The following is a 56,101-nucleotide window of genomic DNA, read 5'->3' on the forward strand; positions in this document are numbered from 1 at the left end:
GGGGGGGGGGGAGAGAGAGAGAGAGAGAGAGAGAGAGAGAGAGAGAGAGAGAGAGAGAGAGAAAGTAGAAGTGGGCTGGGGCTGTAAACTCTCAAAGTCCATCCCCAGTGACATATTTCCTCTAGCAAGATTCCACTTTCTAAAGATTTCATAACCTCCTCAAACAGCCAGCAACTGACAAGTATTCAAATGTCTGAGCCTGTGGGGGACATTTCTCATTCAAACCACCACAGCAACTTAGTATCTCATGAACAAACATTACGTCTTTTCTGAGGCCCAGTGGCAAATCCAAGGCTGTTCCCCAAAATTAGTGTCGAGCTTACAATGTAGCTTAGCTTACAGAATGGTTGCCTAATAAACACAAGGCTCTGGGTTAAACCCCTAACATCCCATAAACTGAGTGTGGTGGCACACTAATCCTTGCACTTTGAAAGTTCAAGACCATCCTCTCTTACATAGGGAGTTCGAGGTTCAAGGTCATCTTTAGTTAGATAAGAAATTAGAGGCCATCCGGGGCTAGAAATCCTGTCTCAAATCAAACAAAAATGAGTATAATTATCTTCAAGGACTAAATAACTTTGCCACATTATCCTAAGGGTCTTCCCTTAAGTTCATCTATACAGGTCTGCCAAAGGCTGTATAAAGCATCCTTGGCTGCCATTACTACTTTAAACACACTCAGATCTGCAGGGTTATAAAGTCCAAGTAGTATAGCACCTTTTCTAGCAGCATGGACCTGTTGTAGAGTCTTTTCTTGTGGTTATTTAAAATACTTACTTTAAAAAATTTTATTATTTTTTTATTTTATGTGTATCAGTGCATTGTCTGCATGCGTGTAAGTGCGTCCATGTCTTACAGTGCCCATAGAGGACAGAAGAAGCCATTGGATACCCAGGAATTGGAATTATAGACGGTTGTTAGCTGTCATGTGGATGTTAGGATGCTAGGGTTCCTCTACAAGAGTAGTCAGTGCTTTTAACTGCTAAGCCATCTCTGCAGTTCCTAAAATACTTATTTTTATGCCGTGCTGGAGATTGAACCCAAGGTCTTGTGTGTGATGGTCAAGCACTCTACCACTGAGCTAGCTATACTTCAGTCTAGGAATCTTCTCCTTCTGAGTACTACCCAAATTGACAGTTTTCATGAACTACCAGTAAGTAGGCTGATATACATATAACCTCCAAATCCAAACAAGAACACTAGCTATTGTCTCTCTTCCTTATTGTCAGTGGAGGACCAGGAGTGGCAGTTGTCTTTATCCTGGGCAGATGTATCTCAGCATTGCCAAGAAAGCTGGATATATGGACTTCAAGAGAATTTGTGTGGGGTTTATTTTTACATTTTTGCATATTAATATCTTACCAATATGTGCAGAGTAGCTATCCCCTACTCATCAGAATTGATCAATATCACATCATCATCAATTTATTAGTATCTGGTAGAAGAGCAAGGCAAGTATGGTCTCTGTGAACTGTGCTATGACATGGAACTGGGGACTTCATAGACTTATGAAGTGAGACTGAAGATACATTGCTGGCCTTGCTGAAAGCAAACTGCTTCTAGGGTCTTTGCAAATGGATCTAGAGAAAAGAAAATAACTTTCCAGATCAACACCTGCATACCAAGTACCGGGGAAATGTGTGGGCTTGTTATAGGAATAAAAACACATTTAGAAGAACAACTACAGTGAGAATTACTAGCTGAGTAGATTTATGATAATCAACTGTCGTTCTCCAAAATCTGCCTCTCTCAGAGGCCAAACAGGTAAAATGAATAGGAATCCTTAAGGAGTTGGGAATCAATACCTTGCTTCTGTCAAGTCCTTGATCATGGCTCTAACCTTTGTCTTTTCTACAGGAATGTGGTATTCTTCTGGTTTACTGACTTGCCAGGGAGAGTTAATTCTAGTGACTATATTTTTACTTTCTTATAGTAATAAACCACGCTCTCTGCATCAGGAAACCAATGGTGATGTGAGCACATCTGTTCCTATAATAAACTCTTGAAATGGTGAAATAATCATAGATTATGTCAGAGTCTCTGGACCCACTGTAACAGACCTGGGGAAAATTCCACTGATTGCTTGACCCCTGCACTTTGCTGGATGGAAATCGATGATACTTTCATCTCCAGGAGTTCGTGCAAGCTCAGAGTCCATGGCCGGTAAACCACCCAGGCTGATTATTCTTCGTGTACAATGTCTCTAGTAAATGACTTTAGGCACATTTTTGGAAAGACTGAAAATATTGACAGTATACTTCGGGGGGAAGCAGCACAGGGTCTCTTCTCCAAGGACCTGCCTTGCATTTACCCCAGGAGATCTGGGCCTGTGAACTGGCTCAGGCCTAGGACTGAGTGAGGGGCTATGTGTCTCTGTTTTGCTTATTAAAGTTCAGACTGTACACTGTCTATGATGCTTTTGCTCTTATGCAGATCAAGTAGGATTCTCATACACTGCTCTTCCATTCTAGTTCTAGGGATACTATGCTACACCAGCCAGTGCTAAAGCTCTCTGATGATGTATTTACTGCTTTATTTTTGCATTATGACAACCATATACACCTTGTCTTTGATGTATACAATCAGCTCCTGCCTGACACTTTACAACTTACCCTTCTTTATGGTTTGCCTTACAGACATAATATGTGCGTAGCCAGCCCCTCGCAGGCTCTAAGCTAATTCTCTACATTAAGTCTCTTCATATGTATCTCTTGTTGGTTGTGCTTCTCTGTTGGAATCCTGACTGATACAGAATCCATGCTTTCCCTCACTTCTTTAGAGCAATTATTCTCACCCAGTCCTTCATATTTCATTATTTGTCTCATCACATGGAAGTTTTACACTATTAAGTAACAACCATGGTCTATTAGATAAGATGATCTTCGGATTCAGTGAACAATTGAATATCGTTGCCAAAGAGATCTTTATTGTTCTCATGTAATAATCATTCTAAAGGTATTGGGCTAGGCTGGGTCCCAAAGGGAAACTTCAGGCTCAGGAATCCTTCTAGCCCCTACCTCTAGTGCATCGTCTCCTAGTCTTTAATGTAAGAAGATAGCAAAGTTCTACGGATCTTTGCCTATAGGTAGCTGTGTGCCTTTCCCCTAAAGAAAGAGGAGGCAAGGGCCAGAATAGAAGGTTTTGTTCTAGCCAATTCTTAACACCCCCCTTTTTAAATGAAAAAGAACGAGCATCCTCATTTGACTCATTTAAACTGATACCATATCTCACTCAATTCTGACCACCACAGCCTGTGATAGATGATAAGGAGGTGCTGACTGTGAACTAGGCACATTATTTCTACCAACAAAACTAGGGTTCTCTGTGGAAGGAAAGAATAGTGAAAACTGGAAACTTCTACTTGTGCTTTTCTTTCTAGAGTAAGTGTGTCTTGACATTGTTGGATAGGAGTGGGAAGGAGGTTGAGAATATGAGGCAAGAGAGAGCAAGAGGGCATGGGGCAGTTATGCTGCAGAAATGTCTTCCCTTGTGTTTAGTGATTTCCAGTGTCAGTGTGTGTGTGCCCTGTGCCTCTCTCTCTCTCTCTCTCTCTCTCTCTCTCTCTCTCTCTCTCCTTTATTTGGTCTTTTTTGAGGCAGAGTCTCCCTGTATCATCAGTTGGCCTGGAATTCACTATGAAGACCAGGCTGGCCACGATCTCACAGACATCCACCTTCGTCTGCCTCCAGGGTGCTGGGGGTAAAAGTTTGTGTCATCATGCCTGGCTCATTTCCTTTCTGGGAGGAGTATTGGTGATGATGACTCTTCATGTCCATGCTACTCCCTGTCTTTCCTCCCTGTCAGGTGATCATCTTGTTTCCCATATTGGCTTGCTGAGTCTTATGAGGCTCTATTATCTACTTTTGTCATAGCCATAACAAAATACCTCATAGAAACAATGTTTTGGCCCACAGTTTCTAAAGTTTTATTCTGCAATGGCAGGCAGGGCATAGCAGAACAGCTCTATAGCAGCGGGAACCTGTGTTAGTCACCTAACATTATAGCCTAACCAGGAAGAAGAGGTTAGACTTGAATCATGACCGGGTTATAACCTTCAAAGGCCTACTTTTGCCAGCATCCTAAAGGTTTCATAACATTCTAAAATTGTACCACAAGCTGGGGACCAGGTGTTAGACATAGGAACCTATGGGGGGCATTTCACACTCCAACCATAACAGCATTTACTTTGGCCCATGATACCAGATCCTTTATTTTCTCTGTCAACAACCACAGAAGTATCTTTGGGTTTGGGCTTTCATTTCCACATTCTTCAGGTGACATTGGCTCTCATGGTTCATGTCTACAGAAGAATGAGTCCATACTTGTAGATTGGTTAGACTTGGATGCATGTTATGTCATATCTTGTAGAAAACTTCCTATGCTGATGAAACAAAGAGGGTTTTTTTTTTTGTTTTGTTTTGTTTTTTTTTTGCTTTTGGTTTTGTGTTTTTGCTGTGGAACTTCCCCATAAACTCATTCTGGTGGCAGTGACACACAGGAACCATGCAGATGGCCGACCTTGCAAAAGCCTTCTGTTCTGCAATCTTGACCATGTATAATTAACAAGACACCAGCTATAATTAATATTGGTTAATTGGTAAAATTTCCTGCCAAATTATTCTTATTCCATCTTCTGACATTTTACCAAAATAAGACACAGATTGCTTGAAGGGGTAGTTAACATTTTATGTATCATATATCAGCAAACTGACAGGCTGAAGCTATAAAATCTATAATACAATGGAAAGTTTTGGTTCTAGACTAATAACTGAAATAGTAGGATAAACCTATTGTCATAGCTCATAGACTATGAAAGAAAATATGTTAATTCCTTTTGCCCAAAGATAAGTATCCTACCCCAAGATGAGCATCACCAGTCTCGGTGGAGAAGCACTCAAATGATCAGTGTTTCTGCTTCTTTAATTAGTAAGTTTTAATCATTTAATTTATGCCTTTGATCTGTAGGCTGTTTCCATGGGAACTAGTTGGAAGTCTTTGTAGCAACTGAATGAGAACATGTATCATCACCACCTTGACTTATGGAAAACTGCCATTTGTTTGTTTTTCATGCTTAAAAGTCACAGAGCATCTCTTTAGAGCTGTATCCCATGCCAACTCTGCCCTGAGGAAGGTTTAGCCCCTTATAGCCCAAGGTTAGCTTCTTTTTTTGCTTTCTACTTGACATGGTGCCACTACCTCCTCCAGTCCATGTTCTCTAGTCTGGTATAGTAGTAATTTTTTTGACTTTGTTGAAAAGTTAAATTTCTATGAGGCTGAAGGGCTAGGGCTGCCAATATGTTTGTGATCCTTATGGGCCCTCTATGATCCATAGTTTTAAAAATCAACTTTGTGATTTTTCTGCCTCCTCCAAGCCAGGTGTACGCTTTATCTGATGATCTGATATTACACTTGAACTGAATAAAGTTCTCTTCATGTTCATAACCCACTTCTGCATAATAGGAGCATGAAAGAAAAGCGGGAGGGAGGTTTGGATCACTCTGGCAACTCATTATACAAAGCTGTCAAATCCTAAGGTGAGATGTCAGAGTACCTTGAAAACTACACTTACTAAAATGCTCATTTGTAATAGACACCCAAGGGAACTTAAGAGTGTGGCAGGGAGCAATTAGCCAATGATATCTTTCTCTGGGTCCACTTCATTATTTATCTTTTTCTTACCTGTCAGAATGTATTTGTGTGCACATTCATTTCAAAACGGGTGGGAGAAACTGTTTTTTAATTTATCTTCCTTGGTGATCTCATGAGGTATGGTCTTTTTTTCCTTGAGAGCTATAGCCATAGGAGTCCAAATTCAGGGAGACTGAGCAGTGAAGCCTTGAGATAAGACATCATCTCCTACGTGTATTGCAGTACAGCAATGCCTTGTTTATCCATTGTCATCTGTCCCTCTCATTTTTTTCTTTCCATGAAAAGGTCTTTAAAAATTTGTACTTTTCAGACTTGGGAACTTGCTCATATGAACTTGCAACAATGACAGCATGCCCAAGACCCATGCCAACTAAATCAGACAACAATCCAGCATAGAATGGGGGAAATGGGCAGCAGGCCCCAACCCTAGCTGAGGAACTATTGGCAACTGATTACTGTGCGGTGAGGGAGAGCAGATTTTCTTTAAGCGAGTGACTCTAGATAGGATGACTAGACTCCAGTGGATGAACTTGTACCAAGGGACATCTGGGTACAAAGGCTTGGCTGGATAGGACAACATATATGACAGAATGCATGAAACCTGGTCTGTGGGGGGGGTAGGGATGGGGTAGGGGTCCCAAATTTGATTAAGATCTATTATATGAAATGCATAAAAACTCAATAAAATTAAAAATAGATTTGCAATTTCTTCAGCAGGACTTTGAGCGAGCACATTTCTCTATGGTTTTTCATACCACCTAAACATTATTAATCTCTCCTCTCACCCCCCTTGTATAACCCTCCATATTCCCTCCCCAGTTAAAGTATCCCCACCTTGTCTCAATTTTCTCCTTAATGTATGAGTGCTTGTGTATATCTGAAGACTTTATAAAAAAAGCATGGTGCCAGGTAGGAGAAAGCTCTCTTTGAGTTGTTGTTTAGGGTAGTCCAAGAAACTCTTAAAATAACACAGGCTATTGGTACAACCCTTTATTACCTCCAGAACTGGAAGGTAAGACCTATTGCTGAACACAGGCCACACTTAAGACACAAGACTTGAAGCAGTCCAGCTGGAACTGACTTGGAAGCCTCCTCCCTGGACTAGCTCCTATGGTATGAGAAGATACTCTACAAGCTGCCAAGGGAAAAAACCCAATCAATGGTCCTACCCAGTTGTAAAGCCCAATAAACATCACTATTGGTGCAGTACTACATTTTTATCTTGGGGGTAATCAACAGCTAATTGGACTGAAAGCCCTCTCAATGGTAGTGAACTCATGGGTGATATTGTAAACAGCCAAATATACATGGCTGGAGACATCATAGATCCTAGTGAAAAACCTACTTTAGCCACATACCTAGACCAATGATGTAACTTCTTACTTTATTCTAAATATGTATCCTCATATTTATAGGCAAAGAAGATTCATCAAAGAAACTGTTTTTTATAACAGATGGAGACCACTACAGAGTTCCAGAACTGGTCAAATGCAGAAAATAAGTGCACTTCAATGCAATCTCTACACATAGGATGAATGCATCTCTCAACTCTTATCAGAGTTTTCTTGTGCAGCAGATGGTGATTAACACAGAAACCCACAACTGGCCAATGTGCCACCTGAATAGGTCACCTGTCTCAAACCTCTCCGTCCCAAGGTTCAGGAATCATTGCAGAAAATGAGGCAGAAAAATTGTAAGAGCCAGAGGGGGTAAATGACCAAAAGGGAACAGAGTCTTCAGAAAACTGGTCAGTTACTCATATGAACTCACAGCAGTGGTGACAGCATGCACAAGTCCTGTGCAAGCTCAAATCAGACAAAATCTCAGCATAGATATGGGGAAGTTGGTAAGAAATCACATAGACCTACACTAAAGAACATTTGGGGACACAAACCAGACTCTGCAGGATATCTATCTATCTATGTATCTATGTATCTATCTATCTATCTATCTATCTATCTATCTATCTATCTATGTATCATCTATCTATCAATCATCTGTCTATCATCTACCTTTCAATCTATCATATATCTATCATCTATCTACCTATCTATCCATCCATCCATATCTGTATATATGAGAGTACATTAAATTGGGTGGGGGCAGTGCAGATAGGGGAGAGGACCTAAATACCATCAAACTATATTGTATGAAAATCTTAAAAATTCAATGAAAACATTTGTAATTTCTCCTCAGATCTTTATTTCTCCTCAGATCAACTATAATCTTGAGCTCCTTGTTTTAGCTAGTAGTCCAGTGGGCAACTGTTGAGCCAGAGACAACATACAGTTCCTGGATCAAGGAGTTGCATCCTGTCTAGCCAGGAAGCAGGGTCATATGACTGATTTCACCAGCAGAACTGAGTGGAAGTGGCATCTTCACTTCAGGGCAGAGGTTGCCATGGTTTTCTGCTCACAGCACTCCATATTGCTGACTGGATTCAAGGCCTGCTGAAGTATAATGCAACAGAGAGCCTTGAGAAGAAGGATGCTCAAGTCCTGAATCACTGTGGGATGGCAGTGGACAAGCTCCACTGTATATTTAGACAGAGCCTTCAGCATAAAACAAACTCCCCCTGCCTTCCTTTGTCCCTCCTCGTCCTCCTGTGATTTTCCAGGGTCAGTGGCTAATTAGATGGATAAGAATGCAGATGGAGAGAAGGATGAAAGAGAGGATGGAAATATTAATCTGAGTTTTCTGTGAGATATCTAAGCAAAAATGTCAGGTGAGAAATTAGACACTTTCCCATATATTTTAGAGGAGAAACTTTAGAGCTAAGAGCATTTGACTCTAAAAGAAATTTTGATATTGTCTATGTAAAGATGGTAGAGAATTGGGGCTGGAGAGATGGCTCAGTGGTTAAAAGCACTGACTGCTCTTGCAGAGGACCTGGGTTCGATTCCCAGCACCCACATAGTGGCTATGAACCATCCCTAACTCCAGTTCCAGGGGAATTTGAAGCCCTCATCTGACCTCCATGGCATTGCACAACACGGGTGCACTCACATACATGCAGGCAATATGCTCATATACATAAAATAAAAATAATAAATAAAATATTCTAAAAAAAGATGGTAGAGAATGGGGTGTATGCCCGAGAATGAGCCTTTGGGTTCCTCAATACTTAGAGGATGAGTGGAAAGGGAGTTTGAGTAAGAATAGAAAGAGAAGTAAGTAGAAGGGAACTCAGGAAAGCATAGGTTCAAATCAAGAGAGGCTGGAGAGGTGGCTCAGCAGTTAAGAGCACTGGCTGCTTGTCCAGAGCACCTGGGTTCAATTCCCAGCACCCACATGGCAGCTGCCAACTGTCCATGATTCCCGTTCCAGGTGCTCTAACACCTTCTGTCCTCCATGGGCTTGCAAACACATGATACACTTATGTATATGCAGGCAAAAACTTCATAGACATAAACTAAAAATAAGCTAAAAATTTTAAATCATCGAGAGAGGAGTAGCTCAAGAAGGGAGTGGTCACCATTTTGAATGCTACTGATTGGCACAGTGAGTTTGAAAAGTGCCTTTGACAAAAGACTTATCAGAAGGATGGGGGGAGTGGGCTGAGGAGAGAACCAGGGGCAAAGAAGTGCAGATTATTTTGTCTAAATGTTTTTTTTGAAAGTTTTCACAAGAAGAGAAATAGAGAAATAATTTGGAGTAGGATAGAGTTTGGGGGTATGTCATCAGAGATGGTTTTCTGATTCTCTTTCAGTGCTAGGGATCAAACCCAGGGCCTGGAATATCCTTGTCATAGGAGGGAGACTTTATAAAGATGAAAGGTACTTGAGTCTTTTATATATTATTGAAAACAATTAAGTGGGAAGGGGAAGAGGAAGGAATCAGGAGAGGGAGAGGATGAGGGAGAGACAGAGACAGAGAAATTAAACAAAACTCCATGAGTAACAGAGGAGGGGTGAAGTGAGGAATCCCAGGGGACGACTGGTCTGTGAGGAGTAAGGGCCATGCCCTTTGTTACAATGGAAACTGAGGGTCAAGGAGTGAATTCTTCCCTTGAGCACCTAGGAAGAGCATGACCCTGCAGACACCTTCATTTCGGCCCATTGATACTGCTTATTGCTTTTAGATGTCTGACTCTAGAACCCTGAGATTCTATATTTCTATTGTTTTTAAGCTACTAAGCCTGGGGCAATTTGATACAGAAGCCACAGGAAGCCAATATAAAGGTATCCTTGCATTTAATTCAATAGTTATTGGTAGAACACTGTGGGGATGAATTGATCTCCCATAGGATAACCAGTCACTTAGCACTTACTAGTACTTTGATCAGTATCAGTGCTAACAATCTTACCCATTTTCTATACTGTTGATACTTTCCTACTTTTATATACTCACATACATATATTCTCCTGAGAGAAATTTTAAGACAGGTACCTGATCTGTGAGTTAAGAAACCTCCATTGTGATTACAAGCACTCAAAAATTCATAAAAGATTTTTAAATCAAGTAATGCTTTAAATATGCATTCAATTTTGTGTTCATTCATATAGAAATCTATGGCAGACTAACCTGTCTGTGGATCTGGCACAGAGTGATGTTTCTTTCCCCATTGTGTTGACAGATGAAGTGCATGCATGAGCTGTTTTTAGCATGACGTTGCCTCTGTCCATGACTTCAGACTCTACTTCTAGCTCAGTGCCCAAGGTCAAAACTGTGCTTCGTGAAGATTTATGAAGATTTATGAAACACTTGACAGTCTTGAACATTTTGCTTTCTGAGTCAGAATTTCTTTCAATTTATTTTATGTTGACTTTTCTTTATAATGGTCTCTGCAAAATATTCTATTTTCTTAATCAATGCTTTGAAAAATTCACCCCTTTCTTAATCTAAGCCTTATTATCTTCTAGCCTGGTTTATTCTGTAAATTAGAAAACAAGCTGGTCCTGGTAGTGCAGGCCTCTAATCTCAGCTACTCAGGTAGGCTGGGACAGGAGGATCACAAGTTCATGGACTACCAGGGCTACAAAGTAAGTTTAAGGCCAGCCTGGGTAGCACAGTGAAAGCCTATTTCAAAATAAAAAGCATTTAAAAGGGGTGGGGGTGGGGAATAGCCAAGTGTTTGCCTAGTAATCAGCAGTACATAACAACAACAACAACAAAATTCCCAAAGCTTTCTATCGAGTAAACTCTTGACCATGTGGGTGTATTGGGGACAAGGGTTTGTTGAGATATACGCAGCTATGGCTGTGTGCTGAGAGCACCTGCTTCAGAACATGGGGGAACATCTACTCAGTAGGGATATGACAGTGAAGACATCATAGAGGATTCTTCTCAGAGCATGTGGCTTTCTATTGTGAAGAACCATTATTAGCCAAGTAATGGTTATTCTATGTAGGAAATGCCACGATGCTATCTAACCAGAATCATTCTTCCAGACAGATTTTAGCTTCTTCAAGCTCCAGGGACCATGATGTCCTGCGCTACTTTAAACTGGACTTAGATATTTCAGTCCAGAATCCACAATGTACAATAAACAGGGCTTTCTGTATACCTGCCCTGCATAGGTTTGGGCTGGTAAGGAAACAGTATTTAGAGTTGGAAACACCATGATGGAGGCTTCTTCTATTTTCTAGTACCCTTTAGGCATGCTTCCTTTTTTTTAAAAAAAATTATTTATTATTTTTATTTTATGTGTATGAGTGTATTGCCTGCATGTATGTGAGTGCACTTGTGTCGTGCAATGCTGAGGTGGTCAGAAGAGGGCTTCGGATTTCCCTGGAACTGGAGTTAAGGACGGTCTGTAGCTGCCATATGGGTGCTGGGAATTGAACCCATGTCCTCTGCAAGAGCAGTCAGTGCTCTTAACCGCTGAGCCATCTCTCCAGCCCCAGCATGCTTCCTTTTCGTTTTTGCCTTTCTTCCTTCTTTTCTCCCCACAGCCCATTCTTTCTTGTTTCTTTTTCTCTTTGAGACATGGTCTCACTATATAATCCTGGCTGGCTGGAAGTTGTTATGAAGACCAGGCTGAACTCAAACATGGAGATTCACCTGTCTCTGCTTCCCAAGTGTTGGGATTAAAGCTGTGTGCCATCACACCTGGCTCTCATTTCTGCCTTTCTATTTCCAGCTATTCTTACCTACTGGATTGTTCCTGTGCATCTGCCTTGTAAATTCCCAGTCTTTGTTGGGACCGTGTCCTCTGCTTCTGTATAGGCAGATTCCAAGAGGTATGGCTGGCTCCTGGGCGCTGAGCTTATATCTCTTCTGTGTAATACTTCCTCAACTTCTCTAGATGTCAATGTTCCTCCTCCATGCTCCCGTAGAACTATGAGCATCCCACTACAGTGCCCTTATCACACTAAGGACAATTATCCTTACTAATTTTACTCTTACAGTGTCAGCACCTTGACAGTGGAGACTATGCCCCATTAATCTTTGAATCCAAAATGATTTGTGTAGTGTCAATCACATGATAGGCATTAAAAACATTTAATAAATGAACAACTTAAACATCATCAAACTGACTGTTGTTTCACGGAGTTGGCTATACTCAATTTTTTTTTTTTGGTCTTTTTGAGACAGGGTTTCCCTGCAGCTCTAGCTGTCCTGGACCAGGCTGGCCTTGAACTCACAGAGATCTGCCCGCCTCTCAATGACTATACTGAGCTTATGTAGGATCAGATATTCCAAATTCAATCATACATTGTGTCACTATATTGAAGAATAAATATCCATTCCATTACCTAAATATGTTCCAGGAATGGGTGATAAGAACTTAAGAAACTTTATGAAATGGGGTTGAAATTGGGTAGAACAAATACAATCTACTGATTAAATTGCTTGGAAAGGAGCTTTAGAGTCTGAAGAAATTGAGGGGCATTATACAGTGTGTTTCTGCTGATGAGAAAGTTAATTCTTGTTGGGTAACAAAGATTAATGTGTGATGTAGTGTCAGAAATAATTATCTGAAATTGGGGATGACAAATGACCTTCCTGGTGCTGCTTTTATTGAAATGAAGCTGCCGTTTTAATCCCCTCTTAAAATGGAATGGGAGTGGGGTAAATTTTAGGGTAATTTACCTTAACAGATATGCCATTTTTACTGTGGTTGTTTGTGAATCACCTTTAGGAAATTTGAAAAGCCAGATTTGTCAAAGGAGTGCATTTGTTTTATGACTAAGTTCCCCTGCAGGCTCTGATTAGTTCCTCCCAGAGAGGGGTTGGTACCTGCCTCATGATGAAAGTGAAAAATGCCTTTTCATTTTAGGAGATGAAAGGACAGCAACAGATCGCATGGAAGATACAGACCTTATGTGCGTGAGCTGTATGGTGCACTAAAGGAAATAAGCGACTCATGACAAATTGCTAGTGTGACTAAACATGCCTTAAAAACTGAAAGCTGCAATTATGAATATTAATTCTAGAGAATATTTTATGTCTTGGCTTTTCTTTCCCTTTTGCATTAAAAACAAAAACTTTGTTGACATTTACATTTTCCTAAGGAAAACAATGTCATAAAAACTAACTTTGATCTTACCTTCAAGTTCTGGGAGGCAATACAGGATTGTGGCAATAGCCTGTGTAATTTTGGACTACCCTGGCCAACAACTCAAAGGAAGGTTTCTTCTGTTTGGTATGGTTTCTCATATGTAGCCTTCAGTCATGGACTTATGTAGAAATACTGCAGGTGTAATTTGTCAGTAGGTTTTCAGACTAATATGGTAAGACCTTATTGCTGAAGACAGGATGTACTTCGGACACAGGATTTGGAGTAATGGAGCTGGAACCGACTTAAAAGCCACCTCCCTTGAAGTAGTTTTGGAGAGCACTTCATAAGCTGCTAAGGGAGAACATCAGTCAGTGGTCCAAGCCCATCTTCAAGGCTTAAAAGCCACATCAGTGACTAGCACAGCAAACGATATTGGTGTAGTAGTGGCACTTTTATCTTGGGGGCAATCAATAGCTACCTAATTGGACTTAAAGCCTACTCAATGGGTGGACACTTATGTGTGGTACTGTAAACCTAGCCAAATACACATGGCTAGAGAGTCTTAGATTTTAGAGAAAACCCCAAGGTTGTCACATCCCTAGACAAATGTAACTTCTTACTGTGTGCAAAATATGGATCCTTATGTTTACAGACAAGTATCCCAGTCACCACTCATCAAAGAAGCTTCTTTTTCAACAGATGGAGACTCTTAGAAAGTTCCACAACTGGTCACACAAGGATATTATCTATGAATTTCCCAAGCCCAAGTAGCACATCTACAATGGAACCTCTACAACTAAGGCTCATGGAACCTAGAACAAAGAGAACACTAATGCATCTCTCACTTCTCATCAATGAAGCTTCCTCATGCAACAGAGGACCATGAACACAAAAGGTCACAAATGACCAAAGTGTGGAGAGTAAGTGTCTGCAGTGTGTTGGTCCTTGGACATGACTCTTACATTAAAGTCTACCCACCCAGGGCTCAGAGATCATTACAGAAGAGGAAGATTTAAGAGGCAAGGAGGAGGTGCATGACCTTATGTTAATAGAGTCCTTCAAGCTCTTGGGACCTTGCTCATATGAACCTACAGCAATGGTGTTAGCATGCACAAGACCTATGAAAACTCAAGCAGTCAAAATTCCAGCACAGACCTGTGAAAATGGGCAACAAGCTCCAATCTTAGTCAAAGAATTATTGGTAGCTGATTAGTGCTGGGTGAGGAAGAGCTGATCTTAAAGGGAAGGATTCTAGATAGGTTGCCTAGATCCCAGTGGGTGAACTTGCACTGAGGGATGACTGAGGACACTAACTTGACACAATAGGCCTTAACACAAATGACAGAATGTATGAATTCCAGTGGTGGGGTTATGGGAGGGTGCCAGTGGGGAAGGGGTATAAAGATTATTAAAACTGGTTATGATGCTCTGTATGAAATACACAAAAATTCAATAAAAAGTATTAAAAACCTAACTTTGTGTATTAAGCTATATATAAGGGCTGGAAAGGAACATATTTATAACTCAAATACTGAAGAAAACAGAAGTGGACAGAAAACACTGAATCTTTAAAACATTCTACTTTTATTTGGAGTAACACATGTTCATTGCATGTGTTAACAGGATCATGGTGGTATTTCCACATATACAGACAATATGCTCAATAAATCTTAATATCGTATTTAGACTTCCTCCCATATCTGCACCCTCCACATAGCCCTCCCACAGGATTTCATTAATCCCATCATATATCTTTTTTTTAATTGAATTATTTGTGTATTTCATATAGAACAGCTCAAACAATCTTAATCATCTTTATATCACCATCCCCACTAGCACCCTCCCATAGCCCTGCCCCCCCCCCACTGGAGCCCGTGTACTCTGTCATCCCTGTTAAGGCCCACTGGGTTGTCAGTGTTTCCACCTGTTCCCCAGTGCAAGTCTGACCACTGATAGACAGCCTATCTAGAGTTCCTTATTTTAGGAAGATCAGCTCTTCTTCATCTAGCAGCAATCAGTTGCCAACATTCCTTCAGATAAGATTGAGGTCTGCTGTCTATGCTGGGTTATTGTCTGCCTGAGTTTGCATGGGACTTGCATATACTGACACATTGCCATAGAATCATATGAGCAGGTTACCAGGAGCTTGTAGAACTCTGTTTCCGTATAGTCATGCACCTCCCTGGCTCTTACAATTTTTCTGCTCCCTCTTCCCAATAGTCCCTGAGCCTTGGTTGGGTGAATTTTAATATAGGGATCCTGTACAAGGACCATCATTCAGCAGACCTTTGATCACTACACTTTGGATATTTGTGACCTTTTGTGTTCCTGGCCCTCCGCTGCATGAGGGAGCTTCATTACTAAGAACTGGGAGATTCATTAGTGTCCTCTTCATTATCCCTGTTCTATGTTCCATGAGCCTTAGGTATAGAGGTTACATTGTAGATGTATCACTTAGGCCTGGGAAATTCATAGACAATGTCCCTGTGTGACCAGTTGTGGTACTTGGTAATAGTCTCTGACTGGTGCAAAATCAGCTTTGTTGATGAGTTGTGACTGGGATATTTGTCTTTAAATATAAGGATACATATTTTGCACACAGTAAGAAATCACAGTCTAGTGATGTGACAGTCTTGGGGTTTTCCCTAAGATCTATGGCCACTCCAGCTATGTGTATTTAGTTGTGTTTACAGTACCACACTTGAGTTTCCTCCCTTTGAGTGGGCTTTTAGTCAAATTAGGTAGCTGTTGATTGCCCCCAAGATAAAAGTGCTACCACTGTACCAATGACATGCTGTGCTGGCCATTGATGTGGTTATTTGGTCTTGAAGCTGGTGTTGGATCATCCATTGATGTTTTCCCTTGGCTCCTTCATAGCACCCTCCAAAGCTATGAAAGCTTACCTTCAGGGGAAGTGGTTGCAGGTCAGTTGAAATTCTATTGCTCCAAATCCTGTGTCCAAAGTATGTTCTGCCTTTGGCAATAGGGTCTTACCTTCAAGTTCTGGGAGGCCATCAAAGGTCGTGGCAATAGCTTGAGTAATTTTGGGATTCTCTTGGACCACCCTGGCCAACAACTCAAAGGAAGGTATCGCCTATCTGGCACTGTTTATATATATATATGTATACACATGGACTCATGTAGAGATGTTTGTATAATTTGTCAGTAGGTTGTTGGGCTAATATGGTTCCCTCAGGTTTTTCTAAACTAGCTAGGAGTTATTTATCTCTCCTCTCTCTCACTCTCACTGTCTAACCTGCCATGTTTTCCCCATTTAAAGGCCCCCATTTCCCCTATTTCTCCCTTGATAGTACCCATCACCTATGGTCCCTCCTCTCTTGAGCTCTTTCTTTCCCTTTATCCACAAGTTTCCTTGTATAATCCTCCCTCCCCCTCCCATTTAAATAACCCCATTTTTATCCATTTCTCCCTTAATAACACCTGTTTCATACTGTTCTTCTCTCTCAGGTTCTGTCTTTTCCTTTACCTCCCTGGTTCCTTTTCATTATCCTGGTTCCTATAGTTATGTCTGAATACATATTCACATATAAGGATTTGGTGCTAAGAGGAAAGACAGCATCTTCAGCAAATGGTGCTGGCAAAACTGGATCTCCACCTGTAGAAGAATGAAACTAGACCCCTACCTTTCACCTTGTACAAAAGTCAACTCCAAATGGATCAAAGACCTCTATATGAAGCCTGAAACTCTGAAACTCTTAGAAAACATTGGCAATAGTCTACAAGATATAGGTATAGGAAAGGACTTTCTAAACCGCACAACAATTGCTCAGGAAATAAGGTCAAGAATCAACAAATGGGACCTCATTAAACTAAAACGATTCTGTCCATCAAAAGAAGCAACAGAAGTAAAGAGAAAACCCACAGCGTGGGAAAAAATCTTCACCAGTGATACATCTGACAGAGGTTTAACATCCAGAATATATGAAGAACTCAAAACACCAAGAATCAAGAAAGGAAGTAACCCAATTAAAAGATGGGCTAAGGATCTGAACAGCGAGTTTTCCAAAGAAGAAATAAAGATGGCTAAGAAGCATCTTAAAAGGTGTTCATTAGTAATTAGGGAAATGCAAATTAAAACCACTTTAAGATTTCATCTTACCACAGTCCGACGGGCTAAGATCAAGAGAACAGATGATACCAAATGTTGGAGAGGATGTGGGGAAAGGGGAACGCTCATCCACCGCTGGTGGGATTGCAAACTTATGCAACCCCTGTGGAAATCAGTGTGGAGAACACTTACAAGACTAAAAATGAACCTACCATTTGACCCAGTTATACCACTCCTTGGCATAAACCAAAAGGACTCATCCTATTGCAGAGACACTTGTACATCCATGTTTGTTGTGGCTGTTCTCACAATAGCTAAGAGAACAAAGCAACCTAAGTGTTCCTCAATTGAAGAGTGGATAATGAAAATGTGGTACATTTATACAATGGAGTTCTACTCAGTGGTAAATAAAGATTAAATCATGAAATTTTCAGGTAACTGGATGGAACTAGAAACTGTTGTACTAAGTGAAGTAACACAGACTCAGAAAAACAAATGGCATATGTTCTCCCTCATATGTGGATCCCAACATAAAGCACATTTTATTATAGAATTGAAATACACAGTTTCATGAAACCATTCAACAGACTAAGAAGCAGGTATAAATATGGGTGAAAATGGGCTTGTTGAGTTGTAAGGACTGAGGTAGCATCCCTTATGAGCTTGTTAGAAACACAGACTTGAAATCCCAGATAGTTTACATACACAGGAGAGTTTGAGAAGTGCCATTCCAGGCTACTCACTGCAAGAGTTTAGCTTAGACATTCTGCCACTCTGCACCTCAGTTTCCCCACCTGTAGATTATACAGAGTAGTTCCAGTCATCAATCTCTTACTCCTGACCTTGGGAACACCCTGGAAGGAGAAGGCTGTCTGTGCTGTAATAAATGCCACCAAATCTGTATCACAGAAAACTCAATATACATGCAAAGTGCCTCTGTTCTGTGATGGAATACTATGTCTTGAAAGGTGACATTTCTCCTGTGAAGAGCCATGCTGTGATAATTGGGTGGATCATTTGCCATCAGTTCTGGACACCAGGGAGCTGACATCAATAGAAAGAGATGAAAAGCATGTGATCTCAGCAGAGTAGCTGTAGTGATCTGGGAGGGGTGAACCCAGTAGAGGCAAAGTTGGAGAAATCAGAGCCCTGGGGTTCAGCTAAGCAGTGATTTAATAGAAGGAAGAATTACTTGGCAGCTGGGAGGTGTGGCATAAAACTCCACAAGGGAGCTAGTGCACTTGATGTGATTCAAAGGAGATTTAAACATGAGTTGAAGACAAACTTCAATGCAGGGTTTTCCATAAGAGCTGGAGAAGGATGTTGATCGCTTTAATCATGAGTTGGAAAAAAACCATGAGAGCTACATTAAGTCATTTGCCTCTGCTCCATGTGGAACTGGTGTGGGATAGAAAGGAGTCATATTTTTGCCCCCTTTTTGGACCATATTAGTGATGGAGCATCATCTTGCCTTTTCCTCCTCGGAGTCCTTGTTGGAGTCAGTTCAGTTACTTATACTTAGTCTGCCATGGTCTCTACTCATTAACTCTCCTCAAATGTTTTCTCAATCTTGGTATGCCTCAAAAGAACCTTTTCTCATTGATTGCTAGCCTGTGGCCTCCAGAGTTTTATCTACCGGACTTCTCTCTCCTTAGCTACTTCTTCAAAAATGCCAGAGCACAAATCACAGGTGCTGCTTGGAGCTAACAGCTGTTCCATGAAGCTGTTCCTTTTCAGTATCATGTCCTGCTAGTTTTTTTTTTTTTTTTTTTTTTAAACAAGCACTACAGACGTGCAGAGAACCCAAAAGCTAGCACTCCAAGTGGTACAAAAAAGAATGGATTGGGGTAAGTCAATAACAGTGTAATGAACTCTTGCATAATTCAGAGGAGTTTATGTCGCTGTCACCTCTGTTGAGACATTTGAAGGAAATGAGTTCACAGGGTTCTTGCCCCTTTAGAATGACATTTCCCATGCTGCTCCTTCTTTCATCAATCTAGGAAGAATGGACTTTAGTCTTTTTAGACTCAGTGGTTGAATGGCTATTCTAATAGGCTTGCTTTTTGTTACTGAGATTGACACCATGACCCAAAGCAGGGAGGAATGAGCTTATTTGGTTTATACTCCAGATCATAGTCCATCACAGAGTGAAATCAGGGCAGGAACTGAAGCAGAAAGCATGGAGGAACACTGCTTACTGGCTTGCTCTCTGTCTTATTCTCAGATACCTCTCTTATACATCCCAGATCCCCCTACCTAGGGACAGTGCTGCCCACAGTGGGCAGGACCCTCCCACATCAATCATCAGTTGAGACAATCTCTCACAGACATAGCTACAGGCCCATCTGATCAAGGAAATTCTTCAGCTGAGGTTCCCTCTTCCCAGTGACTCTAGGTTGTATCAAGTTGCAATAAAAACTAACCAGCACAGTTGTTTTGCAGAAGTGCTATTAAAGAGTTCTCTGATATCTTCATTATGGAGATACTCTGCTGTAGAAAATTAAACCCTTGGACTGGAGTTGGAAGACGTGAGTTCTGACTCATTAGCTAAGGAAAGTCACTTATCCTTTCTGAGTATCTGTTAACTTCCAAAATATGTTCCTCCTCTGTGAAATCCAGTTGCCTAGCTAGAGAGAGACTAACATCTCAGCATTCTTCAGAGTGCCTGTACTTTCATGACTGTTTTAACCAATGGAAGGTAAGAGGAGAAGGTGTGTGAGGAAGGTGGCTACCCTGAACTCTCTCTTAGGCATGATCCAGGATCCAGAGTGACAAGGTAAGACAATTTCTTGCTAACTTTGGGGAAATTTTTAATAATTTTGAGCAATATGTAATTTGATTAATAGAAAACATATGAATTAAATCAAGTGGGAAATGTTGGCAAACTTCAGTAGTTTCTGGCATGCTTAGAAGTTTATAGAAATGACATAGAGTTAAGTTGATCATGGAATGGGTAAACATTATATCAACTCATTATGTACATGACTGTACTGGCCAAAAGTTATCAGGATCTCTAATTTAGTCCATAGAAAGATTACAAGAATGAGATGTTCCTCAAAGATGAACAAATGATTGATGGTGATGACTGAATTGACTAAGTAGTGGCTGAAAGATATCTGAAGTAAACATGATTCCTTAAAGACAGTTTGAAGAAGACTTTGAAACCTGACTGTTGTCTGGAAATTTTCTGGTAAGAGCAAGAAAGGGCTAGTATCAAAATTGGCAGAGTGGGTGGTAAGAGGCTAGGTGGAAGAAAGATCTAAGCTAAAAAAGGGAATTTCAAAATGAAAAGGAGGTGAAAGTTGTTAGTAATGGGAATACATTGTACTGGACTTTAGTTATTTACTGTACATAGTCCAATTAAGATTGTCCTATATTCAAACTTCTGGTCCTGAAAAATAGGTAACACTGGAACTGTCTACTATTGTACATCTGCAGTGTGAATATTCATGCTTTAAATATGTTTAAGGTACTTTATTGTCAGGAGGATAGAAGAATAAATTCAAATAAATGAGGAAAATATATAAAGAGGAAAAAAAAGACATAGGTTCGTAATGCTCAGTTAATGTGTGAGGATATCCAATCTGTCAGTCACCAAGGAGATGACTCATAGCTACTCTGGGGCACAAAGCAGAGGAACAAACCAGAAAAGGCCTCATAGTGCCATGTGTGAGAGGGGTAGGTTGAGTCCTCTAGAAAGTAGGGCAGCATCTGCTAAAGGATGAGCAGTAACTCCACTCCTAGTCTAGAAATCCACAGAAACCCTCCAGTATGACATGAGGATGTGGGGACATTTACAGTTTTGGCACAGTGAAAATAGCAATTGTCACATTTCGAAGGCAAAATGTACCCAGCATGAGGCCCCAACAGGATCTGGCCCTGCAAAGTCTATGTGATGCTCACTAATTCAGAAACATCCTTGGCCTACATTGTCCTGTATTTGTGCCTTTGTAGCTTTACCCTAGCCATGTATCGGTTTCCTAAATTAAAGGATTATACCTCACTTTCCTTCTCTTTTCCTAAATGCCAAGTGCAGTGTTTTGACGTGGATGGTGTTTGATTGCTATCTGTGGGAATGAATCAGCCTTAGTTGAACTACAGGACCTGGGAGTTTTTCAAGACCATAAAGGAGTCATGGATTTCTAAACTGGCAAGAGCTGTTTTGTGGATGGAACACATGGTAAGTGTTTCTCCCTATCAAACAAGCAGGCTATTGTAGAAGCTAGAATGGAATACTTCCTGGTGGTGGGGTACTTCCTGGTGGTGGTAGTGGGGTAATAATGAGTGCAAGAGCAAGTGTGAGCTAAACTAAGCCCTTAGTTCAGAGAAACCACACAGGGTGCCTGGTGTATCCCAAACACTCCGAGCCTGGCATGGGAGGGAAAGCAGCCTTGTTACTTTGCTTATGTGAACTTTTGATTTGACTTTTGGACCAAGTGCTGTGAAGCTTCTGGAAAACTGTTTTTAGATGTCAAAGGAGAGAATTCTATTGAATCTTCCCAGCCTTGGGAGATTGGGAGGAAATGTATTCCCTCTACTTTGATCTCTTTAGCTGGAATGTCATGGTGGAGAACTCTCTGGTTCCCAGAGGCCTTAGCATTAGAATCTTTGATTAAATTAAGCATCACTACAAAAGAAAAAGAGCCTGATTTGTTAAGAACAACAAAATTAAAGGGAGCTTGCAGAGCCCTGTGGCAAATGCCCCAGCCATTCCATCAGCTCAGGCCTCATCTTCATTCTCAGCCACCTCGGGCTGAAAGAAGAAGGGGCCTATTATGCATCAAAAATGCCAAGGATCAATAATTCTTTTGAGTTGTTTATGCATCAGAGATTTCAACATGCCATGTTTTCATCATGTACTGTTTCAGGCCTTGAAGGAAGGCCTTCAGTCCCCAGCTCCTTTCTTCACTGTTCAAGGAAGCAAGGTTGTTCCTTGCTAATCTTGAAGTTCCAATGACACCAGGAGAGATGGCAAAGGTGGAGTTCCTGAAAGATCCTTTGACAATAGGACAAAAGACCCAGATCAGTGACTTTGAGCTTCTAGGATTGAAAAATGCCTATCATAGAGCAATGTAGTCTGAGCACATGGTCAATCCAGAACCCAGAAAGGGTCAGATCTAATTTAAAGAAATCCCTCAGTATACGGAACCCCAATAAATCACAAATGATTTTCCTCTAAAGGCTTGAGTAAAGCAGCCTTTCAGTGGCTTCATTTTTTCCCTTCTTTTCATAATAGCAACAAAAGGGACAATTAAAGATGGGGTGAAGAAACCCTTTTCTTCTGTGGTCAACAAACAATTTGGGCCAGTGTGACTGCTCAATGGCTAAAGGTGCTTGCAAACAAGCCTGTTGGCTTGAGGAATAGCCTGGGACCCATGTGATGGAAAAGTAATACTGACTTCCCCAAGTTATCCTCTGACCTACATACACATGTGCATGCTTATGTGTGTCCTCCTGTACACACACACACACACACACACACACACACACACACACACACACACACAAATAAATCTTTGCTGGTATAAATGTAGAAAATACTTAAGGCTCCAGCATCAAAGCAAAGAGCCATGGGTTTTTCTTTCATGGCAGGCAGAGGTTAGCTAGAAGCATTATTCTGCGCCCGGGCAACAGCTGGAACTGTGTTCAAAATTTTCCGCTTGCCTTTCTATTTTTATGTGGTCACTTTCTCATCCTGACCTGAGCCCTAGGAGGTTAGCCATTATAGGCTACATCACAGGGCTCTCTCATTTTTTGACACAAAAACCCCTCCACTAACAAGAGATCAAAGGGAGGGAAGAAAGGACATGGGCTGGGGAGCTTAGTCCTTGGCTCTTCCCTGTTGGCTACTACAGGTTGCTTGACTTCTATCCTAGGATCCTCCCTATAGTGTCACAGACTTTCTGGAGTATTCTGTAGGGTCCTTATCTCTTGGATTCAGTTAAGCCAAGCTAAATGCCTGAGACAGAGACGGAGAGACACATTTAAAAATAGAAGAGGACTGGGGAGGCAGCCTTGCAAGCACAAGGAGAGTTCAGTCTTCAGAACCCACAAAGAAATGTCAGGCTTGTCCCAGTGCTGAGGAGGCAGAGACAGGAAGATCCTTAGTGCCTGCTGGCTGGCCAGCCAGGCTAGACTATTTGATGAATTCCACGTCAGTGGGAAACCATGTTTTAACAAAAAGGTCTATAATACCTGAAGGATGACACCTGAGGTTGTCCTGTGGCTTCCACACACATGCTCACAAACAAACACATACAAATATATAGAAGAAAAAGTTTAAACCATGTGAATGATGGGATGGGTATAATAAAAGAAGATTCAAGGATGATAATAGGGTAACATAAGAAGAAACTTGTTGAAAACCTCTCTGAAATAAAAATAATTGATTTGGGTATAGAGGAGCATGGTATTTGGAGTTATGTGAGCTATGCGGGACAGCACATGGGGGTAAGATTGGGAACCATTTAGAGATGAAGTTCACAGACATTGTTTCAAAATCAAAGATGATGACAGCCAAAGGTTACAAGGTTTTGCTGTAGGATTTGCTATGAGCTCATGGACAGAGACAGCCCCTGCACTGTATCCTGTGTGAACAGTTTATTTGGAATACTGCAGTACTAAGGAAAATGTTGAGATAGCTCCTTTTCCAGTCTGTGTGTATGGACTCTGAATAAGTTCTGTGAGAGGCTTTTGTGGATGGAGGCTTTTTTTCTATCACCACCTGACTCCATTTTGTTAGAACAAACTTTTTGGTAACAGCAACTTTCACACAAGAGAAGGGGAGAGATATAGACAATGAGAGCTTTTGCATAAGATCTCTGCCAAGTAGAGGTGCTGGGCATGAAGGCATAACCAGAAAAGAGTGGGATAAGGGAGTTTCCCAGAATATGCAGGACAAGGGTCCTGTTGTTTTGGGGTTATGGGGCTTCCCATCAACCCCACCACAGAGATCTATGAGGGGAAAACTCTACTGGAGTAGGAGGGGAGAACAGACCACATCATGTCCAAACCAAAATTAGTAGTCTTACCCGCCACCATAGCTGTTACCCTAGGGTCCTCCATGGTGATGGTCATTGAGAAGGTGGGGGCTGAGGAGCCAGGGCTCCATCTGTCTTCAGCTGCCAGGCCCAGGATGTTGTTTACTGAACCCTGTAAAGCAGGCCAGGTTTGGGAGGTGAGTAGCCTACCTTGGCTCTGCAAAGAAGGGCAATCAGCCCTCCACTTACCTTGTTGCCTGCATTGAGGGCAGGGTCCAGGAGGCGGCCGCAGTTTTGGGCATTGCCTTGCCCAGTGTCTGGTGAGTCCATATTTGAAGCAGGGTCCTGGCAGTAGCCATTGAGCTCCACTGGTGTCTGTAGTCTTCTTTGGAGGAGCCCTTAAGACACCAGCCATCAGTTAGTACTTTTGTTTGGATAGGGTGAGTTTGTCTGCCTTCTCTTCCTCCCAGTTATTGAAGAATATGCCAGGTTTAACATGTCTCCCATGGGGGTTTCAGGACCTTTGTCTAGGTGTTTAAGTTTCTTTCTAATGTCTTGGGCTGATTGTAAGATAAAATGGTGGTTGAGCATAAGCCATCCCTCTCTGGACTCTGGTTCATACTTGGTATACTGAACTAGGGTGTCAGTCTCTCCATAAACTGAGCTGGGGTTTCAGTAGGACCCTGGGCAATCAATATAAGCTTTTCAAAGTTAACCATCTTAGGGGGCGAAGCTCTCTGAAGATCTGTTAGGAGGTAAGTGATCATGTGGTCCCTGGCTGCTCTACCTGGGGAAGGGCCTGCTTGGTCCTCCAGTGGGAGTTGGTAATTCCACCCAGGGTCTTGGAGGGGAACTGCCTCATCTCCAATAGGGTGAGTCTGGTTAGTAGAATCAAGCTCATTAGCATACTTCTGTGATGCTGTCCAGACCCTATGTCTCTCATCAGGTGTGAGGGTAGACTGGAGAATCACAAAGAGATCATGCCAGATTAGATCGTAGCTACTAGTGATATATTTGAATTTCTGTATGAAGTGTGTGGGATCAGTGGAGAAAGAGCTTATTCCATGCTTGAGATGAGACAGATGTCCAAGGGAGAAAGGGACATGGACGTTGATCACTCCTTCCACACCTGCCACCTCCCAGAGGGGAAAGACACCATAGGTAGGGGGCTGAGACTGGGTGTGGGAGCGAGTATGACTTGACACAGGAGATGGGTTGGGAGCAGGTAGACTTTGACCATGCCCTCCACTCTGGCCATCTCCCGAAGGGGGAAGATGGTGCGAGAGGCAGAGGGCTGAGCCTGGGCACAGGAGCAAGTATGGCAAGACATGGGGGATGGAGGGGGAAGGAAAGGGGAGGTCAGGGAAGCTTGGGGAGTCGGAGAATTAGGAGGGGTGTCCTGTTCGCAAGTGAGCATGGGAAGGCAGGAGGCATTCCCTGAGGTTGAGGTAGCAGTAGGAGTGGACATAGGAGAGATCAGTGGATTCTTGGTAGTAGAGGGTGAAATGAGGGAGAGTAGAGGCTGTTTGTTGAGAAGTTGCTTGAGATTGAGAAGCTGTTTGAGGCCTGGACTGTGTTCAAGTAGGGTAGAGCTGCCAGCAAGGGAAGGAGTGTGTGGCTTGGGGCAGTGGGGTGGAGGAGAAAGGGAAGACTGGCAGGTGGGGGTCTGAGACGGAGAAGGGAGGTGAGCTGGGTTGGATTCAGGGAGTGGAGGCAAAGGGGGATATGGTGAAGGTTGAGCAGGAGGAGGAGATAGCTGTGCCTTGGTTTGAAGGGAAGGAGGAGGTTGAGATTGAGTCCTATTTGGGAGATGCCCATCTGCTATATTGGGACCAAGGGCTGAGGTAGAGGAGTGTGGAGGGGGATCAGAGGGCTCCTGGGGAGTAGGGGTAGACAGGTGGAGATCATGTGGAATAGTTTTTGTGAGGAAGACTTGATGCGTGGAACAAGAAGTACAGAGGGAGGGTTAGGTCAAAGGTCAAAGAAGGCTTGGACATAGGAGAGCTCAGCCCTTTTGCCACTGCGCTGGCAGAAATTATCCAAATCTCTTAAAATGTTGAAGTCTAGGGCTCCTGCATCCAGCCAAACAGAGTCATTGTCTAGCCTGTATTGTGGCCAGGCAGTGGTGCACAGAAACTCTAAGCATTTTGGCTTGATTGTGTCAGAAAGTCCTAATTGCTTTAGAGACCCAAGAAGGCAAGCAAGATGTGTGAGACCTTCAGGTTTAGACTAAGAGGTTCCCTAATAGTGGCAGATCAGGTAGACAGCTATGAGAAAATACAGGAGGAACTGAGCAAGCAGGTAGAAAGAGGCAATGAGGATCCTCTCACTGCGAGGAATGGAGTCTGAGATGGTGGCCAGAAAGATGAAGGATGCAAGGAAGAGAAAAGCGGGAGGGAGGAGGAGGGAAGAGACATAGGCCATAGGTTGTTCCAAGCAAGAGTGTGTGGGACCAATCGTCAAGCAAAGCATCCCTTACTGATGAAGTCCTGAAACATGTTCCCTGTCCCTGGAGGCAGCACCCTGCAATCACCAGAGAGGGGAAAGAGTTCCTATCCCAGACAGGAAGGTAGGCATGTTCCTGTCTTGGGAAATGGCATCCCATAACCAGAAAAGGAAGGAGCTTTCTGAAACACTGGTGTGATTTTATGACTCAAGCAGAAAGCCCACGAGTGAGAGTGTGGCTTGGCCAGGCCGCAGAGTAGGAAATCGAATGTGGGGTGGACGGGGGTTAGGGAAGAGGGAGAGAGTCTGAGACCCAGTGGAAGCTGAGGGAACAGGAGCCTGAGGAGGGTGGGAGTGAGAGAGAAGAGCTCCGAATTGCAGAGTGCAAGAAAGCAAAAGTGAAAGTGTGGGGAGCGAGGAAACAGAGGGAGAGCGAGAGAGTCTGAGGCTTAGTGCAAGCTGTGCAAGGAAAAGGAGGAGCATGGAAACTTCCAGAGCCTGCCTTCCCCATTTTACCTTGTCTTAGGATCAGCCTTTGGACATGTCTCAGGTCAAGCCTGTGCCTTCATGGGATTGGCCTCCTCTTGGAGTTCTAGAGATTATAAGTAGAATGAGGAAAAGGGAGACTGATCTGTGGAGACAAATTTGAAAAGGTTTACATAGAACACTAATAAGACCTCAAGACAAGAGGCCTGAACTCCCTGCATAGGTAGGCTGCTAAGGACTCTGGGATTCGCCCCGCCCCCCAGCTGGAAAACCTTTTAGCAAGCTGGAAGAGGTCTGTGCTCCTTTAGAACTAGTCACTAGGACTGGGAGACTCTAAGAGAAAGGGTTTGAGAGAGACAGAGGGGCAATTCTACCCCTCAGGTATGCTTAGGCAGACACAGTAACTGTGCTGGACACTCTGGTTGAGGAGACCAGTGCTGCCCAGTGGCCTTGACTTTTGGTCCAGGAGTGACCTCCAAGTCAAAAGGAAGAAAACAGAGAAGTTGAGAAGGGGGGGGAGAGAGAGAGAGAGAGAGAGAGAGGAAGAGGAAAGGGTTTGAGAATGATGGAGGGGCACTCAGGTGGGCTTAGGCAGACATAGTAACCGTGCTGGACATTCAGCAGTTGCAGAGACCAGTGCTGCCCAGTGTCTTTGAGTTTTGGTCCGGGAGTGACCTCTGAGTCAAATCGAATAGAGAAGTTGAGAACAGAGGGAGGGAGGGAGAGAGAGAGAGAGAATAGAGAGGAGAAAAAGAATCAGGGTGTACCTCAAAGCCAAATCAGTGGTGCGCACAGGGGGCTGGTAGTGGAGGCCAGCCCAGTTGTTTATATGTGCGGCTCCAATGTCAGCATCCCGGGTTTCGGCACTATATGATAGCTAAACTGAGACACAGACAAGAACTCTGGTAGGGCATGATTTACTTGGAAGATCACATGGGATGGTTCTCAGCTCAAGAGTGAGGAAGCCACCATCTTGCAAGCTGCTAGCTGGGGTCTTTTATAGAGGCAGGAAAATAAAAATAGCTTCGGGGGAGGCTAAAAATAGAAACAGACTATGCTGACTCTGGGGGAAACAGACTATGCTGACTCATTCTGACTCAACTCTTGTTTATGAGAGGCCCCTGGGGCCTGTCTTGTGGGGCCTTTACTGCACTGGGAGAGGGTTGCTGCTGACCTGGACCCTAACAATTCCTTTGTATCTAAGATGGTCCTCATTTTCTAATTAATGTATGGTGTTCTAGTTGCTGGGATAAAATATTTGGATTAAAAGCAACTTGGAGGAGGAATTCTTTTATTTGACTTACACTTCCAAGTCACAGTTCATCACTGGGGGAAGTTAGGGCAGGAACTTGAAGCAGAAACCATGGAGAAATGCTACTTCCTGACTGGCTCACCATCAGGCTCATGCTTAGCTAGCATTCTTATACAGGCCAGGACCACGGTCTAGGGATGGTGCTACCCACAGTGGACTGGGTCCTCCTATATCAATTGACAGTCAAGACAATCCCCTATAGACATGGCCTTAGGCCAACCTGATCTAGGAAATTTCTCAGTTAAATTTTTTTTTCTCAGATGACTCTAGGCCCTGTCAATTGACAATTAAAAGTAATTGGGGCATATGGCATTTCACACTATGAGTTATCATAGCATATAAACCAAACAAAGGAAGAGCATTAGTATATTTTCCTGCTGTACATCAATATTGTGATATTACCATTCATGCTTAGACCAACCTTTTCATATCTCTGTGCAAATGCGTATATGTGTCTGACATAAATTATCCAAGGTAGGTTCAAAAGTATGAGTGCTTTTATTTGTATGTTTACTGCCATGTTATCCTCCAAGAAACAGACCATTTTATGTACACACCAATAAGTGTATGAGTGCTGGTGGTGAGGTTTTACTAACTTGAGACACCTAGGCATTACTATACGTAACATCTTACAAGACTGGGTATCATGAGACATAATATTTGTCTGTCCATAGGTGACTCTCACTTGATTCCTTCTCAATCAAAAATTTATTTTGGGATCAGTAGCTCCCACTTCTTACATGGATATTGAAAGGCCAAGTTAGGATGAAAAGAAAGAAAATATTACATGTAATAATCTTATTTTCTCTCTATACGTCTCCCAGGTTATCATACACCTCTGAAAGGTTTTGTTTTCTTTCCTTAAATGTGTAATTATATTAAGTTAATTTACATATTATTTTTTCTTTTTTAATTTGTTTCATTCTTTGACAAGTTCATATATGTTTATAATACATTCTAGTCTTTTTCAGCTTCTACTGCCTGCTCTCAACCCCCCACCCAAACCTTTTATTCTTTCCTGTATAAGTCCTCCTCCTACTCTCCCGTCTCTGGTTTTGTTTGTGATCCACTGAATTTAATTCGTGTAGCTTGCATGAACATGGGTAGGGGGTTTGTCAGTGGCTCTATCACTTAAGAAAATAACTCCCCCTCTCCCAGCAGCCATTCACTAGCCCCACGGGGAGTAGGGTCCCATGAATCCCTCTCATATCTATAATGGAATGTTGATAGGCCCCATCTTGTAGAGGTAACCACAGCCATTCTCTGTTCATGAGTGCAGTGGTGTTTTAGAGTTCTTTGGAGAAACAGAACCAGAAGTGTACATTAAAAGGGGATTTATTAGATTGGCTTACACAATATGGCCTGGGTAGTCGACCACTGACTGTCTTCACAAGGTGAGGCTGAGAATCAGGGCTCAGTCCATAAGATTGGGTGCCTCAGTACCACAATCTGGAGTTAATGGCCTGGAGGATTCCTGGAGACTATTGGTCTTCAGTCCATGTTAGAAGTCCAAAGTAGTTGGTATCAGCGAAGGAGTGTGACATCAGCAGCAATGGCAGCAATAGGGTAGATGAATTCTCCAGTGAGACGTGACATCAAGCTTATGAGAAGCAAAAACATTTTCTCTTTTAACCTCCTTATATCTATCTTGTTATCTGAGAGTGCTGCCTACATTTAGGTTATGTCTTTCCACTGTAATTAATGTGATCAAGAAAACCACTCACAAACCTTCTCAGAGGTTAAACTTAATCCAAACAATTCCTCTTAGGTATGCTTAAGAAGCTTATCTCTTTATCAATTTTAGATCCAGGCAAGTTGACAACCAAGATTCATCATTACAAATGACCATGTTACTTCCAGAGGACAGCATCTCACATAACTTCTCATCCTGTGGCTCATATATTACTCCTTTCTTCTCTGATGTTCCCTGAACCTTGGGGAGGGGGGTGATATAGATGCCATGTTTAGAGACCAGTTAGGAGTCTGCGCATTTAACCATTGCCGACTGTACACAGGAACTTCTTTCACCAAGGCTGAGGTCAACACTAATCTATATGTAAACATGAATATTTGGAAGGCAGTTTGACACCATGTCAGTTTAGCAAAACAACAGTAGTACATTCTTCCCCAGGGCCTATGACCTTCCTAGCTATGGGTTTTTGACCATCTTTAAGGTACCAAGCATGGATTCCCTCCTGTGGATTAGGCCTCCAATACAATTAGGAAGAAGTTGGCTATCCCTATAACACTCCTGCCATTATAGCATCAGTTGGCACATTGTGCCTGGAAAGTTGGTATCATAGCCTACAGGGTTCACAGCTGGTATGATAATTGAAGACGTCTCTCCCCTAGCAGCTTGAAGGATGCCTTCTGGCACTATCAAAGCTAGTCAGCAGGGAAGAAGTTTCCAGTTCAGTCCCTACTTGATTTCTGTATGTCCTTCAACCAAAGGATTGACACAGAATTTTATCTTTAGCTCATTCTAGCTTGTGTTCTTTTGCTATCTTTGCCCTTCATTGTTTCCTAGGTTTTCAAGACTAATCTGGCACTTTTATTTCAGTTTGTTGTAGTTAGGAAGGCAGAAAATGAACAAGTATAAAAGAAACCAATATAATTTCATAGCAAGAAGTGCTAAAAATAAAATGAGAAAATGATTAGAAGCATGTGTATTAGAGGTTGGGGACACACAAGGAGGGAGGGGCGGAGGAGCCAAACAAAGAGAGTGTGCAAAGAGCCTGCATGGGAAGGAGCGTCATACTTTTGAGATCAACAAGAAGCCAGCCAGACAAGGACCTAGCGAGCAAGGGAGCAGAAGGCAAGGGCCTCCTAGACCACTGCAGACAATCTGGATTCGATCGCACTAAATGAAGGGAGGCTGTTTGGAGGCACTAAATTGGAGAGTGATGTGCACTGGCTTATACTTTTAAAAGGTCATTCAGGGGACATGTGCTACTATGGGTGCTTCCCTCTCTCTCTGGCCCATTCTGTTAGAGGAATCTTTGCCCTGGGTCACAAGTGTTCTGTTTTACTACTTGGCATTGTGAAGCTACAAGCAAGTTGGTATAAAACTGTATGGTCTGTAGTCTTTTTATGTCTCCTTAGAGTCCTTCAATTCATTTCATGAAGATAGTTTAATTATATCAAGACATCGAGTACTAAAGTATTTTGAGTGTTAAAGGATTAGATGTCATTTGAAAACACTCATTGTTTTAGATGATGTTCGGGTATAGACCTACATTGCTGAACAGTTAGTCACTTCTCAGAGATTCCTGAAATGTTGCCATTCTATGAAAACTTAAGACATTTCAATGAAATCCTCTTCTTTCCCTTCTCTTTCAAATTTTTACTATATTTCTCATTGTTTAAAAGACATTGCAATAAAATCCACTTGATGGTGAATTATAATTAGAGACACAGTCTCTGAGGTTGCCAGATTCTGTTCTCTGCAAATCCATGAACGTTTCCCCAGTTCTCTGTTGGTGAATGTGGGTTCAGTTCGGGGAGGATTTCTGGCTGTTTCCCATTTATTCTCTGCACATTGACTGATGTGTATCAAGTTAATTGGTGGCTAATTCTATAATAGATGCATCCCAGGTGTTTAGCTTCACACTGTTTTCTGTACTTGGAGCTCTCCTCCCATCGTTAGTGATCTGCATACTGCATAAATGCCTAATCTCTTAGAAAGCACTGCCTTTCTCTCTGCTGGATACTCTGGATTAAAAACAAAGTTCTTCCTGACTACATTGTGTTATGTGTTAGAAATTTTGATTGTGCAAAATCCAAGTGTAAAGACTTGATTATTTTGTACTCAGATCTGAGAATATACGACTAAAGATATCAATCACATAATGCAAACACAGAAAGACTTTGGGAATTGCTAGAGAAAGAAAGGGAGGTGGCAAAGGAAATACAAACATAGTGAGGGCTGTAGTTCTGCTATTGTCTGCTGTGATTCTTAGACTACGCCCAATGCAATAGCCCAATGCAATCCTTATATGATGTCAGCCTCGCCTTTCATGTTTTACTTTATCTAGAGGTTTGGATTCCATTTCCTCAAGTTGAGATGCCAAACTCATTGATGCGTGGGTGGATGTGGGGTTTTCTGTTTGTTCATTTGTTGTCATATCTCAAGGCTTCAGCATTTCCTAATGATCTGTTATGACATCTTTTTAAATATTGCCTTGGGAAGCACACCCACCCTGAACCATCATATTTTAAACTACAGCAGACTGGGGCGTCAGCCTCCCTTCTTTCACTTTTCTTATCATTTGTTATGCTTTTGGATACTCTGTTTTTCTCACTATCTTTATTTTCTTTCCCTTTTAGAATGTGAACCACAAAAGTAGGGGTTTTGGTTACTCACATGTCCTGTGAACTCACTTAGAATAGTGCCTGGGACATAGCAGATCCTTCACAAATAACTGTTGAATATATGAATTAATGAATGCTATTTCATAATAAGAACCATAATGATTAGATGTCAAGATTCTTTATTATTTTGAGCATCTAATTAATTCTTCAGCACTTAATACTATGAACATTTTAGGATGTAATATACAATATATTTCCTTCTATCCTAAGTTTCAATACGGTGGTTTCTTTATCAACCACATACATTTTAGTCCTATTTTCTGTCTACCAAAGTCACAACACTAGCTTTTGTCTGGCTAATAGATGACTTGATCTAATTATGTGATGTCTTGATACCTTTTGTTGTGTGACACCTTCTGCTTTATTTTCATATTTATTTCATAGTACTAGCAGACGGCAATTAGGTACTTGATAATGAACTGTAAAATGCCATATGAATTTCCAACTTGTTTTAACAGTGTAAGCTGTTGGCTCTATTAGAGATGGCTATAACTCCTAAAGACTTATTTTCATGAGATATAAACCACTTGCCTGTTTAAATGTTGCCCTTTGTTTTCCCTGCCCCTAGTTTCTTCCTCTACCCCATTATCCACAACTTCACCAGTTTTCCTTCCTAAAGCTCGGTTCTGAGCACTTCATGATTATCTCAAAAGCTTTCACTTGTCCCCAGTGTCTACATAAACCAAGCATCAATTCTGAAGTCTCTTATTTAAAGCATTTTGATCATCACATGTTATCTCCATAGCCTTGTATCACATGCTTTTTCATATTCCTGGAAAGCCAGAAGGATCATTGCTTTCCTTCCTGAACTCTGAGCTTCTCTGATTCTGTAATCTGGCTCATGCTGATTCTTCTGACAAGGAATGCCCTGTGGCCTATCTGTCAAATACTTTTCATCTTTCAGAAGGCCACTATTCAAATGAAACTTCTTCTAATTAGATGTGGTTTTCTATGACTTTATACCTCTAACACATACCTGGTTTCTTTTAAATGCATGTTTTTGTGTGAATATGTGAAGTTTCCTTGCTCTACTGGATGCCCTTGTGGACAAGGATTAAAGAGAGGAGCTTTATGCATGATGCTGGTATGTGTATTCTATTGTTACACTGAATTGTGTGAATGGCTATACAAAGTAACTGAATCTTTTCCATCCTTTTATTTAGCTTTATCTCAAGAACATTTAATGCTCATCATAGGCTTGGAGGAATTACCTCATGAACTTGTCTTATAAATATGTAGTTTTCATTTACCATGAAAATGAAGTAAAAATAAAAATAATTGAAAGTATATGTAAGTACTTTTAAGATCTAAAAAGTAAAACAAATGTATACTATTTTTATTTTATAGCTTTATCACAGTGCCAGAAATATAATTGGCACTCCATAAATTTTTGCTGGATTAGATGAAACAGAAAATTAGCTGGATGTTTGAGTTGTAATGTAAGGCTTTTGCAGCTATTAGGCATTTCCTCTATGCCAGACACTTAAGCACATTTCTGAGCATATAAGAAGTAGGACTTTTTTTTTTTTTAACTTAAGAACCCTAATGTCTAGAGGGGAAGGAAACCATGTAAGTGATATTTTATTCTGCCACTATTGGCAGTATGCAGAAGTGTGGAATGTAAAAGAAAGGCAATTAACCTGTTTAAATGTTCAAGGAAGGCTTTCGGGAGACAATTTTAAGCTAAATCGTGAAGGATGCCTAAGAACTTAATGGAATATAAAAGATGGACAGTTGGGACTGGAGAGATGGCTCGGCAGTTAACAACACTGGCTGCTCTTGGAGAGGACCCAGGTTGAATTCCCAGCTTTTAGATGGTAGCTAACAACCATTCATAACCTCAGTTCTAGGTGATCTGATCCCCTCTGCTGGCCTCTGCAGGCATTGCATGCATGTGGTTTACTTACATACAAGCAGGCAAAACAAATAATAAATAAAAATTTAAAAAAATGGACAGGTGGGTGCATTTTGGTTAATGTACCAAGAAAATGGAATAACTTCAAAGACATAGTGATTGCAACTGCGTGATGTGTGTACAGAGTCACAAAGTCTTTGTTTTTATTGGAATGTATCATTGGAAGACAGAAATAGTGAAAATGGACTCTCTAAAGGGCAGGTTCAAGAAAAGTGAAGAACTTGGATTTCATCCTGTAGGCAAAGGAGAGGAGCATGTTATGGCTCAGATTTTCCTTCTGTGGCAGCAGTGAGGGGAGATTTGAGTGGGTTGTATTGAGGGCAGAGGGACTGATGAGTAGGTGAGGTTAACTGCCAAGACTAGGGAAATAGTCTGAGAGATGAGGGAGATTTTTAAAACTTTCTGATTTTCTATTTTTATTTTATGTGCATGAGTGTTTTACCTGCATGAAAAGTGTACCCCTGTGTGCAGTGCCTTTGGAGACCTGAAGAGGGTATCAGATCTCTTGGAACTGGAGTTACAGATGGTTGTTAGCCATCATATGGGTGCTGGAAATGAAATCCAGGTCCTCTACAAGAGCAACCAGTGCTCTTAAGTGCTTAGCTGTCTCTCTAGCTCTGGGAATTTTTGTTTTTTGAGAAACAATTAGAATGTAAGCTTGGTAGGATCCTGCTGATGGGTGAATATGTAGGGAGTGAGTATAAGGAGAAAGTCATCATGAGGGAGTGAGTGTAAGAGAGAAAGAAAGTCATCATGAGGCCTAGCTTTGTGTGCTGAGGGGCTAGATCAGGGTATCATCATTGATGGTCTTGGATATCTCATAAGGAAAATAGGTTTGGGGGAGAAATTGTAGGAGACATGAGTTCAGTGGTGTGTGCACTGAGATTAAGGAAACTCTGAGCTGAGTGGAAGCTGAGGATTAGAGATTGTGGAGTTCAGTGAGTGGTTAGCTAGATAATGCTATTCCTTGATAGTTAATGTAGTCATTAAAATTCTGAGAGTGGATGAGGTAGCACAGACAGATTCACATGTAGAGAGAGAAACTCAAAGGCCAAAGACAGAGAACCCAATGTAAATGGTGTGGCAAGAGATAAAAGATCACGTAAGAAGGCAGAGCCAAGAAGGTCTGGAACAAGTCAGGGAAACCAAAGTGATTAACAGAGTCAAAGAAGAAGGTAGGATCTAGTGCCTGACAAACCATCAAGTATAACAAAACAGGAACTTAAACATGCCTATTGGATTTGATTCTGTGGTGTTTCTGGGGACCTGTGTCAGAGGCATTTCAGAGAAGTGGCTGGGAACACACCAAATCGTCAGTGCCTGGGATGTGAATGGAAGGGGAAGGAGGCAGAAACAGTGAGTAGCTGGCCTGTGTAGGAAGGTCATTAACTAGAACCAAAGGAGAACTGAAGATGGAAGAGAGGAGGCTACACTAATGGAGAGGAATGGCAGAGAACATATTTGGAATATAAAGGTAGATTTTTATGTTATAGATGGATCATATCTAACTCCACAACTTCAGGTGTACAAACATACAAAGAAATTTTTTCTGTAGGGGAATGAATTTCTATATCAAACCTTCATATTTCCAGTAGAGAATAGTTTACGTTGCCTCCTTCAGGGTTTCCTTAAACAGTTCAGTTTTGTAGTGATTTTGACTTTCCCTCTTTAGTACTGATTGTAAATTCCAAGGAATGGGTTAGAAGAGTCTCTACTTATTACTCAGCTGCCCATACTGTGACTGCTGAAATGGTTGCATTTCTCTGTGATTCCTGTCTATCTCTTGTAATATCTAGCTTTCACACAGCATAAAAATCATATCAGGTTGTGCATTTTCGATGTGACTCTCAGCATTCTCCATGTCAATTAACACAATGCAACCTCTGCATGGGGTGCTGGAGTTTGAACCTGAAGTGGCTTCCAAAGACTCACATGAAAGCTTGGTCTCCAGCTTGTGGCTTTATTGGGAGATGATGGAAGCATTAGGAGATAGGGCCTACCGGGAGAAATGAGGTAATTTGATTTGTATCCTTACAAGTGATATATAAAAGTCAGTCCCCTTCCTCTGTATTTTTCTTTGTTTCCTGGATACTAAGAGGTAAACAGGCTTCCTTTGCCTTGTGCTTCTGCCCCGATGAACTAACTGACTGCAGGCTCAAAAGCGATTGGATCAAGTGATCAAGTGACCGTAGACTAAATTCTCTGAGCTATGAACCAAAATAAATTTTTCCTTCTCTTAAATTGTCTCCAGGATTTGTCAGAGCTGTGGAAAGATGGTATAGGCAGGATGTTTGGATGTTTCCTGCGCTACTCTGCAGCTGTGTCAGGGGAAACCTGTGGCTGGACACCCTCCACCCCAAGTTTCCTCCATTGCTCTACTGCTGTATTGACTGTGCTCAGTTATGTCATGGAATATGTATTCCACTATTCATTTATCTTGAAATAATTTATTTTATCATTTAACATATGTGAATTTCCTAATAGATGCTGTAATAAAATATGAAAAGGGATAATTCCACTAGTGTATTGCTCAGTTCTCACCAATGAAGCTTTCTTATACAACAGAGTGTTTGTGTCCCACAGTATGACTCCTGTATTAAACTTCACCCACCCATGGCTCAGAGACCATTGAGGAAGAGGAGGTGGAAAGACTGTAAGAGCCAGGGTTTGTTCATAGATATAGGGAAACAAAGGCTTTCAGGCCACTGGAAGCTTGCTCATGTGAACTTACGACAGTGGTAGCATCATGCACAAGACCTATGCTGACTCAATCAGACAAGAGCCCAACAAGGAACGAGGGAAATAGGTGGCAGGAACTGTTGACAGTTGATTGCTGCTGGGTAAGGGAGAGTAGATTTTCTTTAAAGTCTTTAGATAGGCTGACTAGACTCAAGTGGATGAACTTGCACTGAAGGACGTCTGTATACGAATACTTGAACAACTAGGACTTAACATATATGACAGAATTAATGAGGTCCAGGGTTGGGGGGCATAGATGGGGGAAGGAATCTAAATTTGATTAAGAACTATTGTATGAAATGCACAAAAACTCAATTAAAATATTAAAGACAAAAAGAGAAAGGGGATAATTCCTACCATGAAGGGCTGCCAATAGCTGAATGTGGTTTAGTACTGTGCTTCCATGTAAGAGCTCTGAAAGGCATGAGCAAAGTGCTATGTTATGTTCTGCTAGGGGCTCTCTGGGATAACTCACAGGGAGGTGACAACTGAGATGGCCCCTGAAGGTGATACTAGGATGAGAAGGAGGGGAGTGATAGTTCAGGTAATGATTCTTGCTTATATAGCATCAAGACTTGTGACAGTGCCATGTGCTTAGGAATGGTGAAGTATTGAGCATGGCTAGTCAATGGTTTGGGGGAAGAAGGGGAACCACAGAGATAGGTGGGGCTGGATTCTGAAAAGGTAACTATGCCAGTTTATACAAGGTAGAGTTTATGTGATAATCCAGGAGACAAAGACTCATATTCCTATTGCCTTCCTGTGCTGGTTAGTAGATAGGGGTTGAACTGAGGCTGAGGTGGAGACAGGAGGGCCAGTGAGGACCATGCTGGAGACCATGTGTAATAGCCTAGCTCTGAAATAACGAGATGCTTAATAAAGCAATGGCTGTGAGAATAGAGAAGAGGATCTGGAGAGGAAGGAAGAGGAGTCTGCAGTGTATTCATTTCCATCTGAAATAGGAGAGGCCCTTTAAAGGATAGGGAAGTGGGGAGCTCTTGGGCCAATGGCTGGATACACTCCATTACTAGACTTGTAGGGATGAGAGTGGAAATGTGTTTTTATGCATGTTTTATGTCTGAGGTGCTTTAGAGACACTAGATAGAACTGGAATGCAGGTAAGAAGTAGTGGAGAGTGATGAATGGGAGGTAAATAGAACTGGGAAAAATAAAATCAGGTTATAAAAGGACAGGATAATGAGAGATGGAGCTCTGTGTTTAACCAGCACTGACGGAGTTACTAAACAGAATTGGCAACCACAAGGATGTCTCTGAAAAGTAAGTGGAGTATGCGTGCACGAGAGAGAGAGAGAGAGAGAGAGAGAGAGAGAGAGAGAGAGAGAGAAAAGATGAGATGTTAGGGGAAAGCAAAAGATGGCAGGAGCGAGGAAGGGAAGGGAGCTGAGGTAGGGAAAAGGATTTGAGTGCGACAGGGAGGCAGGTCTGACTCCCAGGTGGGCGTAAAAAAAAATAGAGTGCGTGCGTGAGAGAGAGAGAGAGAGAGAGAGAGAGAGAGAGAGAGAGAGAGAGAGAGACAGAAAGAGAGACAGAGAGAGAGATGAAAGAAGGTTCTCAGGAGAACAGAATTTATTGCTGTCATGAGGCCCCAGGAAGAAAGGGTCAAGGCTTTGGGTCAGGCAATTAGGAGGCACCAAGTGCCCCAGGTAGAACCTCCACCTTCACAGTGGTGGAAAGAAGATGATAAGAGTTGAAGATGGGAGCCATGCATCTTGTCCTTAGAAGATAGTTGACAGGAACAGAAAATTAACCAACCAAACAAAATCAAGCCAAAATAAGGGGAAGAGGTTCATTTTCCTGTGAACTGAGGGCCTGTAATTACTGTATCTTTTCTTAGCATGGAGGAGGTTTTGAAGGAAAAGGAAGGATAAACAGAGAAGAGAGGGTATGAGATGCTGAGGACAGAAGAGAGGGCTGAAAATGGAGTAAGGTTCTAAACAGGATGGAAAAGGATAGACAAGCTCATTTGGCTACAGGGAAAGATATTAGATTAGGTATATTTAGACGAGTAAATAAAAGGAACTCCAAAAGACGAGTTAAGAGGATGTGTGTTGGTAACTTCTTTTCTAGGTAGGAAAAATGAGGGTGAACCAAGTAGAAAGAACACAGGTATTCATACGATGAGGGTTAGGGGTCACAGTCTCCATGTGGAGTGAGAAAGCATTTTAACTGACCCTCTAGGGACAAAATGAGGCTGTGACCCCTAACCAGGGGATCTACCAGAACCAGGAGGTGGGTCAGCCTACATTTATGCTGCTAAAAGACAAAGAATAACAACAGTAATAGTAGTAATTTACTATGTGCTAAGTTATGTAATATTTCACAGTAGTAATTTCAGAATAACATTTTACTGAATTCAGCTATGAGGTACATATTGTTTCCATTCCACACATGAGGAACTGGTTAGTACAAAATGGTCTATTCAAGTTTTCATAGGTAATGAATGTCAGTGTCAAAATACCAGCCTGTTCTTTCTGGGTCTCCATGTGGGGTGCTCAGTACCCACACTAGCCTGTCTCTAGTGGAGCTGAGCTTGCAGGAATGCTGCATCTTTTAGCTCAAATGCAAACCTATTCAGCTAGAAGACAGTTCTCATGTCTCTTTGGACTTCAGGAAACTTGTTTATGAAGTGTGAATGGCAGGTTGGGGTGTGTCATTAGGAGGTGACCTAAGTGATTTCAACATCTTCCCTGGCTCTGACGTGATTCTAACACACAGCATATATGCACAAAGAACTCATGACTCAGAGTCATGAAATAAAATGCAGCAATAGCCTGTGCCTCTGATGCTGGGAACTTGTGGATGATCATCTTATTTGCTATTGTTTTCAATACAATCTGAGATTCTAGGCCAGACAGCTAATATTTTATTCTTGACCACATTTAACTTTTACCACACTTGGTAGGAAATGGGATGATTAGAATTTCTTATTTTCTATAAAGTCCGTGTTCCTTTGTCCCTGATTTTGGCACTTTTGAGATCATGAGAGCTAGAAGGTACACTTTCTTGACCTTTTGCAGACTGCAATTTCTTTCAATCAGTGCATCAAGTGGACTGATGAAAGCTTCTATTTAGCCTGATTGGGGAACAGGTCATACTTGTCTGCAGATCGTCCTTGCTGGATACCTTATGATTATAGTACATTTCCTCCTTGGGCACATGTTTTGCATCACTGACTCTGAGCTCAATACCTCTCACTTTTATGAATCTGGAAATGATTCTTAGAAAGAAACATTCTCCGATCAGCTTAGGAATTTTCAGTTACTGTGCTTTGGAACAGAAATGAACTTTTTATTGGGAAGAAATGCAGGACTTTTCATCTCTGCGTGGATGGATGGTGATTTTGTTGTGAGTTTGCTCCTTAGAAAGTAGTCTCGTGCTAATTTTTATATATAAGTGACACACAGTGGGTCAGAAAATCTGGTAGGAAATTTAGGAATGTATTTCTGAGTATGTTATAGTCAAGTAACACACTCAAATCACCTGTGGAGATTTATGCATATTTTATTAAGCCAGATAGACAGACTACTTTTATGTTTGACATATTAACTATGATTTTATCAGCAATGCTTGTAATTGCATGGAGCTAACACAGCAAAGGGAAGTCCTCACAGGTATTTCCAGAAGTTAGAGTTTGCCCAGGCACCAATTCAAGAGACTGGTACTAAAGTGTCAGAGTTCTAGGCAATGGGTGTTCCTTCTTTAATCATCAGGAGGACCCGTGACTTCCTAGGTGTTGCTTCAAGTGCAACTCTACTTCTTTGTCCTCCATTTACCTTGTAACTTTCCTACCTTTAATTATTTCTCATGGATTGATTGGCAAAGAAGTCATGTTAGGAAAGAGCATAAGCATCCAATTTATACTTTCCTCCATATCTATCTCCTATGTGAACTGTATACCATAGGAATTTTGACCTGTGGTCTCTTCTCTTCACAGAGCCACAGTTTAGTGTCAGGGGCAGGTAAAGACATAAGCGCCTTTGTGATGTTCCCCATAGGCTCATGTATTTAAACAATGGTGGTGTTACTTGTGGGGCTTCAAGAGGTGTGGCCTTGCTGGAGGAAGTATGTCACTGGGGCTGGGCTCTGAGAGTTCATAGCCTCATCCCACTTCTGGTTCACTCTCTCTGCTGTTTTTGCTGTTGAAGATGTGAACTCTCAGCACCATGCTCCAGCTAACATGCTTGCATTCTGTCTTGGCTTCCCATCATGATGGACTCTTATCCTTCTGGAACTGTAAGCTTAAATAATTTTTTTTTCTTCTATAAGCTACCTTGGTCATGGTGCTTTATCACAGCAACAAAAAAGTAACTAATACAAGTTTGACTACCAAGTAACTCTAATGTATAACTAGGATATTGTGAAAATACTGAAACATGAGAGATCAGTGTTTCTGCAATAACAAATAATTTCCACTTCTGTTTCCTTTCAGAAACATCCTTAGGCTAGTAGCTTTGGTCTGTCTCCCCACCATGTGAGGAGGTGAAGACTGGTGGATTTGGGAGAAGGGGCTCAGCCCAGTGTGTCTCTGCAGTGTGTTGAGGTCTGGTGAGGAGATCCTTGTCTTTGTGAGTAGCTGTTTTAATTCTTTCTCTCTGCTTGGACTTGAGTGTGAAGCTTAACTCAGGGCTTCATATTGGCCAAACCCTTTGAGTCTCACACTGAGGCATTTCTCATCAATAATGATGATAAATCAATGATAATAAAGGCAATATGTGGGCTTCTATCTACCTGGCTTGTCTGACGTTTACCATATCCTAAACTCAGATGGGGTAGCAATGGAGTGGAGGTCATTCCAGGAAAAAAAGGTCATGGTTTTAGAGATCGGAAAGGAGAATATAAGAATAAATAGAAACATTTGTATCCTGAAGTAGACATTTTAATGCTATACTAGGCTGTTACTTCTTGTATCCATTAGTTACTGTGAAGATTCTATAATTTTCACCAAGGTTTTTTTTTCTGATACAACATTGCTTAATGAAAAACTCAGTGGCTTATGACAATAAATTTCTGTTTATTATTTATAGGTCCCAGGGTTGACTATAGCCCTGCTGAGCTTTGCTGGGCTGGCATGCCTTCTTGCTCTGTGATGAGTTATTCTTGTGGTGGGTAGCAGAGGGGAAAAGTGGCAAACTAAAACCCTTGCTATTCTTACAGCCTCTTCAGAACCATGGACTTTCATCTCTGTGCACATATGCTTGATTATGACAACACAACTGAGCTCAAAGTGAGGGTCAAGGGCATATATTCTACCCACAGTTAATCATATTCAGAAGGTGACAGAAGGAGAGATTGTGACAGCCTCCTGCACACAACTTTGGCTTTCATTTGGTGTCTTTTACATAGAATCCTTTAGATGCTTTTTACACCATCTGCAGAATCTAGCTTATTTATTCCATGTGCCTTTGAGAAAATGCTGAAGACAAGCACAGTTCTTTGATTTGCTGTCTTGTCATAAGGCACCATCAAAACCCCTGCCACAGCCCTGGTTGGTTGAGCACACTCCAGTGGATAGCCCCATATCCATGAGATATATGGGCAGCCCATATTGGACTCAATGGATTATTTTTTTATAAAGGACCTGAGGTTGGGAGAGGGGAGGGAGATGAGGGTGGACCTAGGAGGAGTTAGAGGTAAGAAGTGGAGGTCGAATATGATCAAACTATATTCTATGAAATCCTCCAAGAATTAATAAAAATATTCTATTAAAAATTTTCAACCCCTGCTGCTGAGGCTGGTGACATAATCAGTGATGGAGTACCTGCTATAATGCATGAGTCTCTAGGTTCAATCCCCAGTATTGAAGAAAATAGCCCTGCCACCTAAACTACTCATACAAGTAATTTTACTGCCTTATTCATAGAATACTAGAGAAACTGGTGAGGTTGCAAATACTCTTGACCATCAGGAATATTTTATTTATTAACATGACAAAAACCAAGCTCTGAAGGACTACTCTGTTTGGGATGGATAGATTATGCAGTACCTTCTTGATGTCTGCCTTCTGGAAAACCTACTCTTGGGTATTAGCTAGCTTTCCCATCACTCTGACAAATTACCCGAACTTATAAAATCAGTTTATAAAGGGGGAAAGGTTTATTTTGGCTTATAGTTTAGGAGGTTCATTAGTTAATTGGCTATGTTGCTTTGGGGCTTGTGAAGATATAACCTATCATTGAAGGAGAGTGTGAAAGAGGAAACTATTCATTTAAGGCAAGAAAAGAGACAAGAGACAGATAATGTTTCAGTATTCCTTCAATGGCATGTCCCCCCAATAGGCCTCATCTCTTAAAGTTCCATCACCTCCCAATAGGCTGGCAACTAGGCCTTCAACACATGTGCCTTTGGGGGTACTTTTCTAAACCATACTACTTGTGATGCCCTCACTTTGAGTATCAAAATGCCTGTGGCTTTCTTCTACCCAACAGATTGTGACAAGGGTAATGTGATGTAAAGCTAGAAAAGACTACAAATCTGATCTTGCAACAAGACTGTCTTCTGTTGATTTTGAGGAAAGAAGCAGGTATATTGGAGAAAGCCTTCATAGAAAGGCACCAAGAGTAGCTTCTGCACAAAACCAGAAAGTTATTGAGGTCCTCAGTGTAACATCTGACAGAAGATTGAGTTACTAGCCACCATGCAGGCTGGGAAATAGGTTCTTCCCCACTCAATCCTCAGCTGAGACTACAGTCCTGACAGAAGTTTCCGATGCACTCATATGGTATTGCGGATGAGAGGACCCAGGTAAGTCTTTCCCATACCCATGACTGAAATGAATAGGCACTGCTCCCAGCCGCTAAGTTTATGGTAATACCACACAGCAATAGAGGACTTTCCAACCTGTGGTCCCATTTCAAAATATCATGGAGAAAGTGTTTCCGTTAATTTCTGTTACCTGAGATTTCCATTTCCTTATTTAATGTCTATTCTGTTAATGTTGGCTTAGTTCATGTGTTCATATAAGGGAATTGGGGTAGCAAGCTGATTTTTTTTAAATTCCTTTTTGTCATATATACTTATATACTTACAGAGAACTAAAAACCTTTGCTTATTTATTGATTAAATAATCACAAACCTCTAGAGACCTGGGTTTTGTCTTCATGAAGGTTATATTATTACAAGAGCCAGTGAACAATTAGTTTTCAAACTATTAGTAACTTCATGGAGAAAATAAACAGGCCACTAGGATCTAGAATAACTACAGGATCTTTCCCAAGAAAGACTTTTGCAGAGTTAGCATTTAAGCTGAGATTTAACAGATGAGAAATGGTGACTATATTGTTTAATTCCCTCTAGTTTAGAACTGGACGAGTTCTTTTGGTGTGAAATTACATTTTCTCATGTGCACATCTGCGTGTGTAGGTAGAGATAGCACAGACGAGAATTGTAATAGGAATTGGGTTAAAAAATGAATTCAAAGAAAAAAACTTTGGAGTTCAGGATATTGAAAGAACACATAACGAATACAGAAAGGTTATATGTGAAATATCTTGTAGCAAAATGAGTATGAATGGAATGGTGAAATTCCATGTTAACAGTTTTAGGATAAGAAAGCAATTTTTAGTTATAAAGTTAAGATATTGAATTTTATATAGAAAATACTAGCCAAGTGCATATTGAGTCTGGTATTTAAAAGAGCAGAGTCAAGCAGTTTCTGACACACTTTTATATCCATCTCCCTCTGACATCTCTGTATTATTTCTCTGAGTTGCTCTGCTAGCTTTTATTAGGCTGTGGATATCTCATAACACTGTGGACCTAAATCTTTTGCATCTGTCACTTTTGTAACACATTGTGTTTAGAAGAGGTCAGAATGCCTTCTGAGTCTGCCAAGGGCATAAAGAGTTTTCTCTTATTTTGGCTTGAGCGCTTCTCTTTCCAACTAGTTTCTTAAATGTTTGCCTCTTAGGCATCTCTCTTGATGGCAATAATCTTTCTCTCCAAAGTGTGTTTGGATATGAAAGTGCATTTGTCTTGAGAGTCTGGCGCCATATTAAATGTAAACATGTGCTTTGTGAGAATTAATTACTGCAAAAATCACAGAGATTTGTACAGATGAAGAGGGTGTGGAAGGAAAGGAGGGCAGGAGGATAGGAGAGAGGGAGGGAGGGAAAGAAAGGGAAGGGAGAAGAGCAGAAAGAGGAGAGAGAGATGCAGTAGAAGAAACAAAAAGAGAGAAAGAGCATATAAATAGAAGAACTACAAGTCAGGAGAAGGAGGAGTCAGAAGAGAAGAAAAATATTTGAAGAGAAAATTCTTTGAGATAGTTGATAAAGTGATAAATTAAAATCAGTGAGACTCGAAGCAGGTGCCAGCTTGTGAGACAGTTATTTCAGGATGATGTTTACTGGCAAGACTGCAGGAAATGATACACAAAGGGGAACAAACACTCAAGGAAAGCCTTTTGGACAGATAGGAAGGTCCTAGAGAAGAAAAACAGAAATGGTTGGAGAATCCAGTCAGGTTTTTTTGAGGCTTTTGGTTCTAGGAAAAGAAGTCAATTCCAGGCTCAAGTGACAGGGCCATAACCATTCAGGGGCAGAACTGTGCAAGACTAGGCTCTACCTAGAGTATAGTTTCAAAGTGTGGTGGAAAGGAAGGATTACTTGGTTATTTTTCCTCCAGGAAGATTCATTCCCCTATCATCAGAGAAGCTGAGCACTGGGGTTGAACTTACAATCAGGTAGTGACGAGGGTGGCATTGGAGAAAGGTAGAGTACAAGCCTGGTTATACGTTAAAGATGCTAATGTAGCCTAGAGGTGATTTAGCATCTATAAACTCCTAATGACCTCAGAGGAAATAAAATATAAGTCAGTCATCCTGGTGTATTATTTGGGTTTTGACAAAAGTGGCACACATTTCTAGAATCCCTGGCATCTTTTAGTCTTGCTATTCTTCCCTTCTTTCCTACTTCTTACTTCAGACATATCACTTTTAGCCCTATTACTTCTTTAAAATATTTATTATTATTATTATTGCTATTATTATTAATTATTTTGAGATGCCCAACCTGTAGTCTTTGGAATTTTTCTCTTTAACTCACTATGATATAAGAACTTTTAAAATGAACATACTATCATTTAACCTAATGTAATCCAACCAGTTTATTAATGGTGCATGGACCACCTTGCTGGATGTGGCTGAGGGATCAGAAAGTGGGGCTTGGTTCTTCAGACACTTTCATGGCAGCAGCTTGATGGAGACTGGCTTGTGTCACACAAGCGGATGTTGTGTCACCATTACTATCCCCTTAAAATGGGAGAAGTGAAGTGGGTCTGGATTGCGTAGAGATGCTGAAGATGGTGACAATGGTCAGAGGCATTTAAGAGTTAGGAGCAGGGGCTGGAGAGATGGCTCAGTGTTTAAGAGCACTGACTACTTTTGCAGAGGACCTGGGTTTGATTCCCAGCACCCACGTGGCAGCTAACAGCCATCTTTAACTCCAGTTCCAGGAGAATTCAATGCTCTCTTCGAACCTCTGTGGGCATTGCACAACACTTGTGTATTTACACATATGCAGACAATATGCTCAAACACATAAAATAAAAAAATAAAATATTTAGGGCTGGGCATCTCTCAGACATATATTCTCTGTATGTGACCAGTTGTGGAACTCTGTAGTAGCTTCCATCTGTTGAAAAAAGAAGCTTCTTTGATGAGTGGTGTACTGTATACTTGTCTGTAAATATAGAATTCATATTTAGCATTTGGTAAGAAATTTCATTTGTCTAGAGATATGGCAGAGATAAAATTTTCTCTAGGATCTATGACCTCTCCAGCCATGTATATTTGACTATAATTACAGTGCCGCCAATGAGTTTACTTCCATTGAGAGGATTTTAAGTCCAATTAGAGAGCTGTTGATTACCCTCCAGATAACAGTGCCACTACTGCACCAATAGAGGTAGTTTGCTGTGCCAGTTATTATGCTTATTTGGCTTTAGGACTGGGTTGGACCCTTGACTGATTTTCTCCCTCAGCAGTTTGCCTAGCATCCTCTAGGGATATGAGAGCTAGTTTTCCAGGACAAGGCTTGCAGATCAGTTCCTTCTCCATTGCTCAAAGTCCTGTGTTCGAAATATGACCTGTTTTCAGCAATATCTACAGTGAAACCTCTACGCCTAAAACTCAAGGAACATAGTGAAATGGGGTGGAGAGAATTCTGGTACATTCCTCAACTCTCACCAGTGAAGGTTCCTTATACAACAGAGTTTTATGCACAGAGAAGGCCACAACTGGCTAGGTTTTAGAGAATAAGTGACTGCAGAGTGTGTGTCTTGGACAGGACTCCTATATTAAACCTCACTCACCCATGGCTCAGGGTCCATTGCAGAAGAGGGCGTGGAAAGACTGTAAGAGCCAGGGCTGGCTCATAAACATAGGAAAACAGAGGCTTTCAGGACACTGGAAGCTTGTACATGTGAACTTGTGGCAATAGTGGCGTCGAGCACAGGACCCATTGTCAACTCAATCAGACAAGGGCCCTGAGTGGAATAAGGAGAATGGATGGTGGGCCAGCCCTGGTCTGGGAACTGTTGGATATTGATTACTACTGGGTGAAGGAAAGAAAGCCTTACAATCTCTGGATAGACTGACTAGACTCCAGTGGATGGATTTGTACCAAAGGACACCTGGGTACAAGTGTTTGACTGGATAGGACTTAACATGGTGGAATACATAAGGTCTGGTGGGGTGTTGGGGGGCATGGATAGGGAAGGAGCTTTAAATTTGATTGGATAGGGATAGGGAAGGAGCTTTAAATTTGATTAAGAACTGTGGTATGAAATGTACAAAAGCTCAATAAAATTTTTTAAAAAATTAAAATAACTAAAAATGTTTAAGATAAAATACTTACAAAAGAGAAGCAACAGGATTTAGTAAGTAGATGGATACTAGAGATGAGCATGGAAGGAAACTCTCTGGTAAAGAAGGAAGAAAAGATATTGAGGAAAGATGAAGAGTTCAGCTTTGGACTTATGCTTGAAGGTCCCAGAGATAAAAGTAACCCCAGCACCCACATGGCAGCTAACAACTGTCTGTAACTCCAGTCCCAGGGGATCCAACAGCCTCTTCTGACCTCCGTGGGTATTGCATGACGTGGGTGCACTTACCTACATGCAGGCAATAGACGCATACACATAAAATAAAAATGATAAATAAACTTTAAAAAAATGGAATGTGCACTTCCTTATTTTAAAAAAAGTTAATCAAAGTAAATGAGATCAATCATAGCATTATAAAGAGCAAGAGGTATTCTTGGGAACACTAATATCTGGGAAAACTGGTCAAAAAGATAAGTCAGGAGGGGAGAGAGAGAGAGAGAGAGGGAGAGAGAGAGAGAGAGAGAGAGAGAGAGAGATTGATTTTCCAGAAAGGTGGGGGTATCTCTTTTAAATGGACAGAGGTGTATATTTGGATGAATTAATAGAATCATTGCTCAAAAGGGGGAATGCGCAAATCCAGGGCTTCTTGCTGTTGTTGGTGCTCGAAATAGTTACTGAATGAACATTTATCCTGAATACAAGTGTGAGAAGATTCTTCATCTGATCTGGAGAACAAATGGAAACTCGAATGTAGGAAACCAATTTGATCCAAAATGTAGAGGAGCAAATAGTGCTTTCTATGAGTGGACTTTCTGGAGTATTCTCTTTGTAAAATACACTATATCTCTCATTTTATTACATATTGCCATAATTTTCTTTTCCTTAAAAGGAAATAATGTTCTCAGAAAACACTGATAATTTGAGTCCTTTAATGGGAGCGACAGTTTAGAAAATAGTATCTGAAACACTAAAAATGTAGATATACTCATGTCTTTTTTTTTCTTTTTACCTAAAACTATCTCTTAGCCATCTTTATAAATTAGTAACAACTAACTTCCATATTATTTATAAAACAGCTGTCCAGTACTCCATTAAATAGATGTCTGATAGTAGATAACCAAGCACATATTGATGAAAATCTAGATAATTTCGAATCCTTACCACTGCAGTGAATGACCATGTGACTACTTCTTTGATACTCTGTTTGTGCCGTATTTGTAGAATGATTCCCCAAAGCAGAAATTCATGAAATGATAGATGCACTTAAGATTTTAATAGCTATTGCCAAAATGCTACATACAGGTTGCTTCAGTGTGCATTCTTACCAGCAACACATGAATTGATATTTTCTCTACTGTTTACTAAGCTTATCTCTGATTGTTCAAAACCCTGAGAATCTGATAATTGAAAAAAGGAATAGTTTTAATGTTTTTCATATTATGAGTGTTATTAAAGAATTTTCTACATTTCAACCCCTTCTAAAGCAAGCATTTTTGTAATTTATTTATGCTTTCGAATTTTCTATCAATTTTTTTTCTATATTTCCTCCAAATTTTTGTCTTGATTTTGTTTATTATTATTTGTGCTTTGAAGAAAGTTGTTTTTTGTTTTTGTTTTTGGTTTTTTTTTTTTTTACTTTTCTGTGGTCAAAGTTATCAACAATCTTAAAATTATTTCTAAGTTTCATAACTCACATTGTAAAGATAAAGTAGAAAGAAAAATCTCTTATTCAAGCCCCTGTTTATGGTTTTGTTTGCTTTATGTTTTGTTTTCCTACTTAAAATTTTAAGCTATTTGGAATTTGTTATACTATAAAACTTAGAGTCCTTGAATATAGTCATCGAATACTTGACTTGGAGTTGATGTGTTATGCTTCTCAATAGGTTGTTAATTAATGAGAGAAGAAAACTTTAAGATGCTATTCTAATTTAAAAGAGTGATTGAGAAAATTTCTAGACGTTTAAGATGACAGCCATGATTTTAACATATAAACAGAAGTAAATTCATTTCAGTTCTTATTTTAGTAATGTATTAAATAGAATTTAGCAAAATGAAGAAAATTCTACCCTTCCATTAGCTTGAAGACAGACAAAAATTTGATTATGCATAACAAAACCACAGTTGGATGGCACCTCATATATGTTGGGATGGCCATCAAAAAGATAGAAGGTGCTTTGGTGAAGAGCTTGCCTAGCACACATGAGATCTGGACTTGATCTGCAGCATGTGTGTGGGTGTGCATATCCTACATGTGCATATCACACACAGGCAAGACAATAAAAAATAAGCATTGACTACATGGCAGAGAGAAAGGAATCCTTGAACAGCGTGGGCAGTGTGTCCAGGGGTGTGACCTGACCAGGTGTGGGGTCTGCTGTGGAGAATTGGCTGCGGAGAGTTAGCCATGGAGGGAGGAGTGTTGGTGCCATCTTGGCGACAGTGGCTTGGAAAAATGGCCCCAAAGTCTCGCCCACATAGACCCAAGAGGGGGGCATTAACTGACCTGGGGCGAGAGGAGGGCCCATGAGGCATGGGTGAAAGCTAACAGAGGCTGTGGGCAGGGTGTGGAAGCCATCTGGAGTGGTAGGCCACTGAGCCACAGAGCAGAATGGGCACTGGGTGTTCACCTTTTGTGGGGTGCCAGGTGCTCCCCTTTGTAAGTTATTCTATTTCCCCTACCCAGGATATAAACTATGAGAAATTCAGATAAAAATGTGTTATGTGATTTGTCTAATAGTGCCAGGAGCACGGGATGCTAAGAGACCTTGGGCGACAAATTGGCGCAGCTGGCAGGATGGTGGCACTAGGAATGACAAACTGTGGGAGTTTGGGAAAAGCTAGGGAGCTAATGGTGGTGCTGATGTGGCTCTTAAAATGGATTATGAAATATGTTACTAAAAAGGAGCCAGCCACGTAGATGCATGAGGACACAGCTGTGTTGAAAATGTGGGGGAATAGCCAAGTTGTGGGTATGTGAAGATTTGTTAAAGGTTACTAAAAAGACTAGAAGAACTTTTACAGGCCTTGGACACAAGTGGAGAACCCAGACAATGGGCGTGGCCAGTTTGCATAATAAAAGATGCTCCTAAAGCAGAAAAAGCTGAAAAGGCTAAGAAAGTACTAATCCATTCAGTGTAGAACTTGAGAGAGAAAAAACTGGTACATTTTAACTTGGATAGAGTCCCAGGGCTCAGAGAAAAAGACAGATAATATTAAAAAAGTTGATGACCTAAAAATAAAAGTAGCTAAAGCTGCTCCTCAGATTCAGCCTTTGATACAAAACGAAAAAAAAGCTAACAGTACTGTAGCTAGGAAATACTCCACAATGGAACAGTTAAAACTAGGAAAAGCAATCAAAGAGGCCCTCACCACATGGCTTGTGAGGGTATGGGACATGGGAGCAAATAACATCAGTCTAAGTCCTTCAGAAGCTTCACAGCTGAGTTATATAACCACCCATCCATCCTTGTGATATAGACTGTTCCAACTAGGCCAATGCAGTGGGGGGAGCAGTCCTTAATGGGATCGCTGGTATAAGGCATTAAAGATAAATGGTCATCACCAAGGGAAACCCCCATAATTAACAGGGGCTGGAGGACTATAAAGGAAGGACAGGCATTACTGAGAGAACTAGATATGAGAAAAGCAATGTATGATACCCAGTTCACTGGGCCAGATAAGACTGTGTTCACCAGAGATATAAAGGAAAGCTTAATTCATCTGGGACCTCAAGAATGGTATGGAGCTTTAATGGTTTTGCTAAACACTTTAATGGGACAGGATCTTTGTAAGTGAGAGAGGCTTTAGCAGATCTAAATGATTCTGCCCAGCATGTAAAACGTGTCTTTAGAATAACAGAATACCCTTCAAGAGATATAAAAAAGACAAGACAGAAAAAATGGTCCATTTGTGTTACTTGAAGACAGATGTGGCAAGACTTATGTCAAGCCCAAATTCCCAGAGGAAAAAATTGATAGAAAACCAAATTTGATACTAAGGAGTTTCTGGAAGGCTTTAAAACCAGAACAGTTTACAAAAGGCATTGAAAGTATAAAAACTGTTCCAGGGGTGGTTAAGAATCCCCAAAGATTAAATAAGGTGCATTTCTCTCCTGATAAAGGCTATACTAAGGGTGGAGGCAGTTTTTCCCACCAAGGCCTCCCCCAACAGCCAGGAATGGTCAATGGAGAAATGACAGATATGACTACAGTCAGGAGGCAGACCCAGGGCCTGCCTGACTCAGGGAACCCAACAGGTACAGAGGGAACAAGAGAAAACCCCTGCCTCCTTAGCCCAGAGCAGGGTCAGGCAACTGGAGCCAACACATGTAAGTCTATCAAGGATAAATGAATACCAAGAGACTCCATGTAAAATCTTCAAACTGCAAAATGACTCCAAAGGAATAACTAAAGATAGCAAAGAACTAATCAAATTAATGCCTCATATCCATGCCATGGTACCTAAGAAGGATCTATGGAGAAAAAAGTTAATATGAATGGATAAAACCTTTCCATGCTGTGTTAGCCCTTATCTATGATTGACTTAATATATGATGTTTACCTTCCTTTGAGTGTTTTACAGCTGTGAAGTCCATTTGAAAAATACTAGAAGAAACAAAGGCCAGCTATAGCTGTAAGATTCTTGGGAGTTTCATGGTTGGGTAAGATAAAAACAGGCCCCCAAACTATACAGCTGTTAAGAAAAACTACAGTACCAGGGGTGGGTTGCCCCCCTATGAGTTGTTGGTCAGAGAGAGATCCTATAGGTCCTCAAATTCATCAATGCTATTGCCACTAATGTTGGGTGTACACTAAAAAGATCGGTAAGGCCATGTTGTTGAAGAGACTGCATGATGTGAGCGTGGGAAAAAAGAAAAGATAGAACTGAGACTAATCCAAAAACTCCATGCCACTGGATGCATGCTGTTCATAGTACCAGAAGGCATTATGCAGATGGTTGGGGAAGAAAGGATCCCCTATGATTCTACTCAACAATGAACCCTGCATGCTGCACACTATGGACATGTCATGCAATGCCTGCAAGTATAATGGCTCAAGTAACATACGTACAACTGACAAGTTTCTAATTGGATAAGGCTGGCTCCCAGGGATGGAACACACATCTGGTGCTGTAGACCAGGCCAACCCCTGTGTGTCAGGAAAGGCCAGGCCCTAGTGGGGGAGCCATTACAAGTATGCTGCATAATAAATATAGTACAGCTACTGGGCTATCCTCTAGACATTTGTATTTACATTCATGTTTGTTTAGTTGTGTCTACTTCCTTCCATTTGTAGAAGAAACACCACTGAGATAGATCAATGGCCACATCTTGAAGATGAATAATGGGAAGCCCAAGAAGTCACTATCTCCCCTAATGCAAGAGAGATCACCCTACATCTGTCACCCCCTCCAAGGCTCAGAGTCCTTAGTGGAAGATTGATGGAAAGATTGTAAGAGCCAGAGGAAGGGGTGGAATGTGTAGCGAGGAGTACTTGTTCCTCTGAGAGGTGTGAGCTGATGGGGGGGGGTTGCTGTGGAGAATTGGCTGGAGAGAGTTAGCTGCAGAGGGAGGAGCATTGGTGTCTTCTTTGTGACTGCAGCTTGGAAAAAATGGTCTTAGTGACTTGCCTGTGTGGATGTGAGAGGGGGCATTTACAGACCTGGGGCAAGATTGCAGGCCCATGAGTTAATGGAGGCTGTGGGTAGGGCACAGAAGCAATCTGGAATGGTGGGCCACCAAGCCACAGAGTGGAACAGGCACTGGGTGTTCACCTTTTGTGGGGCGTGGGTATTTGCCTTTGTAAGTTACTCTATTCCCCTTCCCCAGGATATAAACTGTGAAAAAGTCAGATAAAGATGTGTTGTATAGTTTGTCTAATAGTGTCGGGAGCAAGGACCCTAAGAGAACTCGGGCAACATGCAGGAATGTAAATCTCCATAGCCAATATAAAAATAGTATGGAGGGTCCTCAGAAAAAAATTTATGTTTTATTGATCCCAGAATTTCAAGAAGGGTATTTTGATCACATTCAGATTCTCTTCCTTTCTCTCCAGCAAGTTCCCACTACCCACCCCCCCAATTTCAGGTCCTCCATTATTATGTATCCTTTAATTTAATTTTTGTTTTTTAAAGACCTATCAATTCGAATCTTTGCCTCCCAAGTGCTCCTGGCACTTGGGAGGCATGCTCCCAAGTGGGTCCATGCTCCCGAATCTGGTCAACCTGCCCGATATCACACCATCAAGGAAATCTGACTCTCCCTCTCCCAACATCCATCAGTTCCCAATAGATTCTCAGCTAGGGATGGAACTTCCCACATCCCCCATCCATGCTGGGCCCCTGTCTGGCTTGGGTGTGCACAAGTCTTATGTATGATGTCATAAGCACTGTGTGCCACTACCCTGTGGTGTTCAGACAACACCGTGTCCTTGTATTCATCCACCACCTCATGCTCTTACAATCTTTATGCTCCCATTTAAACTTTAAACAAAAATTTAAGCAGCCAGTGCTCTTAACTGCTAAGCCATCTCTCTAGCTCTTATGCCCCAATGTTTAATAGACCTATCATATCATCCTATAGTCCCACTACTAGGCACATGGCTGTGTTCCCCAGGGGTTCTAATTCCTCCAAGGGGTGGGCCCTGCTGCAGAGAATGGACTGGGTAGAGTGAGCTGTGGAAGGAGGGGCTTGTGGCGCCATCTTGGGGCAGGAGTGGCAAGCCGTGAGTAATGTGGGAGTGATGCACTTGGGGCATGCGCAGCAGCTGGGCATGCCCAAAGACAGAATGAGCTGACACTTATGGACCTGGGGTGAGATTGCTGGCCCCTGAGTTGTGAATGAATGCTAGCGGTGACTGTGGGTGTGGTGTGGGAGCAGTCTGATATGGCGGGCTCTGAGCCACATCATCAGAGGTGCCGCTGGAGCTGAGCAGTGTGGGGCTAGGCACTGGGTGCTCATTCCTTTGTAAGTTACTCTCCTCTCCTCCCCCCCCCGACAATAATAATAAATGTACATAAAGATATATTATATGGTTTGCCTGATAGTGCAAAAGACCCAGAGAGAAATCTGGCAACAAAATTGGCATATTCCAGTCAGGATAAATGAACCATATCCTTGGGGATGTGAGTCTCAGAAAGCAGTGCTGTTCTCACTGCCTCTGTGGCAGGTCAGCTGGACTCTGAGTCCCAAATCCAGGAGAGAAGCCAATCAAAACCCATATGCTTAATGGGTTTAGGGATAGTCACATGGGTTATACAATGGATCATAAAATCTGTAAATAAAAAGTGGCCAGCCAAGCAGAAGCATGGGCCACAGCTATGTTGTAAATGTGGGGACATGTTGTGGGTATGGGAAGATTTGTTAAAGGTTATTCAGAGGCTAGAAAAACTTTTACCCCCAAAAGGAGTGCCCAGAGAGGGAGCACAGCCACTTTGCATAAATAAAGATGTGCCCCAGGCAGGGGAAGCTGAAAAGGCTATGGAAGTCCTGGCAGACCCAGTTGCAAAGCTGGAGAGCAAGAAAAGGAGGGACACTTTGACTTGTGTAAGGTCCAAGGACTCAGAGGAAAAGACAGATAATAGTAAAAAGGAAAATGACCTAAAAAAAAGTAGCTTAATGCTGCCCCTCAGATTCAACCATTGATACAAAAGGAAAAAAAAGCTAACTGTGCTGTAGCTAGGAAATATTCCATGCTAGAACTGTTAAAACTAGGAAAAACTTACAAACAAGCAAGCAGAGAGGCCCTGGCCATGTGGCTTGTGAGAGTATGGGACATGGGAGCAAACGATGTCAGTTTAAGTCCTTCAGGAGCTTCACAGCTGAGTTATATAACCACCCATCTGTCCTTGC

General features: G+C 41.5%; 1 long non-coding RNA gene across 1 annotated transcript; it reads left to right on the plus strand.

Moving 5' to 3' along the window:
* The first annotated feature begins 19,868 nt into the window (after positions 1-19,868).
* LOC108490260 lies at positions 19,869-41,971 on the plus strand. Its single transcript, XR_001872208.1, has 4 exons — positions 19,869-19,938; positions 20,185-20,352; positions 21,199-21,342; positions 41,861-41,971. It is a non-coding gene; the product is annotated as an uncharacterized LOC108490260 (long non-coding RNA).
* Positions 41,972-56,101: the final 14,130 nt, after the last annotated feature.

The sequence above is a fragment of the Nannospalax galili genome, unplaced genomic scaffold (assembly GCF_000622305.1).
Source record: "Nannospalax galili isolate Female #2095 unplaced genomic scaffold, S.galili_v1.0 scaffold388, whole genome shotgun sequence".
NCBI lineage: Eukaryota > Metazoa > Chordata > Mammalia > Rodentia > Spalacidae > Nannospalax > Nannospalax galili.